The sequence below is a fragment of the Trichomycterus rosablanca genome, chromosome 2, assembly GCF_030014385.1.
Source record: "Trichomycterus rosablanca isolate fTriRos1 chromosome 2, fTriRos1.hap1, whole genome shotgun sequence".
NCBI classification, from domain to species: domain Eukaryota; kingdom Metazoa; phylum Chordata; class Actinopteri; order Siluriformes; family Trichomycteridae; genus Trichomycterus; species Trichomycterus rosablanca.
In genome coordinates, this window is record NC_085989.1 from 41,209,435 (window position 1) to 41,281,523 (window position 72,089).

Below are 72,089 nucleotides of genomic sequence, written 5' to 3' on the forward strand. Positions count from 1 at the left end.
GAGGTTTTCTAGTAAGTGTGTTTGTATGAATTTGTGTCCATTACAGTTGCTCTTTCAATTCATCCCAAAGATGTTCAAAGAGGTTGAGTTCAAAGCTCCATAGAAATTTGATTACTATGTACTGTTCACGTTTTGTAAATTTTGCTTTAAAGGTGTTTAGATGTAACAGTTTCTTTTTTTGTCATGTGATTTATTTAGTTTAAAGATAAACATTAATACATGTTGTCTGTATTGTCCCTTATTTTACCGACATTTTAGCTATTGTCATCAATGTAAAATATATAACATGATTAAAAAATTGTGTTTGTGCTGAAAAGGAAAATATGAAAGTGTTTCATAATAATGGAATAACATGTCTGTGCTTCAGAGTTTGGATATCAGATCTGTTTGGACATGACTGAGACTGATGTTAGGTACTTCTCAGTGGTTGAGGTAGACAAGGAAACGTTGTCCCCGCTTTACCACAAACTGGGACACATGCGGACTCAAAACCAGAGAAACCGGCTGATCCAGAACACACTCTTCCTACTTGTGTGTATAACTCTGTGTGGTTTAGCAGTGGAAGGTTACTTTATCTACAACCTGTACAGGAAAAACCCTGAGTCTGTAAGTCCCACAGCTTCTGCAATTCTTCATGTAGCTTTTGTGAAACACTTTGCAAAGAACATATCAAACTAAAGCATGTGACCTTCTTTTTCAGCATTCTGATCTACCACTGAATGAACCACAACAAGGTAGTAAATACACCAGGCACCCATCAGTTCTTTATCCAGTGTCCCAATTTTATAGACACAAATATGCACAAACTTAAACAACAGGTCCAACAAACTCACAGTAAGGTGACCATAAACACTACATAGCCAAAAGTACGTGGACACCTAATCATAAGCTTGGTGAATATCCCATTTCAAAATCATGGCTATTAATATACTGTAGAGTTGCCATCTCCTTTGGGGTTATAACAGCCTCAACTCTTCTAAGAAGCCGTTTTACAAGATTTTGTAAAGTTAGGCATTGATGTTGGATAGGTCTGGCTCACAGGTCTGGCTTAAATTGAGGTCAGGCCCCTGAAGTTCATCCACACTAAAGTTCTTGCAATATAACATAATATACTGTATATATAGACTACTAATTTTGTTAGTGTCATATTTGGTAAATTGGTATTTAATATTTATTAAAAATAATCACATTAAAACAGCTTATTTGTTATTTTTAGCATGAGCTATTTTTAGACAATAATGACTGTGTCACTAAAGTAACAGTATTTAACAGTATTATTTTACATAAGCCTAAAATATATGCAGTTCCACGAGACCATGGAACACATTAACAGGTTTCCCATATATGCTTATGAAAAAATACCTTGACACTCAACGGCACTTTCAGAACCAATAGACATCAAGTTTCAAGGTACCACTGTATCCTGTTTTGGTGAAAATAGCTGCTGTCTGTGGTGCTACAGGGTCTTTATAGAGCATTTTAAAAGGAAGTATCTACAGTGAGGAGAATTAAGTATTGAGAAGCAAGTGGACAGTGGTAGCCTAGTGGGTAGAGCTTTGGACTTTTAACTGGAAGTTTAAATCCATGCTCTGCTACATAAAGAACACCGTTGGGTTCTTGAGCAAGGCAAACCCTGTCTGCACCAGGGGCGCTGTATAATGGCTGACCCTGCGCTCTGAACCCGTCTTTCAAACAAGCTGGAATATAAGGAAATCATTTTTGTACTGGACATGCTACAGACTACCACTGTCCACTTGTTTCTCAATACTTGTTCCTCCTCACTATAGATATTTCCCTCTAAAATGCTGTACAGAGACCCTGTAGCACCACCGACAGCAGCTATTTTCATTAAAATATGACACCACTATCAAAACTGCTACAGTCTAAATTGCCAAAAAGACACACTTCAATACATTTAAACATACAGAGTGACTGGATCATCAATGAAACAAAACATAAACATGAATGCTGGATGGTAAAAATTTCATTGGGTGATGTTGCAGATGCACCAGGTGAGAAGAAAACAGTCCCTCTGATAAACCCCTCAAGACCTCTTGCACATCTGACAGGTGAGAAGAAAGTTCACATGGTAAATGATTAAAATAATAGTTCAGTAGTTTTTCTTACTTTGACTTTCATTTCATTGCAGACAAACCCACAATAGTTCATGTTTTGTCTGGTCAAATTCATTTTTTAATATACCTCAATTTCTACATTTTAGACCTGCAACACATTCCAAAAAGTGTTGGGACAGGCGCAATTTAGGGCTATTAATGAGGTAAAAAAAACTAAATAACGATGCGATTCCAAACAGATGATGTCAACATGTGATGTTTCTGAAAAAAGATTGGAAGAGATTTGCATAGTTTTTCCTCTACAGTGCATAATATCGATAAATGATGAAAAAAAATCTGGGGGTATTTCAGTGTGTAAAGGGATGCAAGCCTAAGCTAAACACCCGTGATCACTCAGGTGGCACTGCATCAAGAAACAGCTGATATAACCACATAAGCAAGGGATTACTTTGCTAATCTCTGTCAGAGACTATAATACAAAGTTACATTAACAATTTCCACATAAAACTTTACTGTGTACTTATGTTAACCATGTCTGGAAACAGTATCCAGGTCTCTGGGCTTGAAGGCATCTGGGATGGACCATTACACAGTGGAAATATGGATTGTGGTTGAACAAATAAGTATTCCAAATCTTATGGTCAGTGTGTTCTAGACCAAAGAAGAAAAGTACCATCCAGACTATCCAACTGAAGTCCAAAAGCTAGGGTCTGTCATGGTATGGGATTGTGTCAGTGCCCTTGGCAAAGCTAACTTACACATCTGTGCGGCTGATCATTTAATCTATTTCATAATTTTTTCTCATTTATATAAGACTTCCTTAACTCCTAAAATTAAAGTAAAAAAAGTAACATTTTAATATTTACATTTTGTTGCATTTTCCTCCCAATTTAGTCATATCCAATTAACCGATTGCATTTCGCTTGCTCTCTACTGATGCTGATTTCCACTCCTGACTGAGGAGAGCATGACTAACACATGCCCCCTCCGACACGTGTGCAGTAGCCAACTGCATCTTTTCACCTGCACGAGGCGACTTCATATGGGGCTCAGTCTCGCACACACGCACTGATCTCTATTATCCCTTGTCTCTGATGCAGGCGCCATACAGAGGTCATAGCTGCATCAGTTACGAGGAATCCCCTCCGGCATCCAACCCAATGGATGAGCTAATCTTTGTTCATGTACAGTAGGTGCCCAGCCTGCTGGTAGCAAAGCTGGGACTCGAACTCACGAGTTCAAGAAGTCAGCTTTGGTCTGCTAGCTGCACCTCCTGAGCGTCCTATAAATATTATTATACTAGTGCAATAAATGTGACACATGGTTTTCTTTTATTTAGCTAATCTCAACCCATGAAATAACATTAGCCTTACAGTGCAAAGCCTAAGAGGCAAAGTGAAGTTTTAGATTACCAGCTTGCCTGAGGTACACAGAAAATTGTGTAAATGAAATATTTTACTGAACTATTACTTTAACAGAGAGGACTGCCGACTTAAATATCATGTGTCCTTTTTACTGCTTATAAGTAAATTAAAAATATTTTTCTCTTTTTGTAAAGCTTTAATTAAATGGCCTGACAAGAATGGATTGATGCAGTGGGACAACACAACAGATGTCATACATCAGCTAAAGTACGAAAAAGGAAAGCTGCTTGTTGAAAAGGAGGGATACTACTATGTGTACTCAAAGATCTGGTTTAAATCAGATGGCAATTTTATCCACTCAGTGCAAAAAGAAACCCCACGCTATCGAAACAAGCCCATTGACCTCCTGACTGACCACAGATACCAACTGAAGCCAGCCATAAAAGGCTCTTTGAGGAGCAGCTATCTGGGTGGGGTATTTAATCTGTTCAAAAATGATCAAGTTTTTGTTCAGGTGAGGAATGTCTCTTTGGTTTGTCTGCAAACTCCAGCTGATAACTTTTTTGGCATGTTTATGTTGTAGACAGAAGTAATCTCTGCACTTATCAAGTCACTGATGGTTTGTGGAAATGCACTAAAGCAGTAGTTTTCAACCTGCCAAATACTAACAAATACTAAAGACTTAATAATATACATCACTAACTAATGAATGCATGTATGTGGCCCCTGGGGCAGCCATACAGATGTACATTTACTGTAAATATAGTCGATTATCGACTACAGCTACTTAAGTAAGCTAAGTAATACAAGTCTATATCAACTGCAAGTTTACCTAAAAATACAGGCCTGAATTTTTATAAATTTACCTTAACGTTATTGCAACAGGACACCTAAGTGGCACAGCAGTAAATTACACCAGTCCGCTACTGTTGGGATCCAGGGTTAGAATCGCAATCAGTGCTATCAATTGGTAGGAAATCTACATACAGACATGCATAATTGTGTTTTGAAAGAGAGGAGTTGTTGAGGCCCTGTTATGAATTGGGCCCTGTCTAAGGTTTGTAACTGCATTGCACCAGGTGGTTCCATGAGCCCTGAGCAGGATAAAGTGGTAGAAAAACATAAAAATGCAATGAAATTATTACAACCTTAACACTCTATGTTATCGCATACATACAGTGGGGGAAATAAGTATTTGATCCCATGCTGATTTTGTAAGTTTACCCCCTTACAAAGACTTGAACAGTCTATAATTTTTATGGAAGGTTTATTTTAACAGAGAGAGACAGAATATCAACAAAAAATCTAGAAAAAAAACATTAAATAAAAGTTATAAATTAATTTGTATTTAATTAAGGGAAATAAGTATTTGATCCCCTATCAACCAGCAAGAATTCTGACCCCCACAGACCGGTTATGTGCCCATGAGGCACACAAATTAGTCCTGTCCCTGTATAAAAGACTCCTGTCACAGAATCAGTTTCTTCCGTTCAAATCTCTCGACCACCATGGGCAAGACCAAAGAGCTATTAAAGGACGTCAGGGACAAGATTGTAGACCTGCACAAGGCTGGAATGATCTACAAGACCATCAGCAAGAAGCTTGGTGAGAAAGAGACCACTGTTGGTGCGATAATTCGAAAATGGAAGAAATACAAGATCACAGTCAATCACCCTCACTCTGGAGCTCCATGCAAGATCTCACCTGGTGGGGTAAGAATGATTCTGAGAAAGGTGAGGTCAGTCCAGAATTACATGGGAGGAGCTTGTCAATGATCTCAAGGGAGCTGGGAGCACAGTCACCAAGAAAACCATTAGTAACACACTTCGCCGAAATGGATTGAGATCCTGCAGTGCCCGCAAAGTCCCTCTGCTCAAGAAGGCTCATGTACAGGCCCGTCTGAAGTTTGCCAATGAACACCTGAATGATTCAGAGAAAGCTTGGGAGAATGTGATATGGTCAGATGAGACCAAAATTGAGCTCTTTGGCATCAACTCCACTCGCCGTGTTTGGAGGCAAAGAAATGCCCGGTGGGGATGGTGTTCTTGGGGTCATATCCAGCATTTCTCTGCTCCCGGCTCCCTTGAGATCATTGACAAGCTCCTCCCGTGTAATTCTGGACTGACCTCACCTTTTTCAGAATCATTCTTACCCCACCAGTTGAGATCTTGCATGGAGCTCCAGAGTGAGGGTGATTGACTGTGATCTTGTATTTCTTCCATTTTCGAATTATCGTGCCAACAGTGGTCTCTTTCTCACCAAGCTTCTTGCTGATGGTCTTGTAGCCCATTCCAGCCTTGTGCAGGTCTACAATCTTGTCCCTGACGTCCTTTGATAGCTCTTTGGTCTTGCCCATGGTGGTCGAGAGATTTGAATGGAAGAAACTGATTCTGTGACAGGAGTCTTTTATACAGGGACAGGACTAATTTGTGTGCCTCATGGGCACATAACCGGTCTGTGGGGGTCAGAATTCTTGCTGGTTGGTAGGGGATCAAATACTTATTTCCCTTAATTAAATACAAATTAATTTATAACTTTTATTTAATGTTTTTTTTCTAGATTTTTTCTTGATATTCTGTCTCTCTCTGTTAAAATAAACCTTCCATAAAAATTATAGACTGTTCAAGTCTTTGTAAGGGGGTAAACTTACAAAATCAGCATGGGATCAAATACTTATTTCCCCCACTGTAAGTAAATTAAAGTTGCTTAGTCAAAATGCCTTTCCCAGATAGATTTAATTAAAAAGTAAATGGTAAGGTTTCAACAAGTATTCACACTAATTCAATCAAACAAATTCAAGAAAAGGAAAGTTATTGAAAAATATATTTCTGAGAAGAGTTTTAAAGCCATTTCTAAGGCTCTGGGACTCCAGTGAAGCACAGCAGTAGCCAAAACAATAAATTGGTGGTAGTGTAATGGTTTGGGGATGCTATGCTGCGTTAGGGTAATGAATTTTGCTCTCAAAAAGCCCTAACCCTAACCCTAAAATCCCAACCATAAAAGGCTCTTTGAGGAGCAGCTATTTGGGTGGGGTATTTAATCTGTTCAAAAATGATCAAGTTTTTGTTCAGGTGAGGAATGTCTCTTTGGTTTGTCTGCAAACTTCAGCTGATAACTTTTTTGGCATGTTTATGCTGTAGACAGAAGTAATCTCTGTCACTGATGGTTTGTGGAAAAGCACTAAAGGTTTCAACAAGTATTCACACTAATTCAATCAAACAAATTCAAGAAAAGGGAAGTTATTGAAAAATATATTTCTGAGAAGAGTTTCAAAGCCATTTCTAAGGCTCTTGGACTCCAGTGAAGCACAGCAGTAGCCAAAACAATAAAATGGTGGTAGTGTAATAGTTTGGGGATGCTTTGCTGCTTCAGGGAAATGAATTTTGCTCTCAAAAAGCCCTAACCCTAACCCCAACCCTATGCAATAATGTCTAGTTCTTAGTTTTTGTTTCATCACTTAAGCTCCAGTTGTGCTTAAGTAGAGTTAGAGCAAGTGAATGACTCCAAAGTTGAAGTTTTGGAGTAGCCTAGTCAAAGTCTTGTCTTGAACCCCTATTAAGTTTCTGTGGTTGGACTTTTTAAAAGCCGTTGATTGTGGCTTAATTAAATCTAGGCTGATCTTCAGGTATATTAATTGATTATAGTTGTTGCAGCTACAAGGGTAGTTTATTTTTTCACCTGGGTGATATTGGTGTTGCATAACCTTATTTCCTAAATAAATGCAACAATCCATTAAAGCTGTGTTTTGTGTTTCCTCATGTTGTACTTTTTAATGTAGCATTTTATATACACAGTCATCGCCAAAAATATTGACACCCCTTCACTTCTTTTCAAAAATGCACCACATTCAGAAAATTGTTGCAATTAGAAAATAATTTGGAAATTCACAAGTTTAATTTTTTCTTTAATGTCAAAACAACACAAAAATGAAGAAAAAAGTTACATCTGATATAATTCTACATAGAACTCCAGGAAGGGACTGGACAAGATTATCGGTAGACTATTATTTGATAGCAAATCCTTTGGAAATTGAATTCTGTCTCATCCTATATCATATCATAAATAAGTTCCTTACACAATTATATATTCAGGAATTTTGGACCAATTGCCAATTGCTCAAATTTCTTTTACCAAATTTCATAAAATTAAATGGTGCTTTTCCAACTGCTGTTTCTTCATATGTGTTTAATGGAATTTCGATCTTAGAATTAAATTTAAAATTTACACCCAACCTAAACCCTGACCATAGACTCGCAGCTGCTCAATTCAGAACTCTCCAGCATGTAGTCTTAAAACATTTGTGTGTGTGCTTTTTAGAAAATGCTTAGGAGAGATTGATGTTCTTTATTGACCATTTGCATAATCATTTGGTGCCATCCATCATTAATTTTTCTCTTCTGTCCACATCCAGTAAGGTCAGCCACAATGCAATGAGCTGTAAATATTTTAATAATGTCAATCACAGTGGACACAAGAAAATTATGTTCTTTGGAGATGGACTTCTAGTCTTGAGATTTTGCACAATTTTGGTTCTTACACACTTCTTTCTTTCACAATTCTTTGCTCTTCTTTCTTTTCTCCATGCTCAGTGTGGTACATACAGACCAAGGCTATAATTACAATAGATATGCTGTCCCCAATACAGTGATGTAAAAGCAACAGTGTTAACATTAACATTATTTGGTTACCTAAGGTTGTGGAAGCACAACACCCAGCATTTTAAGACCAAAAAGATTTACATTTACAGCATTTAGCAGATGCCTTTATCTGAAGTGACTTTCAGTGAAGTGACTATCATTGAATACAATTTGAGCAATTGAAGGTTAAGAGCCTTGCACATGGGCCCAACAGTGGTAACTTGGCAGTGGTGTGACTTAAACCAGCAACCTTCTGACTGCTAGTCAGGTACCTTAACCGCTGAGCTACCACTGCGGTTGCCCTGTACCGCTCCGGTTGCCCTGTACCACTGCGGTATTTATATAGGCTGGAACACGTATGCATTCAATAAAGCACTTATGATAGATAGGACCTTGCTTACACCCTGTAAACATGTATTAAGTAAACTACTTCTTATTAATTTCCTGTCCAAGATGTGTTTCTGTAATAATAAGTGAGTAAATGTATTAGTTTTACAATAGAGTCTAAGGGACTAAACCTTTTTGATTATTGTGTTCCGGCATAAGTGTCTGCTCACCCACGCTGTCTCGAGTCATGCTGACTCTGCTTAAACTGAAAGTCAGCCTGGGTGCTGAGTACACTGGTGCAAAGGTCAAATGCCACTGATTTTGTTCTCCAGCAGGTGGAGATCTTGAGCCTCTTAAGCACACCCACACAGTATGTTTTCTGTACTATTAACCCTCTCATGCCTGAGTGGAACGTTCCATTTTCAGACACTATGCAACATAGTCATAGAAAAAACCTTATAGTGTAAATACAGTACATAGCATAGACTATATATACACACCATTATAACCAGAAAAATCAGTTCTTTAAAAGATATAAAACTCAGTATGGTTATTTAAGTGTAATATAACCAAATCTATACAAAAATCCTCCAAAATCAACCTAAAAAACCTCTCAATTTTTATTTAATTCATAAATACTTACATTTTTAACACGTTTCTGTGCAATATAGAGAAACATAAAGTATATAAAATGTTTGCAATTTTGTGAGCCATTTGTCAAGAAAATAATTTTGAATCTATCATCTTTTATTCAAAAGTTATAATCAATTTAGCAGAAGGTGTCATTTAGCAATTTAGAATGTTCGTGTAGCTCCTTTTTTACTTCACTTTTTACCAGTGTCAGCATACACTATAAACCAATGAAAGTGTACTTTTATGGAAAAAAAAACCTACATATACACACACCATTATAACCAGGAGAATCAATTCTTTAAAGTTATATGAAACTCAATGTTTTTCAAGTGTAATTAATATAAACCACTATAAACCAATGAAAGTGTATTTTTTTCTTAATTATTACTAAATTGTCAACATCCATATTTTTGAAATAAGACAGCAGATAAAATGTATTTGACAAAATAAGCACTCTAACAACAGTGTATAGTTCAAAAACATTAAAGATTTTCATTAGAATTATATACACTTCTCATTCTATAAATAATTTCAAAACAACAATACAATATAGTTCAGCACTATTGAAGAACAATGAACAATGCATCACTCCATAAAACAAACTCTCAAATAATCCAGTTCAACAATACAAGAAAAAGCAATTATTTGTTCAGGATAATCATTGAACAATTCAGTAAACAGTTTTGAGGCAACAGGATATCAAATCTCATCTAAGCCATTTTGACGAAAATTCACTACAAAATATTTAACAGACAATGCACAATGGATAATTACCTCAAATTACCTCCTTCCAATGAACAATGCACACTGAACTTTGACCTGTGAAGAGCAAGAGAAACAAAGAACATATACACAAACACAGGGGTTGAGGAAGGATGAGAGGGGCTGACAGTAGAAGACAGTAGCCCTGTGTAGGTCTAACTGCGAAACTCATCTCCTTCTCTAGAATGCCAAGACTGAAAACACTTTCGATTGCCAAATAAACAAAATCTTCTACATTGGCACTCATGAGCCATGCATGCAATCTTTGTTTTATTTTCTTTTTTGAATTTTTTGTAGCAAAGCCAGCAATTTCTTGATACTTGCTCCATCTGGGGAATGTGGGTGACGTAAAACGATGAGGAAGTGGTTGGAGCTACTGAAGGCTGAGATGGCAAAATTGAATCGACGGCAATGTCTGCAAGCTGGCGCGACGGATTTTCCCTAAAGTTTATCTGGCTGTAGCCTGCTAAACTAAACCCATAACGTGATGCTGGATTGGAATGATGCCAGTCCTGAAACAAAATGAAACTATTAATGATGGCTATGTCCACAAAATGGAAGAAAAGTGTTTTCCACCACTTTTGAGTTTTCTGAAGCAGACTGTATGTGTTTAACATTTGATCAGATCTGTCAACACCTCCCATGTGTTTATTGTAGTCCTTTACTACAGCTGGTTGACAGAGGCATGTAACTGCTTGCGTGTCCTTCCACTGAACAACTAAGACATTTCCATCAATTCTACACCACCTCATATCACCACGGTTAGCTTGCCGCTCCCATTTTTTGACATCTTTGAAATCCACTGGGAATTTCTTACGATTAATCCTACATGTCCCACATGCATTGATTCCCCACTCCTTAACAGTTGGTGATGTATAGAAGTTGTCAAACCAAACTGTGTGACCTTGATTTTTAAATGGCTGCACAAGGTCTTCGATCACTTTTATAGCCAAATCAGTTATGCGCCCATCAAGACTGCCTGTGTATACATCAAAGTCTAAGGTATATCCCGAATCTGAAGTTGCAATGACCCACAATTTGAAACCCCAGCGAGTAGGTTTGCCCTTATATATACTGCTTGAATCCTGATCGACCTTTTGATTTTACCATTCTCTCGTCTATGCTCAGATTTTCATCAGCCTGGAAAAACTGCTGAGACTTGGTTTTGAGGTGGTCCATCAGGTAACGCAACTTCCTAAGACGATCAAGATTATTTTCTGTGGCAGGATCTACAACATGGAGGGCTGCCATCAATTCCTTGAAATGGTCACGGGACATGAATAACTTGGTCCATGAACCCTGAAGAGATCTGGTTCCCCAATATCTGTGAATGCTGTGGAGGGACATGAAACCCATGTAAATGAGAAGCCCAAGAAACCGGTAGAATTCATCCGGGGTCACTTCTTCCCATGCCCCATGATGGTTCGCATAAGACGGCCTATTCAGTACAAGCTCCCACCCCTTAGAGTTTGTAAACTGGAAAATCTCAGCAACAATGGTGTACGTGAAAAACAACTTGAAGAAGTCTATTTCACGCAAGGCACTTGTGGCTGACCATACAGCCCTATGCACACTTCCCAGATCTATGCCTACTGGACGAGAGGGATTAAATGGTATGGGCTCTGGTGCTTCTGTGTCTACATCAGCATAGGAAGGAAAGGATACAGAGTCAGGGAAGCGTTTCCGCTTCCTACCTGACATGGGACAAGAAAGACTAACCAAACTCATAAAAGAAAACAAACATTAGTAAAAATCATAATCTGAGTTTGTACTCTTTTGTTGATTTTAACTTTTGTTGGCAGCCCTGATTGTGTGTGTGGGTGCAAATGCTGACATTTATTGTCAGCATATATGTACACACACACATTTACAAATACACACACTTGGAATACATGTATTTACCAATAGGAGGTTGTTGATTGATCCCTCTGCTCATCTTGCTTTTCTTCATCCTCTTCATCCAGGAGCTCCATGTCCATGAAGTCCTCTTCTTCAATGGTCATGCCTTCATGATCTTCATCGCTGTCATGTTCAGCAATAAGCCTAAGCTCGTCAGGGCCTAGCCGTCGTCTCCTCTTCAGAGACTCCAGAAGGCGTGCATATTGAGCCTTGTCTCCATCCATCTCAGAATAATAAAAAAAAGAGATTACAATGAATAAAGGTGGTGACAGTGATGTTATTTTAAAAATAATTACATATATGTAGAATTCAATCACAAATACTCTATATGTTTTTGTCAGAGAAGCTAATGTCCACAGGCTCATGTTTTGAAGTAAACTCAAGTACACTGAACCAATACATATGACAAAAGTTTCTCAAATCTGGCACATGGTTTACACATAAAACAATAATTATCTAAGAGGAGCAATAATTGCAAGACAAAACTTGATGCCATGGTTATATTTAAAAATGTTGTAAATAGTCACAGACTGAAATGTTATGCACCTGTATGCTTTCTGACAAAGTTTGATACCATATTTTAGTCCCTTTCAAATATCTCTTGCAATACATTAGAAAATTATGCAAATCTGACAGAAATATTTTATAGATAAAACTATATTTCACTGATACAAGTAAGAATTATACAGAAAAAAATATATTATGGTAAAAAAAGACTGACATGTTGTCTACCTATATGGTAGCATAGCATACTTTAGTCTCTTTCAAATAAATGCAGCAATTTTTTAGAAAATGATGCAAATTTGACAAATATTTTATAGATAAAATAATATTTCTCCGTTATAAGTACAAATTACCACAGATAAAATATACCATGGAAATAAAAGTTATCATTTGCCCAGACTGACATCTGGTTATCCACCTTTATGCTTTCTGCCTCAGCTAACTTACTTTAGCCAGTCATGCTAAATGCATGTAATGCAAAATGTAATGCTATTATGAGCAAAGCTAAGGTGATTTCTAAGCAGACTTTAGACAGTATTGAAGTAAAACAAGTAAGCTATAACTGATTTCAAGATTACATACATATAATCTTACTTTGGAGTCTGTTGAGCAGCTCGTTCCAACCACAGTGCTGCAGAGTGCAACAAACAGCTCCGGTAGCTTAGCTTGGTTCACTACTATTTTGTGTAAAACTGCTGCATACTTTACAAACTACTAAACAAATGAGACTAAAAAAGTATCTGATAAACTCTCCACACGTATTTATTTCCATCTAGATGGACATAAAAAACATTACAATCACCATCAACCAGCCAGCAGAGGTAGTAATTGCATCAGTTATAAGGTCCCTCTCCGGCTTCCCGCCCTGTATGAACAACAAGCTAACCGTTGTTCATGTAGACACCCAGCCCAGCTGGATGGCAGAGCTGAATTTTTTAACCAACCAGTTCGAAATGTCAGCTCTGGTGTGCTAGCGTGTTTTACTGCTGCGCCACCTGCCTCTTCTGCGCTCCCCAACATTTTAGGGCAGTGATAGCTCAGCGGTTAAGGTACTGGACTAGTAATCAAAAGGTTGCCGGTTCAATCCCCACCACTGCCAAGTTGCCACTGTTGGGCCCCTGAGCAAGGCCCTTACCCCTCAATTGCTCAAAATTGTGTTCAGTCATAACTGTAAGTCTCTTTGGATAAAGGCATATGCTAAAAATGTAAATTTTGTCTTTGAGAATTGACTTACTGATTGACCTTTTTAAATCGAATACAAGTCAATTACAGGCTATTTCTTTTCATTTTTACCTGCTATCTCAATTTATTTGGTATTGGGTTTGTAAATGAGTACACCACACTTCATAAGCGGTGTATCTGATAAGGGGTGTTCACATTGTTAGATTTACCCGACACTGTAAAACTCACTTTTCATATTGTGACTTTTTGATACAAAAGGGATTTAAATTGCAGGCCTGCAATGCATCCAATTCTATTTTTATTGATACTGGATTTAGTATTGTGATTATTTTTCTGACTAAACTTATGGATATTTAGTTAGTATCTGTATGAAGTGCTTTGCTGATGCTGACTGAAATCAAACAGAAACATACACTTTATGTATGTTTCAACATACAACTGCTACAAGGGAATTTGTAGCCTAGCAGTAAAGGTGCTTGACTAGTAATCCAATGGTTGCTGGTTCAAGCCCCACCACTGCCAGGTTGCCACTGTTGGGCCCCGAAACAAGGCCCTTAACCCTCAATTGCTTAGACGATTTACTATCACAGTACTGTAAGTCGCTTTGGATGAAAGCGTCTGCTAAATGCCCAGAATGTAAATGTAAACAGAGCATTTGTATGTGCTCAGCCACTGAGATTGGAATGATAAAGCTTGACAATCAATGCTCCAATTGTTTTTAAAAGTGTCGTGGGGTTAAAGTTAAGGATCTGTGCAGGTCTCTGGATACCTAATAATTGGGAGGGATGTCCACATACAGTACATTTGTTTGTCCCTTGAGCAAAAATACTTGTTTGTTTACATAATTGTATGGTTAGTAATGTAGATTAGTAATCTGGTGGTGTAGAAACTTATGTACTCATATTTCATTTTGTGTCATGACCTCCTAACTCCTTGTCCAGCTTATGCCTATATAAAAAGGCCAGTTTGACTGCACAGAGTACATGGAACAGTGGTCTTGTGTCAAGTTCAGAATGAAAACCCGAACTACGAGAGGAAATGTGTCTGGATGTTAGTATATATATAATAGTTCTGCTACCAATTTGAAGCTGTTTATTGGACACATTGTCCACACCTGTTTTTGGATTACATATGACCACCCTGACAAATTTCCTATCAGCATGTTTGGGTGACAGTTTGGGCATTATTTCTGACCTTGGCAGCAGACCACTGTCCCATGTACATTGTTATCTCCATCAATAAATAAATCATTTAAGTTCAATAAACATAATGTATGTGTCCCAATCATTTAGTCTCTGAGAAAGCTAAGAAATTACATTACATAACAATTCAAAATAATTCATAAAAATTTATAATAAACACCTACATTTTGTATGCAATGCATGCACCATAAGACCAATGTTTACATACCTAATACCTAATATATATACCTACATTTTGTATGCTGTGCATGCACCATAAGACCAATGTTTACATACCTAATACCTAATATATACCTACATTTTGTATGCAATGCATGCACCATAAGACCAATGTTTACATACCTAATACCTAATATATACCTACATTTTGTATGCAATGCATGCACCATAAGACCAATGTTTACATACCTAATACCTAATATATACCTACATTTTGTATGCTATGCATGCACCATAAGACCAATGTTTACATACCTAATACCTAATATATATACCTACATTTTGTATGCTATGCATGCACCATAAGACCAATGTTTACATACCTAATACCTAATATATATACCTACATTTTGTATGCTATGCATGCACCATAAGACCAATGTTTACATACCTAATATATACCTACATTTTGTATGCTATGCATGCACCATAAAAATAGTGTTTACATGTATATAGAATCTTAGTGTGAATTTTTATTGCTTGTTTTATAGTGAATGTTGTATGTATGCAAGAAGTTGTTTGTTGTCTGATGTGAGCTGCTGTAACAAAGAAATTTCCTGCAAAGGATCAATAAAGTATCTATCTATCTATCTATCTATCTATCTATCTATCTATCTATCTATCTATCTATCTATCTATCTATCTATCTATCTATCTATCTATCTATCTATCTATCTATCTATCTATTAATTACAACATTCACATGACATGCATATCCTGTGTACAACTGTATGTGAACTTTTTAACATTGACTTATTGCTACTTATAGCACAGCTTCGCAAAAAACCCCACTGTAATACAAAAACTGTCTGTTCACGCTTGCACTTGTATTTCCTTTCTCACACTGACATGATTTCACTTCTTATGCAAATCACAAAACTTTCAGATCTGAATGAGAATGACACATGGTTTTTTTTGGGTGAAAAGGTGGTTTATGAAAAATGAAAATACTATTTTACACTGTTTAAGACTTTCATGATGCTCACCCACTTAGATGTCTTGCAATGATAAAGCGTACACACTGTAAGTATGTGTGTGTGTGTGTGTGTGTGTGTGTGTGTGTGTGTGTGTGTGTGTGTGTGTGTGTGCAGTGTGTGTGCTGTGTAGGAGTTTCTCTGCAGCACTTTATCTCAGCCATTGCTCAGCATCTTCTCTTTTCAGAACGGATCTGCTGTCACCTGTGCTTCAGAATTTGGACATCAGGACCTTGTGGACATGGCCGGGGCTGGTGTTAGATACCCCTCAGTGTTTGTGGTGGACAAGGAGACATTACCACCGTTGCCTCCCAAACCGGGACATATGCGAGGCCAGGCCCGAAGGAACCGGCTGATCCAGAACACACTCTTCCTGATAGTGTGTATAATTCTGTTTGGTTTAGCAGTGGAAGGTTACTTCATCTACAACCTGTACAGGAAAAACCCTGAGCCTGTAAGTAAAACATCAGTCTAAACGTCTTTCTTTCTGTCTGAAGTTCTCGTTTCTTTTAAATGTGGATTTTATCACACCTCTGATAGCATCTAATCATCCTTCTTCTGGGCAACAGTTTTCGTTTTCTTTTAATTGAACCTTTTCCCTTATTTAAACCTGTGTTGTGGTTTTGAACTAAAGCACTTACTTTATTACACATGGTCACAAAAGGCCAAGTGGGAGGAAAACAGTATTTCTTTTTAATTTAATATACTTCCAGTGCATATATCCACTTCATAACGTGCATAATGTTTTTCACTTTTGACATTTATAAACAAAATATATTAGAAAAAGTAGAAGATGAAGATATACTTTATTTGTCATATATACATATATGACATTGTCAGTACAGTACAATGAAATTCTTTCTTTACATATCCCAGCTCATTTGGAAGCTGGGGTCAGAGCGCAGGGTCAGCCATCATACGGCGCCCCTGGAGCAGACAGGGTTAAGGGCCTTGCTCAAGGACCCAACAGTGGCTGCATAGCAGAGCCTGGATTTGTACTGCCATTCTTACGGTTAATAGCCCAAAGCTCTACCCACTAGGCTACCACTGTTCCAATATTAATTGTATTAATTAGCATGAAAACATGTCTAAAAATCAAAGTATTTACTTAGTAAGTAGAATACAAACCAAAATACCAGACAGTTGCCATAAAACTTAAAGTTCTAATTTTAATTTTATTAATGTTCCCAAAATAATTTGATATAAATTGAACCTGGTTTATTATAAGCTTAATACCATTGGATGGATAGTTTTTTTTGAGCAAGCATTAATCACTTTTAAGGTGAAGAAATTTCCAGGGACACAATAATTAAACAGCATTTAAATATACAGTATATGAGGGTGGATCACACATATCCAAAAAATATTTTAGATGCACTGGGAAATATTAGAGAAGAGCTTCATTTCATCTGGATGTTTCAACAAAGCCGCAACTCCAAACGTAAAGCTAAAGTAACTTAAGTGCTTAAATGATCAAGCAATTCTTCCCTGATTTGAATTCAACAGATTATGTATGAAATGTTTTACAGAAATAAATATATTTACGTTTGCAGCATTTAACAGACGCTTTTATCTAAAGCGACTTACACATCACCAAATACAGCTCAAGCAATTGAGGATTAGGGGCCTTGCTCAGGGGCCCAACAGTGGCGACTTGGCGATGGTGGGGCTTGAACCGGCAACCTCATGATTATTAGTTCAGCAACCTTAACTGCTGAGCTACCACTGCCAAATACTTCGTCACAGCACTGTAACTATAGATGTTGTATCAGGACCGTAGACGTGCAGTTCATGCTCAAAAACTGTCCAATGTGGCAATTTTAAGAAAATAAGAGGGCCAAATATGTTCCAAAAAGATGAGACTGATCTTCAGTTATCAAAAATATTTCGTCACAGTAGTTGCTATTAGATACTTTTTAATATTTTATTAATGTTATTTTATTAAGTGTTAATTTATTTTAGTTTTTAAGAACTTATTTGTTCTGTTAAAATATTGCCCTTTATCTAAATTCTTTTGTTTGTTGCATATTTGTCACACTTTACTTTTTTTAAACCAGACTAAGGCTAAAATGAGCTAGGTGAAAACTAAATACAGTTTTAAATGGCCATTTTATTCATTGAAAAATAAAAAGTATACATTAATATACACCAACCAGGCATAACATTATGTATGACAGGTGAAGTGAATAACAGTGATTATCACTTCATCAGGGCACCTGTTATCCTCAAAGTTGATGTGTTAGAAGCAGGAAAAATGAGCAAGCGTAAGGATTTGAGCGGGTTTGACAAGGGCCAAATTGTGAAATGCTAGATGACTGGAAAAACTGGAGCTCTTGTGGGGTGTTCCTGGTCTGCAGTGGTCAGTATCTATCAAAAGTGGTCCAAGGAAGTCGCTGGGATTTAATTGCTTTGGTCAATGTTCTGCTGGGAACCCTTGGGTCCTGCCATCTATGTGCATGTTACTTTGACACGTACCACCCACCTAAGCATTTTTGCAGACCCTATAGTATTCCCTAATTACTGTGGCCTCTTTCAGCAGGATAATGCGACCTGCCACAAAGCAAAAATGCTTCAGGAATGGTTTGAGGAGCACAACAATGAGTTTGAGGTGTCGACTTGGCCTCCAAATTCCCCAGATCTCAATCCAATCGAGCATCTGTGGGATGTGCTGGACAAACAAGTCTGATCCATGGAGGCCCCACCTCACAACTTACAGGAGTTAAAGGATCTGCTGCTAACATCTTGGTGCTTAATACCACAGCACACCTTCAGGGATCTAGTGGAGTCCATGCCTCGGCTGGTCAGGGCAGTTTTGGCAGCAAAAAGGGGTCCAACACAATATTAGGGTGGTCATAATGTTATGCCTGATCAGTTTATTGTCCATATCTACAAGTATTTGACTGCTAAACAATTCCAACCAAATGCTTTTGATAATTAAAGATCATCCTCTTACATCCTTATACATCACTGTGGTGGGTTTCTGCCTTAATCTTTTTTGCAAACTTATCCTACATTTTTAAAACTACTTGTTCAATATCCTGCCAAAGCATCCTTCAAGAGAGGGCTTTCACAATGCCACTCCAAAAATGGAGCTATGAAATAACTATGCCTGGCACAAAGAGGAAGATGCCCTGAACTCCAGCCCAACATCCGCAGAGTTTCCCCCTGCTTCCCTTAATGTCTCATACTCACTCCTCATTCACTACAGTTGAAGGCGTGGCTTTTACTCGCAAAACTTAATTTCATTTCTTTTGAGGCATGGACCTGATATGTTAAGGAATGTGCATTTCACATTTTCCACTACAAACTACAAATATAGCAAGATATGTGGACTACAAAAAAAACAGGTCCAAGAATTGACTATTTACGACCACACAGGTGGCGCAGCGGTAAAACACACTAGCACACCAGAGCTGAGATTTCAAACTCATCGGTTCGAAACTCAGCTCTGCCATCCAGCTTCATGGACGATCGGCTTGTTGTTTATACAGGGTGGGAAAAGCTGGATAGGGACCTCATAACTGATTCAATTATGACCTCTGCTGGCTGGTTGATGGCATCTGCACAGAGACGGTAGAGAAGGTATAGCGCGATCAGGGTGTGGATCTCTGTACACAAAGCTGATCCGCATATGAACTCACCTAGGGCAGGTGAAAAGATGCAGTCGGCTACTGCACACGTTTCAGAGGGGGCACTTGCTCTCCTCAATTGGGATGAGGGTCAGCACCAGTGGATAGGAAGCATAACGCAATTGGGTAAAAATTGGACGTGCTAAAAATTGGGAGAAACGGGAAAAAAAAGAAACTATGAAATTCTCCCTAAATATACCTGTATTCAGTAGTACACTAAAAATCGTTATACAACTTTTGGGTAAGCCTTTAAACTGGGGTCTGAGATGATGTAGAGGAGCTAGCAGAGACCTGGAAATGCTTAAAAATATGCAAAACAATATATAAGATATAGTAACAGGCACGGCTTACAGAGATTAGTTGTAAGTAGCGCTGTGTGACATGTAGCTGTGAGTTTGACAGTTCGAGAAGCTGTTTAAATTAAGGCCAGAACCTGGCAAACTGCATATTGCGCTCTGCCAGTTTTATATGACTCACAGAGCCAATCACAAATAGGTAAAGAAAAAGGCGTTTATGTAGTCGGTTCAGAGAGACTGGCACAGGTTAAAAAATAGCACGAACTTGCTCCAGGCTTGGGGTTGGGTGGTAAAAAGGGAGAAAATCTGGGGGGCATTTTTGTCGTTCCATGATGAATGATGGCTCTTATATCTGATTGCAAGCTTTTTCATTCAGGCTCCTCCTCTTCCCTGAAGCCCACCGGTAAAATGAAGCTTCTTGTAAAAGCAGAGCAGAATTGACCTGCAGAACCTGAAACTCATGTGTGCCGGGGCTTTTTCTCTGTTTGGTTTTATAACCTGTTTAGCAGACATTTGTATATGTGACCACATTCAGCAAGCACAGTCGGAGATTTGGTGATAACCTTTATTGCATGTATATATAACCTCAACCACGCACCTACTCCACTATAATGCAACTAAACTAAACAGATTATGCAGTTTTTAAATAATCATAAATGAAAGGAAGAAAGTTGTACAACACCTTTATTATCCCTCTGAAAACATCCCCTAAACATGTTAGCTGGTTGTGCCACTGTAACCAAACACTAACAGTAACTAGAGATCAGTTACCACTGTAACTACCAAGATTGCTTTCAATTAGCCACAAGGTGGTTTAAGGTATTTGAAAATAATGGCACTAATTGTGGTTTGCCATAGTCCAAGTGACTTTGTACATACACTGATCAGCCATAACATTAAACCACCTCCTTGTTTCTACACTCACTGTCCATTTTATCAGCTCCACCTACCATTTGAAAGCAATTTGTAGTTCTACAATTACTGACTGTAGTCCATCTGTTTCTCTGCATGCTTTGTTAGCCCCCTTTCATGCTGTTCTTTAATGGTCAGGACCACTACAGAGCAGGTGCTATTTGGGTGTTGGATCATTCTCAGCACTGCAGTGACACTGACATGGTGGTGGTGTGTTAGTGTTTGTTGTGCTGGTATGAGTGGATCAGACACAGCAATACTGATAAAGTTTTTAAACACTTTCTTGTCACTGCTGGACTGAGAATAGTCCACCAATCAAATATATCCAGCCAACAGCGCCCTGTAGGCAGTGTCCTGTGACCACTGACGAAGGTCTAGAAGATGACCAACTCAAACAGCAGCAACAGATGAGTGACCAACTCTGACTTTACGTCTACAAGGTGGACCAACTAGGTGGACAGTGAGTAAACATGGTATTTAAAAGCTCCAGCAGCACAACACACACTAACACACCACCACCATGTCAGTGTCACTGCAGTGCTGAGAATAATCCAACACCTAAATAAGACCTGCTCTGTGGTGGTCCTGTGGGGGTCCTGACCATTGAAGAACAGGGTGAAAGCAGGTTAAAAAGATATGTAGAGAAACAGATGGACTACAGTCAGTAATGGTGGAACTACAGAGTGCTTCTATATGGTAAGTGGAGCTGATAAAATGGACAGTGAGTGTAGAAACAAGGAGGTGGTTTTAATGTTATGGCTGATCAGTGTATATATAGTACATATACACATAATTATAACTGTGTTTCTTATTTTTTGAGTATTCACCAAAAAATCTATTTCAAGTTCACCACAGAAAGCAAAATATTCCTCCTTAAAATGTTTTGGAATTTTGTGAATCCCCGATGCCAGTCACACGAAGATTTCCAGTTCCTGCCCAGGTGGCACAGCAGGATATTCTGCTAGCACACCAGCGCCAAGATTCTTAACTCCTCGGTTCGAAACTAAGTTGGCTGGGCATAATTGGCAGTGCCTGCAGGGAGGGATGAACGAACTATGTGGGAGGGGTCTTCAAACGCTGTGTAAGGACCGTGATTGTCAGATAGAGAGGCACCTGTGCAGAATGCATGAGTGAAAAAGGGTTTCGCTAAGGGCTGCGTGAGCAGCAATACACCCACCACGGCTGCAATCAGGGGATAAATTGACTACGCTAAATTGAGAGAAAATGCATAAATAAAATAGACAAAAACAATCCTGCAGCAAAAAAAGCATCCACACATAATCACTAAGCCACACCTATGACCATGGGGAGAGTATTCTTCTGGTCATAAGTTTTGCCTTTCCTGCACCAAACAAACTGCTGATCCACATGGCCTGTACAAATGGCCTGGTGTTCTGTACAAATTATGTTGCAATTAAAAAAATAATGTTCAAAGATGTATAACAGGTTGCCACTGGTTGGAAAGATATTACAAAAGATATTATAAAATAGCAACTGTAGTGATGGTGATGGTGATGGCCTTAGTTTTCACTTAAATGGAAAATGGTGCCAGAGCACTAAACGTCTTTCTTAAAACAACTGATTCATTAATTCTCAATCAAAAGTCCATAAAACCACAAATTACTCCTGGACAGTTGCATTGCCATATTTTACAGCATGCTCTTAGATTAATAATAAGGAAAGTAAGAGAAGCCAGAAGTAACTGATTACAGGTACATTCAACTCACAATGAAGTATGGAGGCGGTAGCTTTACGATGTGTCTGTTTAGTCTATAGAAGCCCTCGTAGGAAATTACAGGAATGGGCAGTGCTGCGAAAAGCTAATTATTTCTAACTGTAGATTCTTAAAGCTGTAATTACCAGATTTTATCACATTTTTTACCCTTGTTTATCAAGGGTGACAATACTGAAGCTGACTGTTCCTAAGAATTGGTTTATCATAGATTATCATAGATCATAGATTTGCATTGGTGAAAGTGTGAGTAGTGCTAATTATACACGGCCTTAACATTCCACAGTTAGTTTATGCATAACACTGTTTTTTTTTGTTTGTGTCAAGTTTACACACGTATTTACAACTCTTCTTACATACAGTATGAACTAAAGACTATATTTTCTTTTTCAGCGTTCTGATACGCCAACTATGGACAAACTAAAAGGTAGTAAAAGCTTTTTTTATTTCTTTACATTTAAAAATAAGTTTCTGAAAGACATGGGGCTCCAAAGCTGAGAGATACCTAGGTCCCAAAAGCTCAAACACAATCTAGCACAATAGACCTGCATTATATGTATATGGCCAAAAGTATGTGGTCACCTTACCATGAGCTTTTTGGGGCTTTATGTAAGATTCTGTACTGTTTTAGGAATTCAGTCAAAATGACATTTGTAAAATTAGGCAACATCTCATTTAATCTAAAAGCTGTTTATTATTACTATTACTTTTACTATTACACCAAACTCATCCACCATGTCTTTCTGGAGCTAACATTGTGTCATGCTGGGACAGGAAATGGTCTAACTCAAATGTTTTCCACTGAGTTAAATCATATCATTTAATGTGTGTAATTGGTTTTATCCATCTGTTAGCAATTAGTTTGGCTAAAATACTAATAAGGAGCAACACAATAACTACAAAACAATTTCAATTCTAAAAATGTCAGTTTTTTTGTTTTGTAAATAAATACTTATTTTATTATTGTATTTTTGTTGGGACAGGACACAGAATGTTTAGCACTATTTTACATCACTGTTTCCCTTAACAAACCCTTTATAACAATGTGGGGCTTCATTTAACTGCGTTTAAAGTGTTGAAACATTTTGAGCTTCAGAATGTGCCACACATTTTTACTGTAGGACCGGTTTGGGTCCCAGACAAGCAAGTCAAGCACCCACACTCTCTGACTATGCAGCCATGCTGTTATGTTAAATTGAGAAAAGGTGTTGTCTAGAATGTGGCATATGTTGCTTAGAAATGTGTGGATATCTTGCAGCGTTAATGGTGCCCTCACATATTTGCATGTAACTCATGTTATGGGCACTAACACACCCCCATACCACCCATTCAGTCCATACCATAAAAGAACCTTGTTTTTAAACTTCTAAATGATTGTTTTCCTTTTGGCCTAACAATTTCTATAACAATCTCATAGGTTTTATTTAAATATAGGTTTAAATTAATTCAAAATTAATCACTTTTCTATAATTAAGGTTTGTACCAAAAACATTAATGGTAAGAACATTTAAATAAAACATGCAAACCTAGGTGAGTACTATTGTAAAAAAACATATTACATACAAGTATTAGATACACAAGAACTAGAAATTACAGTTAGCACCCAGATAGCAGTCTGTGCTGGAAGACCAGAAGTACACCAATCAGACATTTGACAATTCATGAAAAAAAAAATGAGACAGGCCAACTTTAGACAATTTAGACAAAATAAGATATTAATAGTTGAAGTGATCATGCTTGGTTATAATAGGCATTAAAACAAGCAAATGCAAGGATTTCAGGTATTTCACTCTCTACAGGACATAATATCATCAAAAGATTCAGAAAGTCTTAAGCTGTGCCTGTGTATAAAGAGCAAGGCCAAAATCCCTGATGAATGGCTGTTACTGCAGTAACAACTGGCATCTTCTGTGATTAATATCACCACATGTAACACCACTTAAAATCCTACCACAACTTTTGTTAATAAAGCTACATGCCATCCAAATTATTACAAGCTGAAAACCAAGGTATTGGGGTGCTGATGGCTTAGAGAAGTTGTAGTGGCACCATTAATACTGAAAGATGTATAAAAAATGGCAAAACATTACACTTATTAACACTAATTGGGCTTGTGATTTTAATTCCAAAATTAAATCCAAATTGAGAATTGAGAAAATTGAAGTAAATTAGTTGTTAACATAATCGTGTTCATACTTTTTGGAAATGCTTTGCCGAATGGTACTGTTTTTAATTTGATACAGAATAAAGATAAATATGTACGTATTTATTTTACACATTATCCCAACTTTTCTGAAATGTAGGTTTTTAATTTAAAGGTTTAGAAACCATCTTCCTTACTGGATCAACCCTTTAGTTATAATTAAAACTGCTTAAAAATGACTGATTAATGACACTGTCCTCCTGCTGCTCAGCCCCAGTGCTATTGCACCACCTCCCCTGCCACTCCATGGTATAGCCAGTAGTTCCACAAGACAATTTAAAATAACAATACAGCATTCATGGTAAAGAAGAATCAGGTGCTTACAGTGATCAGGGTTGTGATCTGTAAAAATAGCAACAGATTGTATTCAGTAATGTATGACTAAATAATAACGCTGTGTGTGATGCTTCCAGGTAACAAGACAACCAACAAAAAGTCAATGCCTATAGTTCTGCCTTCAAAGCCTACTGCACATCTGACAGGTAAAATATGATTCATAAATTCATAAATTCTACTCAACTTACAAAAGCCCACTTTCAGAAAAGTTGGGACATTTTGTTAAATGAGATAAAAATAAATTAGATTTGTGATTTGTTAATTCTCTCAAATCTTTATTTAGCTAATAAAGTAACACACTCCAAAAAAAGCTGGGACGGAGGCACGTTTAGCACCGTGTTCCATCGGCTTTCATTTATTACCAATAGTTCTGCAAAAATGTTATATTAAACTATATATACACTGATCAGCCATAACATTAAAACCACCCCCTTGTTTCTACACTCACTGTCCTTATATCAGCTCCACTTACCATATATGAGCACTTTGTAGTTCTACAATTGCTGAGTGTAGTCCATCTATTTCTCTACATACTTTTTTAGCCTGCTTTCACCCTGTTCTTCAATGGTCAGGACCCCCACAGGACCACCACAGAGCAGGTATTATTTAGGTGGTGGATCATTCTCAGCACTGCAGTGACACTGACATGGTGGTGGTGTGTTAGTGTGTGTTGTGCTGGTATGAGTGGATCAGACACAGCAGCACTGCTAAAGTTTTTAAATACCGTGTCCACTCACTGTCCACTCTATCCTAGTTGGTCCACCTTGTAGATGTAAAGTCAGAGCTGATCGCTCATCTATTGCTGCTGTTTGAGTTGGTAATCTTCTAGACCTTCATCAGTGGTCACAGGATGCTGGATATTTTTGGTTGGTGGACTATTCTCAGTCCAGCAGTGACAATGAAAAAACACCATCAGGGCTGCTGTGACACTCACACTCACTCTCTCTCACTCTCTCACACTCTCTCACACTCTCTCACACTCTCTCACACTCTCTCACACTCCCTCACACTCCCTCACACTCTCTCACACTCACAATGTCATTGTCACTGCAGTGCTGAGAATGACCCACCACCCAAATAATACCTACTCTGTGGTGGTCCTGTGGGGGTCCTGACCATTGAAGAACAGCATGAAAGGGGGTTAACAAATCATGCAGAGAAACAGATGAACTACAGTCAGTAATTGTAGAACTACAAAGTGCTTCTATATGGTAAGTGGAGCTGATAACATGGACAGTGAGTGTAGAAACAAGGAGGTGGTTTTAATGTTATGGCTGCCAGACGTCAAACAGTGTGGCTGATTTACTAGGTGTAAGAGTGTGTAAAAGTGTTATTGCCATTTTTACACTTTAAAACATTTTAACATTTTTCTTTCTTAATTGTTGCACAGCTGGCAAGGAAAAGGCTAACACAGATGGAGTAATGCTGTGGAATCTGGACCCAGAACCCATCCTTTATGAGCTAAAGTATGAAAAAGGAAAGCTGCTTGTTGAAAAGGAGGGATACTACTATGTGTACTCAAAGATCTGGTTTAAATCAGATGGCATTTTCATCCATATGGTACAGAAAGAAACCCCACGCTACCGAAACAAGCCACTTGACCTCTTGAGTGACCGCAGATACCAACTGAAGCCAGCCATAAAAGGCTCCACGAGGAGCAGCTATCTGGGTGGGGTCTTCTATTTTTATATGAAGGACGCTGTTTTTGTTCACGTAAACAACAGCAGTTTGGTTTGTCTGCACACCCCAGCTGATAACTTTTTTGGCATGTTTATGCTGTAGACAGAGGTTAGCTGTGTACTTATTAAGTTATTTTTATACAACCTTAGTACTGAATAGAACTGTCAAACCACAGATATGGTGAACGTATAGGTGGTAGCTAAAAGTATCTCAACATATTAAAGGTGCAATAAGTAACATTTCTATACTTGAGATTTTTTAAATTATTGGTTTGCCACACACTAGCACCAAATTTGCAAAAAGACTGGGCAAAATATTGGAAACTTATAACCCATCGTGCAAGTCCCGAATCCAAGGAATATAGCCTGGTGGACATCAAACCACTCTTGAATAATTTCTGCAGTACATATGGAGGCATTTCCACCTAATGGAAACAACATCTGAAAAGTGTTTTCTATTGTCTCTTCTGTTGACTCTTGTTGTCAGTGAATCCTGTCCAGATCCCCCAATATACATTACTCTGGGCAGCAGACAGCAGGCATCCTTGGCTCCAAACATAAACCATTCCTAACTGGGATGTACATTCAATTTTAAATGGTCCAGGTTCTCTGTTCCTCATACTAAGTAATGCATTCTCACTTACTGGCCTTCATTATAAACTGTTGAGACTTTTTTGTTTTTGTTAAGACTGGACTATAGAGGTGTATATTTCATTCTGTCTCTGTACTCTGCTACTCTGTAAAGTCAATAAATGATTTGTGAGTTACCCACCCACCAGCAATCTGTGCCAAAATCTACAGAATTATTGGACTTATTGTTAGAACTCAACATCGCAGCTGGAAACACTGGGAACATTTATTTATTTATTAGGATTTTAACATCATGTTTTAAACTTTGGTTACATTCATGACAGAAACTGTACTTACTCATTACACAAGATTCATCAGTTCACAGTCTTGGACAATTTAGTGTCTCCAATTCACCTCACTTGCACGTCTTTGGACTGTGGTTGGAAACCGGAGCTCCCGGAGGAAACCCATGCAGACATGGGGAGAACATGCAAACTCCACACAGATAGGACCCTGACCGCCATACCTATGGATTAAACCCAGGATTTCCTTGCTGTGAGGTGACAGTGCTGCCCACCACACTGGGAACAAGGCAGGAATACCCTGGACAGGATATATCACAGGGCTTCGGCCATTCAAGACTTGGATGTCATATCTGTGCAGACTCCTAGCTGGCTGTCAACACAGCTAAGATTTGAACCAATCTAAGCGTTGGTGGGATTGCATAATACATTGCTGTGGCACATGAGCGTAATGTGATTTACGCATTTTGTTTGTGATGTTTCTGTTACTTAGTCCATGACCTGTAAATTTATACAATAAATATGCAAATATTCAAATATGCTCAATCAGAATGGATTATAAAGGGTTACCAGTATTTATTACATGACTTTATACATGTTTGGTTGTTTACATTCATGACAGGCACGGTAATTACTGGTTACACAAGGTTAATCAGTTCACAAGTTTAATATCAAACACAGTCATGGACAATTTTGTATCTCCAATTCACCTCACTTGCATGTCTTTGGACTGTGGGAGGAAACCGGAGCACCCGGAGTAAACCCACGTAGATGCGGGGAGAACATGCAAACTCCACACAGAAAGGACCAGGACCTCCCCACCTGGGGATCAAACCCAGGACCTTCTTGCTGTAAGGTGACAGTGCTACCCACTTAGCCACCGTGCCGCCCGATTTTAAACATAAAAAATATATATATAATTTTTTTTTTACATATTTTTACATATTTTTTACATATTTTATATATTATTTTCTTTTTTTAAACATAATTAAACATGTCAGTACGTCAGTATTTTGCACACTTTTGAGTACTTATTTATCTTAGTTATTGTGTTGAGTATTGTACATGCTTTATTAAAATGCCTTGAAGTTGAATGTATGTATTTTTACAAATTTTATAAAGGAGAATGTGGGGTTTGAATATATTTTGCATAATTTTCAATGTTTTGATCATTAACAGACTATAAACATCTCTGCTATGCAGACTGACTAAAATGGTAATATTTTGATGTAAAATGTAATATTATTAACTTTTTTTTTTTGCCAAAAATAAACATTTTAACAGTTCACCTGTCTTTAGTGGTGTGTATTGGTTTCATGGATGAAATACATTCAGCATGAAACACTTGTAAATTTGCAAGCTTTGTATTTGCACAGATGCTGCAAGTCTGTGGTTGGTCTTTTGCTGTTGGCCCACAGACAGGCGACAGCAACTCACTCTTTCTCTGACACTCCGGATGTGCATTTATAACTTTTTTTTTCCTTCCTTTAAATCTATATGTGTGTGTGCGTGTGTCTGAGTGTGTGTGTGTGTGTGTGTATGGGGGGTGAGGTGCAGTTTGTGTTTGTGTATGTGCTATTTCTTTTACCCTCAGTTACCTGCTGCTTGTTTCGATACCATGATGATAATGACGAAGACACAGACATGACAGTCCCTGATATGAAGTCCTAGATACACAGTTGTTCTAAACTCACGCACACACACACACACACACACACACACACACACACACACACACACACACACGGCAGTAAACATTGCAACCTTTTATCTCAGGGTTACACAGAAAACATTTTGCTTGTTCTGGGTTTCCTTTCATCTGCATATTTTTAAGAAGTGGCTTTGAGCTCACCCACGCTGCAGGCCCAATCTGAGCTGACTCCCTGGGCTTGTGGGTAACGTCGAAAGGAAATGGGGGGTGGGGGCTGCAACAGGTACCTGAGATCTCTTGCTGACTCAGATGTCTCAGGAAAACCTCTCACAAATGCCCCTATGGAACGTTCCAGCCTATACGCTGTACCACTTTTAACCAGTTTAGTGCTTTAGGTTGGGGAATGGGATACCACACACCAGAATGTATCCACTGATAATGTCAAAAAGAAGAATAAAAAAAAGCTTTTTATGATTACCTAAATGGAAAGATGATAAGATCATACATGTCCAAATATATGTACAGTTGCACAGTTTTGGCTTTGAAATCAATAGAGTATAATGAATAGAATTTCTCTATTGATCATATTCTCCATTTTAAATCAACATACATTATAACATTTTCTTTTAATATGTCACAGATTTAACATATAGTTACAACTACAACCCCAAATCAGAAAAAGTTGTGACAGTATGGAAAATGCAAATAAAATAAAAATGCAGTGTTCTTTACATTTACTTTGACTTTTATTTGATTGCATGACAGTTTGAACCCGAGATATTTCATGTTTTTTTCTGCTCAACTTAATTTAATTTGTTAATATACTTCTATTCTTGCTTTTCAGGCCTGCAACACATTTCAAAAAAAGTTGGGACAGGGACAATTTAGGGCTAGTAAAAACAAAATAATGATGTGATTCCAAACAGGTGATGTCAACAGGTGATTGTAATCGTGGTTTGGTACAAAAGCAGCATCCAGGAAAGGCTGAGTCTTTGATGAGCAAAGATGATCAGAAGATCTCCAGTCAACAAATGCATGAGAAAATTATTAAAATGTTTAAAAACAATGTACCTCAAAGAAAGATTGGAAGGGATTTCCATATTTCTTCCTCTACAGTGCATAATGTCATTTAACGATTCAATGAATTTCAGTGCATAAAGCCCAGGGGCGCAAGCTTAAGCTGAACGCCTGTGATCTTTGATCCCTCAGACAGCACTGCATCAAGAACCGCCACTCAACAATAGCTGATATAACCACATGGGTGAGGGATTACTTTGGCAAACCTTTATCAAGCACTACAATACAGAGTTACATGCACAAATGCCACTTAAAACTTTACTGTTAAAAAAAGAAGCCTTATGTTAACCATGTCCAGAAGCGGCTGAGGCATCTAGGATGGACCATCACACAGTGGAAACGTCTATTGTGGTCAGATGAATCTTCCAGGTCTTTTTTGGAAGTCCAAAAGCCAGGGTCTGTCATGGTATGGAGCTGTGTCAGTACCCTTGGAAAAGGTCATTTACACTTCCCTAATTGCAACATTAATGCAGAAAAGTACATTGAGATCTTAGAGCAACATATGCTGCCTTCAAGACGTCATCTTTTTCAGGGACGTCCAGCATTTTTCAACAAGACAATGCAAAACCACATGCTGCACACATTACAAAGGCATGGCTGTGGAAAAAGAGGGTACGGGTACTGGACTGGCCTGCCTGCATTCCTGACCTGTCCCCAATAGAGAATGTGTGGAGAATTTTGAAAGAAAAAATGTGACAACGACGACCCCGTACTGTTGCACATCCTAAAATGTGTTTGCAGGAAGAATGGAACAAAATAAAAGCTGAAATACTAAATCACTTGGTCTCCTCGGTGCCAAAACGTCTTATAAATGTGGTGAAAAGGAATGGCATCATTATAAGTGGTAAATGCTTTACTGTCCCAACTTTTTTTGGAATGTGTTGCAGACCTGAAATACAGGAATGGATGTTAATTAATAAATGAATTTGAGCAGATAAAACATGAAATGTCTGCAATCAAATAAAAGTCAAAGTAAATGTAAGAAACTGTTTTTTTTTTTATTATTTGCTTTTTCCATGCTGTCTCAACTTTTTCTGTTTTGGGGTTGTAGTTACAAATTGGCTTTTGATTGCTATGTATATGATTTTTTAAATTATATGTTTGCAACTCTACAAAGCAGAAGCAAATATATTGTTAACATTTAGGCTAGTAGACGTATGGTTTACATCACATGTACATCTAATCAGTGTCAAAGACTATTTCATTCATTTCATTGTTTGCATTGTGTCTTTGTGTCAGTCTTGGTACTGAAATTCAGGTGATGTCTAATGTATTTTAGAAATCTGTACATTTATAAATCAACGTTCATGCATGTATTGTGTTTATCAATAGCTGTCACCGGTTATTAGTTAACATAACAACATACAGTACATGTAGGTTAAATTCAAGTATTTAATTGTAAGCCCTCGGCAAGCCCATTGATTTATTTATTTGCCTGGTGGACTAGCTTTAAATCCCAGAGGTATGCAAACTTTGTCGATAGTCTTTTCTTTATTTCTTAACCACAAGAAACCTTTGCAATGACCCAGCATCCACGCAGCAAATAGTTGAGACAGATTGACCTTTACTTGAAGCAGATTATGAAAAGTGAAAACCTAAGTTAAGAAATGTAACCACATGATTAAGCAGTACACTCACAGTGTTGCTTATCCACAGAGCAGGTAAATGAGTCAGCCTTCAGCTCATATTCAGTACATATGCATTCTGTTCTCTCTTTCATAACCCCACCGTGGCGTGAAACAGACTGAAACTGAGAGCAGTGACAATTTTCCAGTGTTTGGTCAATGAATTGGATTTTTATACACACAGCAACTAAGATTGTCATGCAAGAAATAAGACCTTTAACGTCTGTCTATTAATGTTTGATTAAAGTTTGTTGCTGACTACACAAATAAAGAGTGAGTGCAGAGGCTTATTTTGGCAATTTAAAGCTTGTTTTACTGTGAACAGTGTCACCTGTGCTCCATCACAATTTAGCCAAATTTCATGTCAAACAGTCTTTGTTTATGCATTTTCTCCCCCTTTTCACCCGACTTTTACCAATTGCATTATGCTTCCTCTCTACTGATGCTGATCCCTGCCCTGATTGAGGAGAGTGAGACTGGCACACGCCCCCTCCGACACTTGTGCAGTAGCCGACATAGCATCTTTTTACCTGTATAAGACGAGTTCATGTGTGGATCAGCTTTGTGTACGGAGAGCCACACCCTGATCAACACATTATCTCTTGACTGTGCAGCCACCATCAATCAGCCAGCAGAGGTCGTAATTGCCTCATTTATAAGGTTCCTGTCCGGCTCCCATCCTGTATGAACAACAGCCAATCGTTGTTTATGTAGGTGCCCAGCCGGATGGCAGAGCTTTGAACTGACAAGTTTGAAATGTCAGCTCTGGTGTGCTAGCGTGTTGTACAGCTGCGCCACCTGAGCACCGACAGTCTTTGTTTGCGTAAAAATTAATTTTAATCTTTACATGTTACAGCGCCACCTAGCATTGCACTTACACCAGTTACACCATATTTTTGAAATAGTCACAAGTTAAATGGTACTATATAACTTTTTTCACCACCAAATTATTAATCTTGATCTTCCCACTTGATTTATTTTATTTTTGCTAGTTTGTCATATGTAAATGTTTCAGGTCTGCCGCTCAGGTGGCGCAGCGGTAAAAACACACGCTGGAACCAGAGCTGGGATCTCGAGTACATTGTATCGAATCTTAGCTTCGTTCTCCTCAATCAGAGCAGGGATCGGCATTGGTGGAGAGGAAGCATGACGCAATCAGGCAATTGGACACGCTAAAAGGGAGAAAATGCATAAAGAAAATTAAACAAAAAAAAGTTTCAGGTCTTCCAACAATTTTTAATTACTCTAGTAAGTGCTTCTCCCAAGATACATTGGTAGCCTTGTTCTACCAGTTTAACAGGCCTTCCTAAATGATGTTTTGCAAATCTATCAAAAAGGGCAACACCTTGGATATGGTTGATCCAAGTCTTTTACATTAAGTCATAGCCACTGCCTTCTGCAAATTAGTCAGCACGACTGCAGCTATTCTATCCAATGTGTCTTATTTTTTTGTATTTGTATTTTTGTATTTTATTTTTTTTCTTTTATAGATGCTCCCGTATTTTAGGGGGGCATCACAGTGAATCATTCTAGTCCGCATACCCAGTTCGGCACTGTTTTTTCCAGCCAAATATGCCTTGTTAGGCTTTTAGGCCACCACTTTCCTCAGACATAGCCAATCATGTCTGTGTAGATGTCAACTGGCTTATATTGTATTATTATATTTTTATATTATTATATTTTACCACTGTTACACATGAGCTCATCAGGGCAGTTGTAGCCTAGTGGTTAAGGTACTGGACTAGTAATCGAAAGGTTACGGGTTCAAGCCCCACCACTGCCAAGTTGCCACTGTTGGGCCCTCGAGCAAGGCCTTTAACCCTCAACTGCTCAGACTGTATACTGTAAGTCGCTTTGGATAAAAGCGTCTGCTAAATGCCGAAAAAGTAAATGTACATGTAAATGACCTCCCATTTCTGTACTTGTTTATGATCGCCTGAACTAAGCTTTAAGGCATTATGATAGATGTTCAACATTTTTGAAATGGTTCTAGTTATACATCAAAAGAGTTTGAATTAATTGGAAATAAAAGATTAAAGATTAAAGTTTAGGATTGAATAGTGATTTTTTTAGTAGTATGGTAGCTAAATTGTCATTTAGAATCAACTAAAATGTGTGTACCATGAATAAGAAGCTGCCACTTTCATATTAATGTCCATGATTTTAGAAAATATCTTCCAACATCATATTATTGTTTTATTATTTTTGTAAACTAAACGAGATTTAAATGTTTTAATTTTTAAATATTTAAAAAATATATATGTTTTCACTTCACCATTTTTAAAGATGTGTAGATTATTAGTTAAAAATGGCAATTTTATCTATTAACACAATGAAGTGTCTGGGGTCTGAATACTTATGCTGACAGACATTTGCTGGCACTTTATCAGCCTGCAAATTTAAATTCTGATATTTATTTCTGTAAATTAGTGACAGTGCTAGTTCCAACCACATGAACTGGGGGTACACAAAACAAAACAATAAACCCCAACGCCCTCTAGTGCTTAGATCTGGAAACGCCAACTACAATGTCCACAGCTAAATCAAAGACACACCATTTAATTAATATATTTCATAGTTTAACATAAATTATAAATTCACCAGGGCAACTGATGAAATTTCTAATTGTTAAAGTTGTGTGTATATTTTAATTGTGTCCACATCCAAAAGCTTTTAAATTACTTTAGACCTCTATAGTACAGTATATCAAACATGTGTATTTAGACATAATCATATAGCCATACAAGTCATAACATGGCTTCATAAGTGGTTCATAACTTCATAACTTCATCTGTAAGGCCTGTTTTGTTACCATCACATAAATAGATTTTAAAACATTTGCTATGTATGTATGAAATATATTATGCAAGTGATTCTCAATCAGTTGTGCTTGTTTTTTGATGCATTAGCTGGTGGTTTGTACTAGGTAACAGTGTTAATGTGTATATTTGTAACACAGTTAACTAACACCGTAACAAACAGGCTAGAGAGGTCAGTTGAGTACATACATGAAACAGTTCCACTTTGAGTTGAAAACCAGGCTGTAAAAAAACCCTCACCCTATGCTTGTTCCTGTTTGTTACTGCAAGCAGAGTTTCTCTCACTTACTGTACTGACAGTGACCAAACTAGTTCACAGCGTAAACCAGTGTTATCTGACAGTATAACCAAACAACAAAATGAGTCAGAAACCAATTTAGAACAGCAACCTGCTAATGCTATGTGTTGTTTTGGCATTAAAGTTGTGATATCTGATATCCACAGTTGTAGGTAAACATCAGTTTGGGTTAAAAGATTACATAAGTAAGCGATTTTTTTACTTGCAAAGTAAGAATTACATTGATGTAATTCTAAACTAAGCTTACATTGATGTAAAGCTAACTTGACTGTACACCGATCAGCCATAACATTAAAACCACCTCCTTGTTTCTACACTCACTGTCCATTTTTTCATTTCATTTCATTTCATTATCAGCTCTACTTATACATATAGAAGCACTTTGTAGTTCTACAATTACTGACTGTAGTCCATCTGTTTGTCTGCATGCTTTGTTATCCCCTTTTCATGCTGTTCTTCAGTGGTCAGGACTTTCCCAGGACCACTACAGAGTAGAGATTATTTGGGTGGTGGGTCATTCTTAGCACTGCAGCGACACTGACATGGTGGTGGTGTGCTGGTATGAGTGGATAAGACACAGCAGCGCTGCTGAAGTTTTTAAACACTTCACTGTCACTGCTGGACTGAGAATAGTCCACCAACCAAAAATATCCAGCCAACAGTGTCTCGTGGGCAGCGTCCTGTGACCACTGATAAAGGTCTAGAAAATGACTCAAACAGCAGCAACAGATGAGCGATCGTCTCTGACTTTACATCTACAAGGTGGACCAACTAGGTAGGAGTGTCTAATAGAGTGGACAGTGAGTGGACACAGTATTTAAAAACTCCAGCAGCGCTGATGTGTCTGATCCACTCACACCAGCACAACACACACTAACACACCACCACCATATCAGTGTCACTGCAGTGCTGAGAATGATCCAACACCTAAATAATACCTGCTCTGTGGTGGTCCTGTGGGGGTCCTGACCATTGAAGAACAGGGTGAAAGCAGATTAAAATATATGTAGAGAAATAGATTAACTACAGTCAGTAATTGTAGAACTACAAAGTGCTTCTATATGGTAAGTGGAGCTGATCAAATTAACAGTGAGTGTAGAAACAAGGAGGTGATTTTGATGTTATGGCTGATCAGTGTATAGTCACATAATGAGTAACAAGAAACTACAAGGTCATGATACATAGTTAAATGATATGATTAAACTTTCTACACCACTGAATTATTACTCATTTTTTGGCATTTTATCAAAAAACCCACCATGAACTCATGAAATAACTCAAATTTGTAAATTGTGTTCCAACCATTTAGTTCAAACAGTTTCAGCAATCCCTGAAAATGCAGGAGTGCTATAAAATACACTATATTGGCAAAGGTATGTGGACACCCATAGTAACTTCATTTACTGCCCATGGTTTTGGAACGGAATGTCCAACAAGCCAATGATTACATGGTCAGGTATACACCAATCAGGCATAACATTATGACCACCTTCCTAAACTGTGACGCGCTGTGTATCCTGACACCTTTCTATCAGAACCAGCATCAACATCTTCAGCAATTTGAGCTACAGTGAATCGTCTGTTGGATCGGACCACACGGGCCAGCCTTCACTCCCCACATGCATCAATGAGCCATGACCCTGTCGCCGGTTTACCACTGTTTCTTTCTAGGACCACTTATCCCTAGGTGGGGCAGTCCGAGTTGCTCTGTGTGGAGTTTGCATGTTCTCGCCATGTCCGTGTGGGTTTCCTCCGGGTGCTCAGGTTTCCTCCCACAGTCCAAAGACATGCAAGTGAGGTGGATTGGAGATACAAAATTGTCCATGACTGTGTTCGATATAACCTTGTGTAATGAGTAACTACTGTTCCTGTCATGAATGTAACCAAATGTGTAAACATGACGTTAAAATCTTAATAAACAAAATAAACAAATCTTGGACCACTTTTGATAGATACTGACCACTGCAGACTGGGAACACCCCACAAGAGCTGCTGTTTTGGAGATGCTCTGACCCAGTCGTCTAGCCATCCCAATCTGGCCCTTGTCAAACTCGCTCAAATCCTTACGCTTGTCCATTTTTCCTGCTTCTAACACATCAACTTTGAGGATAAAATGTTCACTTGCTGCCTAATATATCCCACCTACTAACAGGTGTCGTCATGAAGAGATAATCAGTGTTATTCACTTCACCGGTCAGTGGTCATAATGTTATGCCTAGTCTGTGTATAGTGTATGTCTAATGAATATAAACATTTGACTTCAGCTATTAATAAAATATTCTTAATAAATTACTTCAAAAGTATCTAATAATTACACACACATACACCTGAAGTTGTTGAAGTGGGGCTTGATTTTAAAGTGTGTGGTTTTTGGTTGATGGGATCAGTTTTTATTTGATCTTGAGTTAAATTTAGTGAAAACCGGTTGCCATATGTTTGGCATCCCATGATTTTTGGGATAGTTTTTAAATTCAGTTCAACTGGTTTTCTATTTTTAACATGATGTTAAATTAAGCATGGTGTTTTCAGCCATGTGTATTTTGTTTTGTTTCCACCCGTTGTCTGTTCTCTCTGATTACAGTCATCCATTGCACCTGTGCCTTGTTTCACCTGCCTTGTTTTGTCAGGTATTTAAACCCCGTTCTCTTTACAGACCAGAAGGTTTCAACATTTTTTAAAAGCTGTATCAAACGAGCATGGGATTCTTTAAGAATTTAGTTTCTGTACATTGATAATGAGTTTTGCCTTATCTCTGTCTGAGCTGTTTGCTGATTAAACAACCTGAATTCCTGTAGGTTTATAACAGTTTTAAAATGTACCTGTCAGGACCTTTGCCTGATTGTAAATAAAATCTGTTGGCACTTGCTTCCAGCATCTTTTGAGTGTCGTAACAATATGGAATATGTGGTTTGCTAACAGACCCAAAATTGCTTCTCAATATATTGAGCCAATAAAGGGATTAAAATACACAAACTCATAAAAGAGAAGAAAAAAGCAGACTCCAACAGTAGTCAAAATGTAATATTATAACATTATATTACTATTATTTTACACTATATATGAGACTGTGTTTTATTATATGAACATCACACAGGTGCTATAAAGTTTCATTAAGTTAAGCTATAAATTCAATAAAAATATACACTGAACATCCTAATATGCCCAGTGACCTATTCGAAAATGCTGGCTGTGTTGATCTTGACCAAGAAAACATCTAAGTGACATTAGAGGACACATTTTAGGACACAGATTGCAGGAACTTGCAGGATACAAAGTCTGTTTAACTGACTTGTGTTTAATGGAATGTGAGGCATGTACCAAGAGAATACTACAGGTTACATGCTAGACCCCTACAGTAAGGTGGTCCTGTAATTTTGTTAAGCTGTGTGAGCAGATTTTGCCTGCTTTATTCTTCTAAATAAAAATAGTAATACAATTTATTATGAGTGATCTGCTGATCATTATGCTGTAATAGTTCTATTCTGATGAGGATGGTCTTCTCTGTGATGACAATGCCCCCATCTTCAGGACACTGGAAGAATAGTTTGATAAAATATTTTGTTATATCATTATCTGTCAGATTCAATAAAGTAAAATCTTAAAAAATGAAAATGCACTTAACAACACTGCGGTGTTCAGACACAAATGTATTCAGACACAAATCCAGTCCAACTCAAATTATTCTTTCTTATATTACCTGTTATTATTTGTTTTCTGATGTTTTAAAATACTAAACATTAGTTTAATATCTGTAGTAGTAGAAGTAGTATAAAAGTTGTAGACTATAGCAATGTACTGTACTTCAGTTAACATTATAAAATGCTGCTCATGCTGTTTTAACATCAGTGCAAGTCATAAAAGTTATAAAAAGCTGTGAATTATGCACAGAACTAAGCAATGTAAGGATTATGAGTTGAAAAAAATTATCTTTATTTAATACACTTCCTTCAAACATAGTTATTTATTAGTATTATAACTATGCACACCATGACCCTGACCAGGATAAAGTGAAAATTATAATATGTTATATTATGAGACTCTGGACAGCACAGTGGCGCACAATAAGTGCAACAAAGCACCAGGGTCCTGGGGAAATGGATTTAAACCTTGACTCCAGTCATGGTATACTTAAAATTGCTGCCTGTTATTTATTAATGCTGCCGTACTATTATTTATTCTTTAAAACCTACAATATTCAGCTACATAATGGCATAATATAAAATAAAGTAGATCATACTGTATCCTAAGTGGCACTTCTGTGTGAAATTTGCATGTTTTGCCTGTGTTTAAGTGGGTTTCCTACATGTTCTCTACATGTTTCTTTGCACAGTGTGTTTGTCCTGTGATGGACTGGTGACCTGTCCAGGTGAATTGGACCCACAACGACCCTGAATACAATGAAGCAGTGGTAAAACAGGCAATAATTTAATGAATAAATACGGTGTTCTAGCTCAGTTGTTAAGGTACTGGAATTGTAATCAGGTCCCTGGTCAAAGCCCCACCACAGCCAAGTTGCCATCATTGGACCCTTGAGCAAGACCCTTAACCCTTTATTGCTTACAATTGTAAGTTGTTTTGGATAAAAGCGTCTGCTGTAAATAGTATTTGGAGGTACATAATGTCTCTGAAATTAATGAAGATCTAGATTCAGTTTGAGGAAACTGGTGTGGGCTTGTATTTAAAAAAAAAAGACTGTAAAATAGGGGAAAGGTGCATCAGATAATCAACACATTAACACAGTATTTACATTCATGGTAAGGCTACACTGCTTGTCTAGACTTTTGGGTTAAACTGACTAGAATAATGTAGAAGAGGAAACGAGAAGGAAAGTCTCATTAATCATCCGCACATGTCCTTGTTCATGTTTTTTCCACTCCGAATCTGACCGTAAAGAGGCTGCATCAGTTGCAATTCCCATTTACTTACTCACACCGTCTGGAAACCAAAGTACCCAGAAAATACCTATGCAGGACAAACATGCCATACTACTCACAGGTATAAACGTACATATAAACATTATAACATACAGTATATAGCCAAGTATTTAGACAAGACACTGAAATATGTCTGTAGGAATTTGTGCCCATTCAGTCAAAAGACCATTTGTATGGCTGGGGACTGATGTTGGTCACGAAAGCCTTAACTGGTGTTCCTGTTCATTCTAAAGCTATTGTGTAGGGCTGAAGTCAGGGCTCTGTGCAGGTTACTGGTGTTTCTTTAAACCAAGGGGTCATGCATGTCGTTATAGAGCTTTAGAACTGTTGCCGCAAACTTGGAAGCATATATTTACCCTTATGTCATTGATTATGTACACCTGTTAGCAATTGTTGTGGCTGAAATACATGAATTCAATAATTATAAGATAGGTTAAGATAATCCTTTATTAGTCCCACAGTGGGGAAATTCACAGTGTTACAGCAGCGAAGGGATAGCAGGGCACTCAGTACAAAAAACAGACAAATGAACAGTGCAGTATAACAAGTATAACAATATAGACAAAAACTCAGAAAAATATTATTTACAAATGATTGCACACAAACTCTTAAATTGCACATGGGAAAGTGAAAAAATGTTGCAAATTGTTATGCTCCATTGAAAAACTATTACTTCCTGTAAGTGTGTATAGTTTCAGTGTGTGTGTACGTGATCTGCCGGGAGCAGTGCTAACAGCAGCAGGAAGGAAGGACCTGCGATACTGCTCCTTCACACATTTCGGGTGAAGCAGCTTGTCGCTAAAGGAGCTGCCCAGAGCTGCCAGAGTCTCATGCATGGGTTGGGAGTCATTCTGCCAGCTTGGCTAACATCCTCCTGTCTCCCACCACCTGCACTGGATCTAAGGGGCTTCCCAGGACAGACCTGGCCCTCTTAATGAGTTTCTTGATGAGTCTCTTCTTGTTTGTCGTAGAGATGCTGCTGCCCCAGCATACCACTCCATAAACGATGGCCGATGCCACCACTGTATCAAAGAAAGTCCTCAGTAAAGAAAGTGCCCCCACACTCCAAATGACCTGTCTCCTAAGTAGGTAGAGTCTGCTCTGAGCTTTTTTGTAAAGTAAGAGGGGTCCCAATACTTTGTCCATTTAGTATACAAGTGTCTGTGAAACTGTGTGCCCACACAGTCAAAATAACATTTGTAAGGTCAAGGCACTGATGTTGTGTGAGAAGACATGGTTTGCAATTAACATCCTAATTAATCTCAAAGGTGTTCAATGGGATTAAGGTTAAGCACTTTAAAAACCCAACCATAGTTTTACGGCTCTCACTTTGTGCACAGGGTCACAGTTTTGCTGGAACAGAAATGGGGCTTTTCCAAACTGTTAATAGTAAGGAGAGCTGTCCACATTTTGGGCAAATATTGTATTATGCTACATGTCTATAAGATAATCCTTTATTAGTCCCACAGTGGGGAAATTCACATTCACACTATGTAGTTAATATATCAGACAGTGAAGGTGCTTGGGTTTATTACTCTAGCCCACCACTGCTGAGATACAGGTACGTATCTCAGCTGTGCTATCAGCTGGCCGGGTGTCTACACAGATGTCTGGGAGGATGGCTAAAGCTTGTGATGGGTTGATGCCCTGTCCAGGGGTTTCCAACCTTATGCCCAATGTTTCTCAGTGGCCTGCTGTTTCCCTTACTGGGATAAAGTGGTTGATGAAAAGTGTCTGCATTGGGTTAAAGAAAATAATAATAATATCAATGCCTTTAAATAATCAAATACAATTAAAAAGGGGAAGCAGTGGGTAGCACTGTCGCCTCACAGCAAGAAGGTCCTGGGTTCGATCCCCAGGCGGAGTGGTCCGTGTCCTTTCTGTGTGGAGTTTGCATGTTCTCCCCATGTCTGCATGGGTTTCCTCCAGGAGTTCTGGTTTCCTTCCACAGTCCAAAGACTTGCAAGTGAGGTGAATTGGAGATACAAAATTGTCCATGACTGTGTTTGATATTAAAATTGTGAACTGATGAATCTTGTGTAATGAGTAACTACCGTTTCTGTCATGAATGTAACCAAAGTGTGTAAAACATGACATTAAAATCCTAATAAATAAATAATAAACAACTAACTAAGTTTGTTGACAGTCAACACCTGTGTAGTAAATTTGTGAATTATATTTATAATCAGAATAAAAAGTATACTTTATGAGATATATTAGTATGATGGAAAACAATGGAAAAATAATTCAAAGGAGCATAGAAAACAAGTTAAGGATTTGATCATACGGAAGCATAGATCTGAAGAATGATACAAGACCATATCAGTTATGTGAAACATCAAGCCACTTTTGATGTTTTGTTTCTCACTTCTTGTTTCTCACTTCTTACTTGTTTGCTCTTCTGTTTCTGTGAGATTGTAGATCTGTGAGATTTGTCTCTAATGATACTAGGAAATCCCTTCTTTTGTCTTTTTCCCTCCACTCATTCTTCTCTGCTATCGTCCTCATCTGGTGTGGAAAGCAGCTGAGTCTAGGCTTTAGCGCACACGTTCGAGTGGGTAGACGTGACGTGTGTTCAGTACTTTGACGCTTCGTCTGCCACGGCTGAGTGATTCGATTACTTTAATGTTCTCTACACCCACTTAGGTGGAACACAACTAATACCAATCTAAAGTAATTTATCTTTTTAAACTAATTTCTGCTTGTAAACACTTCTGATTAACCAACCCCGATTCTTCACAATCTGAACCTTTGTCTTAACCTGCTGAAATTGCAGTATTTCCTATGTATCATGTAAACCAAAATTCAGAGTTAGCAAGTGTTGAGTACAGTGGTACCTTGAAACTTAACGTCAGTTGGTTCTGGGAGTGGTGTTGAGTTTAAAAGGCATTGAGTTTCATGTATTTTTCCCTAATGTAAAATATGGGGTTGTTTTTGACACTTTTACACTTTACATAGTATAAAAACACTGAAATACAACTAAACACAGTTAAATACAATAATACCTGCTCTTTACCTTTACTTCTTTACTTCTTTATTGTTTCATTATGCTTCTTTATCGTGGAGATGCTTGATCTTGGAATACCATATTCTATTCGGTAAAGGTGCATTCACATGAGAAGTGACGATTGCTTTTGCGCTGGCTGTGTTGTTATTTTCTATGGAATGTGGTGGTGAACAAAACGTGACTCAGTAGGTAGAGTCTGCTCTGACCTTTTTTTATATCTGACCTTTTATGGTTTGAATGGATCAGAGTTTTTAAACACCTCACTGTCACTACTTGACTGAGAATAGTCCACCAACCAAAAATATCCAGCCAGCAGCGACCACTGATGAAGGTCTAGAAGATGACCAACTCAAACAGCAGCAATAGATAATGGATCGTCTCTGACTTTACATCTACAAGGTGGACCAACTAGGTAGGAGTGTCACAGTGAGTGGACACGGTATTTAAAAACTCCAGCAGCGCTGCTGTGTCTGATCCACTTATACCAGCACAACACACACTAACACACCACCACCATGTCAGTGTCACTGCAGTGCTGAAAATGATTCACCACCTAAATAATACCAACTCTCTGGTGGTCCTGTGGGGGTCCTGACCATTGTAGTTCTACAATTACTGACTGTAGTCCATCTGTTTCTCTACATACTTTTTTAGCCTGCTTTCACCCTGTTCTTTAAAGTGCTTCTATATGGTAAGTGAAGCTGATAAAATGGACAGTGTTTAGACAACAGGAGGTGGTTTTAATGTTATGGCGGATCGGTGTATATTGCAGTGATCAGAAGCTAATAAGATAATAGACTATGTACAGAAACAACCTGGTTACACTGGCACATGGTGGGATGAAGTCATAGTTATTTGGTGAGGTTGTTTCGAATGATATTATCATTGCTTACACTACTTTGCTTGCTGGTTAATAAAATATACGAATCTTAACCTTGAGTCTCATTATTGACTCCCTGAAAGCTTCTATCTTTCCTGTTAATTTAAATTACTCATATCTGAACAAGCACAACAGCAAGATATACAGTATCAACATTTCTACCTAAAGAAATATTAATTTCATAATAAATATTAATATCACTATATAACACCATTTAACCCAAAAGAAGACTGTTTGACTAAAGTGGTGTGTTATAGAATGGGTTGACCTTTATAACGTTCGGAAATGCTCAAGACTCAGTGGAGTAAGTATTAGCTGGTTTTTTTTTAATGCGTAGGGGAATTTTTCCCCTTTATAACACACCAGAAAATTCCTCATTTACATCTATTAGCTTTTTTAACTCTCCATTCTTTTTTCTACTCTCGATTTAAATATAGCAGTTTTACAAAAGCCTATTTGAATGGAGTTTATAAGGTATTTTTATTTATATCTAGAAGTAGTATTATATATTTGGAAATAGCAACAAAACAGATTTAGAAAGATCCTGTGTTGTAAGACCCAAAAGAAACATACCAAAGATAAATTGACAGAGAAAAATCAGTGTTTGATAAAAAAAAAGTGTACAGAGAATAAAGTAACGGACAACAATAGATATATTTTATAATTCTAAAAATGCCAGCATGCTATTTAAAGTGAGTACAAACCCAGTATCTCCCTAAACCATTCATGGGTGTAGTGGAGGGTCCCTGTAGCGCTTAATTCTGATCGTTCCTCGAGAGTGGCTGCTCAGCTGAGAAACGATGTGATGTGGCAAATCTCAGTCTCCAACAGTGTTTCACTTTTGGTTTGTAGCAGGGGTCTCAAACTTAAGTCATCACAGAGAAACAGAGTACATTACTGCAGTCTTAAACAGAAGTGTAAGACAGCAATGACGGATATTGTAATAAATTAACTATATAAAAGAGATGCTGGGGCCAAAATCAGTAAACACAGTATTAATATGTACAAACAATAAGCATTTATTTACTTATAAATGACTTTAATGATAGCAAACAAAAGTGCTTTTTTTCCTGTGGGTGCCCACACTTGACTCAAACTTTCTGCTGGGGGTTTGTGGTAATTACTCATAGCTGAAAACAATTCTGTGAATTCTGTGATCTCACACCCACCTACATCAACAATAAATGTGTTCATTGCTGTTATCAGAGGGTTTTATTCAACTTTACATGTATTAAACTTCTATTCTCATATGATAGATAGATAGATAGATAGATAGATAGGTAGATAGGTAGATAGATAGATAGGTACAGTGTATCACAAAAGTGAGTACACCCCTCACATTTCTGCAGATATTTAAGTATATCTTTTCATGGGACAACACTGACAAAATGACACTTTGACACAATGAAAAGTAGTCTGTGTGCAGCTTATATAACAGTGTAAATTTATTCTTCCCTCAAAATAACTCAATATACAGCCATTAATGTCTAAACCACCAGCAACAAAAGTGAGTACACCCCTTAGTGAAAGTTCCTGAAGTGTCAATATTTTGTGTGGCCACCATTATTTCCCAGAACTGCCTTAACTTTCCTGGGCATGGAGTTTACCAGAGCTTCACAGGTTGCCACTGGAATGCTTTTCCACTCCTCCATGACGACATCACGGAGCTGGCGGATATTCGAGACTTTGCGCTCCTCCACCTTCCGCTTGAGGATGCCCCAAAGATGTTCTATTGGGTTTAGGTCTGGAGACATGCTTGGCCAGTCCATCACCTTTACCCTCAGCCTCTTCAATAAAGCAGTGGTCGTCTTAGAGGTGTGTTTGGGGTCATTATCATGCTGGAACACTGCCCTGCGACCCAGTTTCCGGAGGGAGGGGATCATGCTCTGCTCAGTATTTCACAGTACATATTGGAGTTCATGTGTCCCTCAATGAAATGTAACTCCCCAACACCTGCTGCACTCATGCAGCCCCAGACCATGGCATTCCCACCACCATGCTTGACTGTAGGCATGACACACTTATCTTTGTACTCCTCACCTGATTGCCGCCACACATGCTTGAGACCATCTGAACCAAACAAATTAATCTTGGTCTCATCAGACCATAGGACATGGTTCCAGTAACCCATGTCCTTTGTTGACATGTCTTCAGCAAACTGTTTGCGGGCTTTCTTGTGTAGAGACTTCAGAAGAGGCTTCCTTCTGGGGTGACAGCCATGCAGACCAATTTGATGTAGTGTGCGGCGTATGGTCTGAGCACTGACAGGCTGACCCCCCACCTTTTCAATATCTGCAGCAATGCTGACAGCACTCCTGCGCCTATCTTTCAAAGACAGCAGTTGGATGTGACGCTGAGCACGTGCACTCAGCTTCTTTGGACGACCAACGCGAGGTCTGTTCTGAGTGGACCCTGCTCTTTTAAAACGCTGGATGATCTTGGCCACTGTGCTGCAGCTCAGTTTCAGGATGTTGGCAATCTTCTTGTAGCCTTGGCCATCTTCATGTAGCGCAACAATTCGTCTTTTAAGATCCTCAGGGAGTTCTTTGCCATGAGGTGCCATGTTGGAACTTTCAGTGACCAGTATGAGAGAGTGTGAGAGCTGTACTACTAAATTGAACACACCTGCTCCCTATGCACACCTGAGACCTAGTAACACTAACAAATCACATGACATTTTGGAGGGAAAATGACAAGCAGTGCTCAATTTGGACATTTAGGGGTGTAGTCTCTTAGGGGTGTACTCACTTTTGTTGCCGGTGGTTTAGACATTAATGGCTGTATATTGAGTTATTTTGAGGGAAGAATAAATTTACACTGTTATATAAGCTGCACACAGACTACTTTTCATTGTGTCAAAGTGTCATTTTGTCAGTGTTGTCCCATGAAAAGATATACTTAAATATCTGCAGAAATGTGAGGGGTGTACTCACTTTTGTGATACACTGTAGATAGATAGATAGATAGATAGATAGATAGATAGATAGATAGATAGATAGATAGATAGATAGATAGATAGATAGATAGATAGATAGATAGATAGATGAAAGGATTAAAATAAGCTATATTGCTTTAGGACATAAGTATCATAAGCAGGAGATAAACCAGTTAGGCCTTCAGAGGTAGCTTTGTTCCCACAGTTACCGGCTTTGCAGATGAAATACAAATAATAACATCTATTATAGATACAGTTTTAAAAATTCAATTACAATAACATTAGGTCTGGGATAACTGTAAGACATTTAATTTTCTTCCAATTTTCCTTAAAATGTAGTCATATCCAATTACCCAAATGCATTTCATTATGTCTACTGCTGCTGCCTTCCACTCCTGACTGAGGAGGACCCCTCCAACACACAGTTTCATATAGAGGTCTGTATCCTGCATGGAGAGTATCACACTGATCTCCATTATCCCCCGTCTCTGTGCAGGCTACATTGATCAGTCAGAAGAGGTTGTAATCTCCTCTGGCACTACCATTCTTGGATAAGCCATTTATTGTTTATATAGGCGCTAGTTATCAGCTGTCTAAAAAATTTAACCTGATGGTAGCATAGCAATGATTCATACTCAAGAGATCAAGATATCAGCTCCAGTGGGCTAGTGTGTTTCACTACTGCAGCACCTGAGCATCCATAAGTAAAATTAAAGTAAAACTCAGTAAAATAATACAGTCTGTGAGACTAGTAATTCATGTTTTTAATTTATTACTTTTTATATATGAAGTATTTTGGTACATTCAGAATGTGCAAAAACATGAGTGAATTTAAAATATTTATGGTAATACATTCATTTCAAAACATGAAAAAGTTGAAAAAGAGTCTGTTACATAAGCTTAAATAAAATGTAAAAATAATAAATAAAACAAAACAGTAACAATATAACACACACATCAAAAATCAAACGTAATATTTCCACACATGAGCATTTACTCAATATAACCGACAAATGCACATGGTACTGTTTTATTTGCACAGCTTAAATTGCACACAATGTCTATAACTGCACCTTTTAGTTTTTGTTCTGTGTTAGATGTGTTATATTCCATTCTTATTTTTTATATATATTTTTTAGATCTTCATATCTTATTTTTTGCATTTCATCACTTTTATTTTTTTATTCTTTCTTGTACTACATTGTCATGTTGTTGTGTGATGTTTGTAAATTGCTGCTGTAACACTGCAATTTCCCTTCAGGGATCAATAAAGTAATCAATCAATCAATCAATCAAATAAACAGTAAAAACAGAGTGTATACAAGTCCTCACAAGCTGATAACTCAGCAACACTTTAGTATTTCATTTGTTAATTTTTGAACTGAACAAAAGTCATTGAGATGGTTTGTGTAAAACTAAATATAACAAACATAAAATAATGTATGAAAAGAAGCCAGCTAATTAAAAAAGCACTATTCTTATTATTAACTTGTTGACACATATAATGTTAAATTCTGTGTAACTCAAAGTTTTTTTTTTTTTTTTTTTGTCTTTGGTTACATCCACGACAGAAACGGTAGTTACTCGTCACACGGTCCATCAGTTCACAAGTTTAATGTCAAACACAGACAATTTTGTTTCTCCAATTCACCTCACTTGCATGTCTTTGCCTTGGGGAGGAAACCGGAGCACCTGGAGTAAACCCTCACAGACACGGGGAGAACATGCAAACTCCACACAGGAAGGACCCGGACGTTCCCACCTGGGGATCGAACCCAGGAATTTCTTGCTGTGAGGCGACAGTGCTAAACCATGTTAAAGTAGAGCCCTTATAATGAGCATTACTTGGCAACATACTTCTACAGTACATCACCAAATCTCATGTCTTTTTATATTTTTTACCTTGTAGACTTATGTTAATAAGTTTAATTTTAATTACTAAGACAGTATTTCATTTAGGTGTGAAAATCAAATGCAATCTAAATTCATTACTATTCAGCTCTTAATATGACACCTTAGCAATCACTGTGTAAAAGCTGGTGATGAGGGACTATAAAGTATTTAAATTTTCAGCATTTAGCAGGTTTAGCAGTCGTTCTGATCCAGAGCTTCCACAGTAAACTCTAGTTTAAGTAGACAACAGTTCAAGAATACAAATTTACTCAAACCTTGCAAGAACAAATAGTTTCCTACATAAAACTACATTTACTGTTTCTTTACATTATATGTCCAAAAGTATATGGACACCTTGCTATAAGCTTGTTGGACATTACATTACAAAATCAAGTTTATTATTATGGAATTTATTTTCCTGTGAGCCTAGATTTTTGCATCACCAAAGTGACACAGTACTGTGGCAATATATTTTCACAGCAATTGAGGGTTTAGGGCCTTGCTCAGGGGCCCAACAGTGACAGCCTGATAGTGGTGGAACCAGTGAGCTTTTGATTACTAGTCCAGTACTTTACCCGCTAGGCTACGACTGCCATATATTCATAGAAAGAAAACTATGATCAGGATATAGTGACATGTGTTTAACCAGATAAGACTAAAATGACTGAACATTCCTTTAAAAATAGTAGACAGTTCACAAAGGTAAAAGGATGAAAACAGATACATTTTATAAAGCCATCAGCCAATGAGAAAAGATACAACTTGTACTAACTGAAATGCTCCAGTTAATTTAGTGGACACAGATTACAAAAGAGCCATAATCAGTACTTCATGTTCTAGATGCCAGCAGTAGACAACATACATTTGATTTTTTTTTTTTTTAAAGTGGACAGCTTAGAAAAACACATTTACCACAAATTACAATCTTACACAGTGCAAAAAATACCTAGAAACTGGACCTACGAAATACAAGCCCTGGACATGGTACCAGCCCATTGCAGTACACCAAATGCTTACATGTTCAATTACATTAGAATTTAGAGCAGCTTATGCATATTTTGGGAGGTGGGAGGATATTCACCCAGAAATAACCCAAACACTGGTGATAAATGTCTGATTTCTGACAGACACTGACTGGAGGTAGGGTTTAAACCCATGTCTCAGGTCACTGGAGCTGTGCAGCATCATTTACATTTTTGGCATTTAGCAGACGCCTTTATCCAAAGTGACTTACATTACAGATACAGTCTGAGCAATTAAGTGTTAAAGGTCTTGCTCAAAAGCCCAACAGCAGCAACCTGGCAGTGGTGGGGCTTGAATTAGCTACCTTCTGATTACTAGTCCAGTACCTTAACCACTAGGCTACGGCTTGCCCACAGGCATCACAGGAAGTGAGACCAAAGTTATTGTCATGGGTACTGAGTCACCAACTATAGATGATCATAAATACTAATAAGGTATAGCAGGCCATGACAATTTTGTTGAACTTTCACCTCCACCAAATTAGTCATGTAAGTTGATGTACAGTCATGTGAAAAAGTTAGGACACCCCATGAAACCCTTGGTCTTTTTGAACATATTTAATATGGACTTATATCATTAAACAAATAAAACTGAAAAATGTTCTTTTAAACACAAGTTGTAAAATGTAATGAACAAAAATGGAAATTGATTGTGAGGAAAAAGTTAGGACACCCTAACTATTATTAGCACATGTCCTAATAGCTGGTATTTCCCCCTTTGGCTAAAATAACCCCCTTTGGTTAAAATAACCTCAATTAGACATTTCCTATAACCATCTACCAGTCTCTGACATCGACTGGGAGAAAGTTTTTTTCCACTCCTTCATGCTGAATTTCTTCAGCTGTGTGAGGTTAAAAGGGTTTTTTGCATGCACAGCACGTGGGGTGTCCTAACTTTTTCACATGACTGTATGTGTGTTATTTTGACTCAGTGAAACCACGACAGTCTATAACACTTAGCAGATCATCTGAATTAATAAAGTGCCATCTTCACATTAGGAAGTAAGCAGCTTTTGTACTTTTTTGTAAAAGCCATGCTGAAAAATCCCCAGGATTAATCTAGGCCATGAAGTGGATATTTATGGCAAGGTTTTATTTATTAATCATCATCAGGTAACTTGATTTTTGCCAACATTTTTCTCCTGGAAATTTCTCCTTTTGTGGAGTTCAAGCAATGTTGACTCAAGTCTATGGGTGGTAACAGAATGTGTTTTAGAAATCATGACAAATCTTAACTCTATTAGTAACAAAATAGCTAATGAAGTGAAATAATATCAAATGAATAAATAATTTCCTGCACACACAGTCTTTAAAAGTGCAAACGATGAAGGAGGACAAACAAAAAGTAATTATATTGTTCCTGCTGTTGTTGCTCATAATCCTCAATGACATTACCATTGGGAACTCTGCTCACACAGAAGACATGGTCAGAGTTTAATAATGCCCAGGTATGTGTGATCTGGATCAATCCTGGCCCATGGTTTGCAGATGACAATGATCTCTGTTTTTCCTGATAGTCTAAATCCTTTACCCATGAATCCAGTTGACCTCTCTGATCCATGAATGTCTCCCTCAAAAAGGCTTTTAGTACTGTTCACCAGCTTCACTGAGACAGTGTAGTTATTGCCTGGATTCTTGGGCAGGGTCACTTGGAGGTAGATAAAGTATCCGCCATCCTGGTCTACTTTCACCTTAATGGCACTACCAGAATTATTTTCCCACTGCAGCTCCAATGTATCTTCTTTTGTCTTGGTATTGTCTGCTGTAATTAAAAGAAGGAAAAGAAACAAGCATTGTAATTACATGACCTTACATGTTAGTTCTGGAAAGGTTAAATTATTAAGTAAAAATATTGCAACTGGTAAATAACTGTTAAAAAAATGCTAATCAATCAAGTTCAGTCTTACCATAGTAATCATATGTGGTCAGATTATAGCCTGCGCCAGCTGGGCTACTTGACTTGTTAGAAGCCTGTGGGAAAAAATAAATAAAAAATTTTGACCAACCCCTTGAAACACAGTACCTTAAAGTATTTAGTCCATAATCTTGGTAACCTTTGTCTGTACAATTATTAATCCATAAATACATTAATAATACATTCATACATACATTTAATAACCTCCATAAATTTAGATGTTTTCAAAACTCATCTAGTGTAACCCCAAAACATAGGACATTATAAATAAGAGGTCAACTGCTCTTTGACGAATACAAAAATAATTGTCATTATTTATGTATTTATTTATTTATTTATTTATTTATATTTGTGGATATAGTTGCACCTCCTGATATTTTCTGGGTAGTGAATAGATTATTACAGATCCAAATAATATTTAAACTTTCCTTTTAAAAAAAAACTAACATTTTAAAGCTATCCACTGAAACATATTTAACACAGAACTTTGCATACACTTGTATGGAACATTAATTTCATGGCAGCCTAGAGTTATTTTTCTGTGACTAAATAATTTGAACACATTTACTTGTTTAAATAACTTTACAGTGACCAGGTGGCGCTGCGGGACATTCCGCTAGCCTCGGTTTAAAACTCTGTGTTGCCACCGGTCGGCTGGGCGCCATCTGGCGGGTATAATTGGCAATGCCTGCAGCAGATACTAATTGGCCACCATATCTGCAGGGTGGGGGCCGGACTATGTGTGGGTGGGTGGGTGTTCATATGCTGTGTAAGGACCCTGATTGGCGGAAGAGACGCCTGTGCAGAATGCAGGGGCGAGAAGAGGATGTGCTCTCCTTGGATGCAATCTGGTATCTCTTAGCAGCGGAAGACACATATGGGTGTGCTAAATCAGGAGGAAAATGAGGGGGAAATGCATTTTTAAAAAATATCATCATATATTTATAAAAATATGCATGCAGTAATGTTAATTATTTGGTGGTGTAGACACAGCCCCAGAAAAAGAACAGTCGCAAAAATCGTTCCCAAGAAAATGCGTACATGTGAACATAAACTTTTGACTTATCTTGTAGGTAGGAGTGGGTCAGGTGCAGTAATGTTGCAGAAGTTTTTAAACATCACTTGCTGTAGCTATGGCTGGGTATTTTTGTTAAAAATCATAGTCATGCTTTTGCACCTGATGTACTAATACAATTACACGTTCTATCATGTAATCAGAATAGACTGCTATATGGTAGATCACCTTAGCAGTGGTGTCCAAACTTTTTTCTAGGAGGGCCAAATTTGATAATGTCAAAGTTCCCGAGGGCCAACAGTCCCTGATGACATTATTTTAAACAATAAAATATAAATGCATATAAATACGCTGTTATTCTGTAATCATTTTATTTTCACATAGCAAACAACAACCAAATGTAAGCATTCAGATGAACAAATCAGAATATACAGAACAAGCTATCTGAATTTTTAACAGTAATTTAACTTTCGGAACTGGATATGGATTTTAGTATGCAAGGCAGGTTTGGTTCAAGAGCAGTGGTTGACATGCATAAAATGTCACGTAGATGCCGGACTTTGGAAATGCCTGACCGATGTGGACACCTGACCATGAACTTGTTCCATTCCAAAAACCATTTGTATTAATGTGTAGCTGACAATGCATTTACAGCTACACTCCTTTATTTGTGTACTAGCATCTAAGGCTTCTGTCTGGGAAAGTTTCATGACTCTGGACATAGCAAGAACATGGGTTAAAAAATTCTCACAAACTGTCTCATTAACAGGAAAGGTGATGGACGGGGTAAATACTGGGGTAAATACGCCTCTGTCCCATCTTTTTTGAAGTGCATTATAGGCATCAAATTCTAAATGTGTTTAATACAACATACAATTAAGTTGAACAGTAAAACATTGGAAATCTTTTCTTTCTATTTTTTAAGTTAAAAATTCAACAGAATGAACAAATTACAGATTCTTCTTGTTATCAACGTCCCAAAATAGATCATGTGACTAGCAAACAAGCATTAGAATCTAACTGCAGAAATATGTTGCGTGCTGCATGCCATCATAAACAACATTTTACCAGGAATCTGTGATTCATAGTAGAATATCTTGCCTTGTCTTATCTTTAGTTCCTTCCTGAAAGTCACTTATTAACAAGTGTAACACATTCTTGATTTTCCTATTACATGATGCACAATTGTACTGTGCCAATCCTGTCTTTGCAGGCTGTACTCGTACCTTTCACAGGCCTCTGGGTATATAGTTGTTTGTTCATGGAACTGAGACTGCTGCTGAGTCAAATAAAACATGCTAATGTGGTAAAAGCCATAACGCAGCAACTTACTGGAGATGGGCTTTTGGATCATAATCATACATCGTATCATAAGCTTTTGCTGTTACAGAACAACATGTACTGGTAGGAAGAATTACCCAGGTGATGTCATTTTCACAAGGGTGGAAAAAAGAATCAAGTTTCATTTCTTTACTTTCTTTTTCAAGTACCAGGAATAGGCATAAATATTACCTACAGTGTTACTACTGACTGACTGGAGAAGCTTTAACCTTTTACAACTTTTCCTAAGGCATAATGGAGATACAATCATACAATGAAACATGCATTATGTTATATATACTGTAGATACTACACTCACTGTCAATTTTATCAGCTCCACTTACCATATAGAAGCACTTTGTAGTTTTACAATTACTGACTGTAGTCTTTCTATTTCTATACATACATTTTTAATCTGCTTTAACCCTGTTCTTCAATGGCCAGGACCCCCACAGGACCACCACAGAGTAGGTATTATTTAGGTGGCGGATCATTCTCAGCACTGCAGTTACAATGACATGGTGGTGGTGTGTTAGTGTGTGTTGTGCTGGTATGAGTGGATCAGACACAGCAGCGCTGCTGGAGTTTTTTTAAATACCGTGTCCACTCACTGTCCACTCTATTAGACACTCCTACCTAGTTGGTCCACCTTGTAGATGTGAAGTCAGAGACGATTGCTCATCTATTGCTGCTGTTTGAGTTGGTCATCTTCTAGACCTTCATCAGTGGTCACAGGATGCTGCCCATGGGGCACTATTGGCTGGATATATTTTTGGTTGCTGGACTATTCTCAGTCTAGAAGTGACAGTGAGGTGTTTAAAAACTCCAGCAGCGCTGCTGTGTCTGATCCACTCATACCAGCACAACACACACTAACACACCACCACCATGTCAGTGTCACTGCAGTGCTAAGAATGATCCACCACCTAAATAATACCTGCTCTGTGGTGGTCCTGTGGGGGCCCTGACCATTGAAGAACAGCATGAAAGGGGGCTAACAAAGCATGCAGATGGGCTACAGTAAGTAATTGTAGAACTACAAAGTGCTTCTATGATAAGTGGATCTGATAAAATGGACAGTGAGTGTAGAAAGTAGGAGGTGGTTTTAATGTTATGGCTGATATTTGCTATATGAATGCATTGTATACTTTAGACCTGAGACCTGAGTCTTAAATGTCTTGCTAAGTGGCTAAATCATGCCCACCACACTGATTGGCTACTGGCTAACAGTCATACTAAGAATGTAGTGCTGTTTAGAAAGGTAGTCACAAAAGTCAGAAACGGGGTGACCACGGGTACACAGCAGCCAAATACTACCAGCTGTCCCAAACATGCTGAGACATGCCCTAAAAAAGAGCAAACAGCCTTAAGGGGGAAATCCTGTTGTGTTTTGCTTCCCTGTAACAACATAGATATCTGGGGTTGTTGTGATTGTTTTTTCCATGGAAGTGTTTAATATTTTCTTCCCAATAAGAACTTTTAGAAAACTTGTTTAATTTTATGTGACAACTTGTTGCATGAGATCTTTCCAAACCATGTTGACATATTTAAGATAGATAAATAGATAGATAGATAGATAGATAGATAGATAGATAGATAGATAGATAGATAGATAGATAGATAGATAGATAGATAGATAGATAGATAGATAGATAGGCAGGCGGACAGATAGATAGATAGATACCTTATTTATCCAGTAGGAAAGATAGATATTTATCTATTTATCTATCTATTTATCCAGATAGATAGATACCTTATTTATCCAGAAAAAAATTACTAATATATTTTTAAATAAATAAAGATACAATTTGCAAAATAATGTTGTTTTGTTTTCATTTACATTTTATATTATTAACACTTTAAAAAACATTTTTATTAAACCTTTACATATATATTAAAGACTTTTATGCTTTCTTGTTTTTAATGTATTTTTTTATCTATGCTTATAAATACATACTTTTCAATTTCCATATTTAAAAGTTAATATTCTAAAGACATTATGTGCATATACACCGATCAGCCATAACATTTAAACCACCTTGTTTCTACACTCACTGTTCATTTTATCAGCTCCACTTACCATATAGTAGCACTTTATAGGTTTACAACTACTGACTGTAGTCTATCTGTTTCTCTGCATGGTTTGTAAGCCCTCTTTCATGCAGTTCTTCAATGGTCAGGACCACTACTGAGTAGGTATTATTTGGGTGGTGTATCATTCTCAGCACTGCAGTGACACTGACATGGTGGTGGTGTGTTAGTGTGTGTTGTGCTGGTATGAGTGGATAAGACACTGCAGTGCTGCTGGAGTTTTTATACACCTCACTGTCACTGCTGGACTGAGAATAGTCCACCAACCAAAAACCTATCCAGCCCCATAGACAGCATCCTGTGACCATGAAGGTCTAGAAGATGACCAACTTAAACAGCAGCAATAGATGAGTGATCGTCTCTGACTTTACATCTACAAGGTGGACCAACTAGGTAGAAGCATCTATTAGGGTGGACAGTTAGTGGACATGGTATTTAGAAACTCCAGCAGCATTGCTGTGTCTGATCCACTCATACCAGCACAACACACACTAACACACCACCACCATGTCAGTGTCACTGCAGTGCTGAGAATGATCCACCACCTAAATAATACTTGCTCTGTAGTGGTCCTGTGGGGGTCCTGACCATTGAAGAACAGGGTGAAAGCAGGTTAATAAGGTATGTAGAGAAACAGATGGACTACAGTCAGTAATTATAGAACTACAAAGTGCTTCTATATGGTAAGTGGAGCTGATAAAATAAATAGTGTAGAAACAAGGAGGTGGTTTTAATGTCATGGCTGATCAGTGTATATTAAGTCATTATATGCACACAAATAATGCACCTTCAAACAGATCCCACACTGCCATAATGTTGTAATGCATGCAGAATGAGGCCTGGTATTGTCTGAAACTTTCTGGAAAAAGATGCTGCCCTGATGTTGATGTCCTTAATTTGTACAGATTCCCTAAATCTGCTCACAATATTATGTACAGCAGATGGTGAAAAACCTACTTTTTGGATAGCATGTTTTTGTGTAGTTTAGTAATATGTAGAATTCTGCAGTATTTGTAAATTAAAATGTGTTTAGTTTGTCCCCTTTAGAAGAGGTGCTAGTCTAGTTTAATTTAGAAAGATTAACAATTTTTGCATAAGGATGTTTTTTCTAAAGCAAACCAACATGATTATCTACAACGAGGGTTATATAACTTAACCAAGACGAACCTAATAACACATTTTCTAATGACAAATATAATTAAATTTGGTTAAATTGTAATTAGTCTTTCATAAAAATTACATTTCACACCATTTTGGGTTAAATCTAGAGACTGCAGTGCATACAATCTTAGATAATCTAAAGTTTCTGATAAACTTAAACCCCCCCTTCTGTCATCAGCTACTGTGCCTTGATTAGAATCACTAAGATTATCTTTTTGCTTCATTTTGATGTTTGCCGTCAACAAAAAAATAAAGCTCTTGTGTCTGAATAATTCTGTCATGTGTCTATATAATTTTATGTACTGTCAAATGACTTACTGAGTAGCTGACTGACCGGGTGGCTGATTGAAAGGTCTACAGGTGGTCCCATTGGCCAGTAAGTATAAATAAGTAAGTATATTGCCAAATGTATGTGTATTGAGTTTCAATGGTCTGCAGAGAGCCCTGACTTTAACAAAACTAAACACCACTGGTACAAACTGGAAAATAAATAAACCTAATATGTATCTTGAGAGTTTTTTTCAACTTCTGGGTCAGTTGACAGTATACAGTGAAAAATCTGTAGTTTTGCCCCCACCCCCTTACCCCAAAAAACAAATAAAATAAAAAATTAAAGATGCAATTGAACAAAACTAAGACGACACTGCTCACATCCATGTCTCTAGTCACAGCAGTGTAACACCTACTACACTAGATAGATAGATAGATAGATAGATAGATAGATAGATAGATAGATAGATAGATAGATAGATAGATAGATACATAAGGGGATAAAGTAAAATCATACCACTTTATTTGAGAAGAGAGGCTTGACGAAGTGAAGAGTGATGACAGCGCTCAGACCCAAAGTGAGAAGAGACACCCAGACCATCAGCATCCAGACAAGTCTCCTGAGCTGATCTACGCGTACCCTGCTGCTTTCCCCTTCAGGACACGGCTGTTCGAATTCGCACATAGCACAGCTAGCAAGAAGCCAACGAGAAGCAGACTACGGGTAAGCGAGGCCAGAAATAAACTGAGCGAGCGGAAGAGAGGGAGTCTGCCTTTGCCTTTGCCGAGAAACACCAGGTTGAGTTTGAGTTTTGTTTCCTGTACAGCTGAGTTTTGTGTTAGTATGTAAGCACTGCTGGTTCCTGGGTAGGTGTCCAGTAGGAGACACATATGGTGCTTTCCCTTCTGTACAGAAGTTATAAAAGTGAAGGACAACAGACAGAGAGAGAGACAGACAGAGAGAGAGAGAGCAAGAGAAAGAGAAAATATCTTCCCACAGTGGAAGGGACAGGCCCTCTTAGCAATATCAGAAATACCATAAAGGAAAAGTGATGCAGGTAAACAGGTGCAAAAACACACCGGAAACTGCTGCATCAGAGTAAAAGACATTGTGAAAAGGGTGAGAGTTGGCACAATTTGTTTAATATTAGGCCACTGGTGCCTGTTTTCTTCAAATCTAGTACGTCATGGTCATCCAGAACTTCCTATTTTCTGTCACACTTCTGTTTCTGTTTTCTGTTCTTTTGGAACAAGCTCTACAGAGAAGATTCCCCTTCTCTGATCTGGACAAAAAACAACCTTTACATTTAACCTTTTGACTAGTAATGACTCATATTAACATGCTATGAGTAATGAAATGTACACTTGACCAACACCAACACACCTCTGTTTTTTTATTTTATATATATATATTTTTTATTTTATATGTACAGTGGGGTCAAAAAGTATTTAGTCAGCCACTGATTGTGCAAGTTCTCCTACTTAGAAAGATGAGAGAGGTCTGTAATTTTCATCATAGGTACACTTCAACTATGAGAGACAAAATGAGAAAAAAAAATCCAGGAAATCACATTGTACGATTTTTAAAGAATTTATTTGTAAATTATGGTGGAAAACAAGTATTTGGTCACCCACAAACAAGCAAGATTTCTGGCTCTTACAGACCTGTAACTTCTTCTTTAAGAAGCTTCTGTCCTCCACTCGTTACCTGTATTAATGGCACCTGTTTGACCTCGTTATCTGTATAACAGACACCTGTCCACAGCCTCAAACAGTCAGACTCCAAACTCAACCATGGCCAAGACCAAAGAGCTGTCAAAGGACACCAGGAAGAAAATTGTAGACCTGCAGGCTTGGAAGAGTGAATCTACAATAGGCAAGCAGGTTGGTGTGAATAAATCAAATGTGGGAGCAATTGTAAGAAAATGGAAGACATACAAGACCATTGATAATCTCCCTCAATCTGGGGCACCACGCAAGATCTCATCCCGTGGGGTCAAAATGATCATGAGAACGGTGAGCAAAAATCCCAGAACTACATGGAGGGACCTGATGAATGACCTGCAGAGAGCTGGGACCAAAGTAACAAAGGCTACCATCAGTAACACACTGTGCCGAGAGGGACTCAAATCCTGCAGTGCCAGGCGTGTCCCCCTGCTTAAGCCAGTACATGTCCAGGCCCGTCTGAAGTTTGCCAGAGAGCATATGGATGATCCAGAAGAGGATTGGGAGAATATCATGTGGTCAGATGAAACCAAAATGGAACTTTTTGGTAAAAACTCAACTCGTCGTGTTTGGAGGAAGAAGAATGCTGAGTTGCATCTCAAGAACACCATACCTACTGTGAAGCATGGGGGTGGAAACATCATGCTTTGGGGCTGTTTTTCTGCAAAGGGGACAGGACGACTGATTCGTGTTAAGGGAAGAATGAACGGGGCCATGTATCGTGAGATTTTAAGCCAAAACCTCCTTCCATCAGTGAGAGCATTGAAGATGGAACGTGGCTGGGTCTTCCAGCATGACAATGATCCCAAACACACCGCTCGGGCAACGAAGGAGTGGCTCCGTAAAAAGCATTTCAAGGTCCTGGAGTGGCCTAGCCAGTCAACCCCGTAGAAAATTTGTGGAGGGAGTTGAAAGTCCGTGTTGCCCAGCGACAGCCCCAAAACATCACTGCTCTAGAGGAGATCTGCATGGAGGAATGGGCCAAAATACCAGCTACAGTGTGTGCAAACCTGGTGAAGACTTACAGGAAACGTTTGACCTCTGTCATTGCCAACAAAGGTTATGTTACAAAATATTGAGTTGAACTTTTGTTATTGACCAAATACTTATTTTCCACCATAATTTACAAATAAATTCTTTAAAAATCCTTCAATGTGATTTTTTTTTCTCATTTTGTCTCTCATAGTTGAAGTGTACCTATGATGAAAATTACAGACCTCTCTCATCTTTCTAAGTAGGAGAACTTGCCAAATCAGTGGCTGACTAAATACTTTTTGGCCCCACTGTAGATACTGACCACTGCAAACCAGGAACACCCCACAAGAGCTGCAGTTTTGGAGATGCTCTGACCCAGTTGTCTAGCCATCACAATTTGGCCCTTCTCAAGCTTACTTAAATCCTTACACTTGCCCATTTTTCCTGCTTCTAACACATCAACTTTGAGGATAAAATGTTCACTTGCTGCCTAATATATCCCACCCACTAACAGGTGCCGTAATGAAGAGATAATCAGTGTTATTCACTTCACCTGTCAGTGGTCATAATGTTATGCCTAGTCGGTGTATATGCTTCTATCTTTGCAGCAACAGTTAAGGGAAGGCCATTTCTTGTTCCAGCACTCCAGTGGCTTGACCAACATCAGTAACCAGCCATACAAATGCTCTTATGACTGAATGGGCACAAAATCCAACAGACATGATATACATGAAGATATACATGATATACATTAAACATCTTACACATTTCCTCTTGTTTTTTTATTAGTTCTGTATATTTAGATTAATATATTCATATTAGCAAACTGGTTAGATATTCTCTATTCTATGACAATTATTTTGTATATTGCATAATCTTTTCACACCAAATGTTTTAATTAGGATAAAATTAGTTATCCTGCATCTCTATCAGCCATATCAATGCCCTAGACATTGTTTACTTGTTCTGACACCAGTATCTCCAGTATCTTCCTATTTTACAGCTTTTTTTCAATTCTGTATTTCAATCAGTGCAGTTTGCTTAATCAGCAGGTGCAGGTGGTCCTAATAAAATAACCAGTATATGTATATGATTTTGGCACAAACTGGACCATCGACTGCCCAAAGACATAATTTGTCTGTGAGCTTAAGGTAAAAAATTTTTTTTCTTGTTTTAGTATAAGACAATGTTTTGAAATTACAAAACATATTTGGTATATAAAGATAACATTAATGACATTGTGGTATATTTAGCTACATAAGTAGAAGTGGACAGTGGTAGCCTAGTGGGTAGCACTTTTGGGCTGTCAGTTTGAATCCAGACTCTGCTATGAAAGTCACTGCCTGCTATGAACGGCAGCCCTTTATGCCAGACAATGGCTGATTCTGCACTCTGACCACAGCTTCCAAACAAGCTGGGATTTAAGAAAAAATTATTTTGTTGTACTGTACTTATGTATATGTATATATGACAAATAAAGGTGCTCTCCTTCTAAAAAAAAAAAAAAAAAAAAGGTTGCTGGTTCAAGTTCTACTAATGCCAGGTTGCCACTGTAAGATTCTTAAGCAAGGCCATTAACTTTCAATTCATTGCATTGTAATTAGTCTCAATTTGTAAGTCCATTTGGACAGAATCGTCTGCTGTACAACATAAATAAAATTGTAGATATTAAATTCGCCATTAAACTAAGCTATTACTCATAAGGGCATTTTTCTATTTAGTCAGATGCTGCTGGTTATATTATACTCACAACTCAAGTCATGAAATAAACTTATCGCAATAATATTTTATATTTATAATGAAGTTCAGTCAAACCTCGGTTTTCGTAAGATAAGATAAGATAAGATAGCCTTTTATTATCCCACGGGGAAATTTGTAGTGTTACAGCAGCTTTCAAGAATACAAAAAATAGAAAATTACAAAATGTTTACATGTATGTACACATATACTAAATAGTAAGAATATGTAAAAATTACAAAAATATAAACAGTATTTATAGAGGAAGTTAAACTAAATATTGCAGTTATTAGAAATATTGCACAAAGTACAGCAGTATGCCCCTATTTTCATATGATTCGGTTTTCGTCGACTTTTGTCGTTTTCTTCTACCTCGAGTTTCGAACGCTGACCCAGTTTTTGTTGAACTGTACCGATCGCATTCGGCCATTTCACATGTGACTCGGTACGGGCCAACACGAACAAAGACTCGTGCGGCCATATCGGGGTATCCCTCTGCCTTCCTTGCCACCTTCCAAACACCAACAGGACTCTTCAATAAAGGTAAATGTGATGTTAAATGTTCATTTATCCATTTTATTAATTATTTATAATCATTTCTCATTGTTTTCTGTATTTAAAACTACATTTATTCTCTATAAAATGTATTATGTAAAATGTAGGGCTGTCAAACGATTAAATTTTTTAATCGCGATTAATCTCAGAATTTTACATAGTTAATCGCGATTAATCGCATAAAAAAAAAATCTGTAAATGTTATAGAAAACAAGGATTTTAAGTGAAATGTTACAATTAAAATGGTGAACATGTTTTATGCTAAATGTACTGATGTTAAAAACTGCTGGGACAAGAGAAAACTGTAAGGGAGTTTTATTCACTCACATACTAGGCAGTAATACTATCCAGCAGAGACCCTTGACTTCGTATATATGTCAGATGCGTAGTTATTGTAACAGATTTTTCTGTGGTTGTATCGTGACGATGGTTTGATGGACGTTTCTACACGAAGTGAGTGTGTTTTCACTAGGGATGCATCGATACCATTTTTTCCCAACCGAGTACAAGTACATGTATTTTTGTACTCGCCGATACCTATTTAGAATGATGCAATCTGGAGCATTATGGAATAGTTTAGTTTTTAGTGTAAAATAGTGCAGTGGAACAGTTGCTTGCCATCACTAATTGTAAAAAAAATAAACACCGCACAGACATTATTGAGAAAGCTTCTGACAAGCTAACGTAAACGTTCATTAATAAACGCACGTAATTAACGTTGTGCACATCATACATGCGATGCGATTCTGCTTATTGAAATATTTACTTTAAAAAGATAATACAGTCCGATCCCATCTGAGCCGATTCTATCAGCACGTTCGTGGTTCACCTCGGTAAATCGTAAACGACTCTGAGTCGACTCCCGCTCTGTGGTAATAACCAGTATAATTAAGCCTGAGCTTTATAAGGTAAGCGAGTCACACAAAATGTTCTGTAGTATTTGGTGTTTATTTACAACCGCATCATTCATCATAACAGTAAACACGGAGAGATGACTGAGAAAAGAAATTTACGCTGCGCTTACAATGAATCGATTCCTGAATCACTTGTATCGACACTGTGAACAGAGAATTGAACACAAACAGCGGTCGCTGCTTTTGTAACCGGTTTATCTTCACTGTTAGCTCTATTTTTAAGGGTTTTTTTTGTCAAACGGAACTAAATAACATTAAACGTGCGTGTGAGCGTGGTCAGTGAGAATAATTCAATCTGTCTCCCGTGGGTGAAAAATGAATTGCTTTAGTTTTAGAAGTGAAAAAATCTCGTAATGTAATTAGTGCGTTAACGACACTATTTTTTTTAATCTCGTTAAATTGAGATTGCGTTAATGCGTTATTATCGCGTTAACTTCGACAGCCCTAGTAAAATGTTAATATTTTTGCCTTTTAGGAATGCATTAATTGTATTTACTTTATTCCTAATGGGAATTATTGTTTCGGTTTTCGTATGTTTCGACTTTCGAAGCTTTCGAGCCTTCTCGAATGGATTATCGACAAAAACCGAGGTACCACTGTATTTAATCTAATTCACATATATTGCTTTTTTCTGTCTGTGTTTTAATGCAACAGCTACAGGTTGCAACATGCCAGGCTCTTGTTGACTTGTGGCTCAGGCCTGTGGTCTGCCTGGGAAAGTTTTGCTGCAACAAAATAACATCATGTACTTTGCAGCTGCCTTTTAAATCACTTGGAAACTTCTTTTTAAAAAAGATAATCATTTTTATTGACAGTTTAATTTAATGTGTCTTTTGAAAGGCAGAATCATGTCAGAATGAGTCAGTCCCGGGGTTTAAACTGGCCCAGAAGCCAATCATATAAGCAGTGACATAAGCTATACAACAGTACACATTTTAAAATTAAACTAAAACACAGTACCATGTGGGTGAAGTGAGAAAAATAAATAAAGTACTGGTTTCATTGGTGTAGGAGACTTACATATTCAATACAAATACAAAGCTCAGTGTCAGGGGCTAAACTGTAAAACCACAAGCCTCAGAAAATAGGAACTTGTGTTGCAAGGGGTAGGAGTAAACAAGTTAAAAACTAATCTCTGTAGGCTGGAACGGGCAGTGGCAAGTATTTCTGCACTGCCCTTTTTCCACTTAATACTTTGCACTGTATTTAAATTGAATACCTACCTTTATCGGTCAGTTATGTTTACAGAATTCTTTCATTTACTCAGTCAGTTATTTTTTGTAACCCATTAGAAATAACAGGACCCAGTAAAAACTGTTTATAATATTTAAGATAATGTAAAAGCCAGGATGGGACTGAGAATATACAGGTATGCAATATACAACCACAGCGGGCTCTGTATACACCCTGGAAAAAAAGTTTTTTGTTATTTAAAATACTTTGTGACTTAATACACTTTTAATTTACATACTGGTGTCATTTACCCTAGTGTTCATCTGCACATATGTATAAACACACTGCGATGGATCGGCACCCTGTCCAGGGTATTCCTGCCTTACACTGAAACATCAAAAACACCTAAATAACCCCGTGAAGTTTTGGAAGACTATTAAGTTAATAAATGGAGATATAAGTCATTCAGAGCTTCCAACTTGTATAATGAAGGACTCTCACGTTATCTCTGGTAGATCTGAGATGCATGATTGCTTTAACAGACATTGAGATTCAAAAATGGAACTTGAAGCATACAGAGTTCCACAGAATAAACTCTCTTCTGTTTGTCCTGACAGTCAGTTATCAGTGGCACAACCTTTTTATTTGAACCCTTTAACAGTTTCGGAGGTATATATATATATTTTTTTTTTAATTTTCTTTTATGCATTTTCTCCCCTTTTTCTCCCTGTTAGCGTGTCCAATTGCCCTATTACATCATGCTTCTTCTCCACCAATGCTGATCCATGCTCTGATTGAGGAGAACGAAGCTAACCCACGCCCCCTCCGACACGTGGGCAGCAGCCGTATGCATCTTATCACTATACACTTTGACGAGTGCAGTGCAGCTTATCTGTGTGTACAGAGGGACACACCCTAAGAGCACTCTTTTCTCATCTCTGCGCAGGCGCCATCAGAGGTCAGCAGAGGTCGTAATTGCACCAGTCATGAGAGAGAGACCACATCCGGCTTAGTCCCGCCCATAAGAACAACAAGCCAATCGTTGTTCATGTGGCTGCTCATCCTAAGCCGGCAAGGCAGAGCTGAGATTCGATACGATGTATTTTACCGCTGTGCCACCTGAGCGGCGTTTCGGAGGTATTTAACACTATCAAAGATTTAGACTTCAGAAAATCTGCAGGTCCTGATCAATTGGAGGCTTTTTTTCTTAAAATTAGCTGTTGAATTAAATTTTATTACACATCCTTTAACGTATATTTTTAATCTTTCCTTGGGCTCTGGTCGAATTCCTTTGATATGAAAATCTAGAAAATGCCTTGTTGCTGCTACATTCTTGTCCATTCTAGATTTTGGTGATGTAATTTATATGCATTCATCTTCCCATCTTCTGTCTATCATGGGGCCTTACATTTTATTACTAATCTTGGAGCTCTTACCCACCATTGTGTTCTGTATGCCTGTGTTGGATGGACTGCCTTATCCTCCCTCAGACTTTGCCACTTTTATAATCTTGTGTATAAGGCACTTTTGGGTTTGCTTCCCTCTTATCTCCTGTCCTATATTGTTAAGAAATCCACAGGGGGTTATTTGGACCTTTATGGCCCTTGCTTTTGTGCACTGGTGCGCAGTCATGTTGGAACAGGAAGGGGCCATCCCCAAACTGTTCCCACAAAGTTGGGAGCATGAAATTGTCCAAAATCTCTTGGTATGCTGAAGCATTAAGAGTTCCTCTCACTGGAACTAAGGGGCCGAGCCCAACTCCTGAAAAACAACCCCACACCATAATCCCCCCTCCACCAAGCTTTACACCTGGCACAATGCAGTCAGACGAGTACCGTTCTCCTGGCAACCTCCAAACCCAGACTCGTCCATCAGATTGGCAGACGGAGAAGCGTGAGTCGTCATTCCAGAGAACCCGTCTCCACTGCTCTAGAGTCCAGTGCCGGCGTGCAAGGCTTGGATGCAGCTGCTCGGCCATGGAAACCCATTCCATGAAGCTCTCTACGCTCTGTTCGTAAGCTAATCTGAAGGCCACATGAAGTTTGGAGGTCTGTAGTAATCGACTCTGCAGAAACTTGGCGACCTCTGCTCACTATGTGCCTCAGCATCCGCTGACCCCGCTCTGTCATTTTACATGGCCTACCACTTGGTGGCTGAGTTGCTGTCGTTCCCAATCAAATTTCATGGCTGGACTTGTTGCACAGGTGGCATCCTATCACGGTACCATGCTGGAATTCACTGAGCTCCTGAGAGCGACCCATTCTTTCACTAATGTTTGTAGAAGCAGTCTGCATGCTTAGGTGCTTGGTTTTATACACCTGTGGCCATGGAAGTGATTGAAACACCTGAATTCAATTATATGGATGGGTGAGTGAATACTTTTGGCAATATAGTGTATGTACCAGAGGCATCTTGTTGTAAATGTTTTAATTCGTATGATTCTTCTTAGCTGTTTAGGGTGTTTTCTTTCTCTCTCTCTTTCTCTCTCTCTTCTTTATTTTTTTAGTCTTATTGTCTCTATGTATTATTGTTTCTATTTATTATGGTTTTAATTATCTGTGCTGTAAAAAAATGTTATGTTTGTCTTGAAACTTGTGTGCTGCTGCCATTCTTGGCCAGGACTCTCTTGAAAAAGAGATTCCTAATCTCAATGAGATCTTCCTGGTTAATAAATAAATAAAACACCCAGTGTTTCTCGGTGGAACTGAACCTGCTGCGACCCTGACCAAAAAAATGTTGTTGTAACATGAAAGGATGGTCGAAAGAAGAAGAGAAACAAGAGATGAAAATGCAAAAGGTAACTTTCAATTCTGTAAAGCTGAGAGGGGTTAATGACAGTTTAAACCAGTTACCATTCACATTACTGACCTGATAGCATAAGTCACTACTGTACAAAAACTGCACACTGAGCTACAACTTCAGCACAGTACACAGTTCATAAGAAGCTGTTACACGGTTGATGAAAGTAAACTGAACTGAAATTAATAAACACATATAAATAAAAGCTAAATTATTTAAATACCACACATTATTAAGTGTTAACAATTGTTGCAAAGTTGTGCACAGTTACAGCTTCAGGACATCTGAGTCCCTCAGTTCAACAACCATACTGTATATATTAAATGTGAGTCAGAAGATTGACTAAGCCGTGCAAGCACAGATTAAAACTAAACTAAAACAGTACTCAGGATTGCTCTAATAGTTATTTAATATGAGTTAATATGATTGTATTGATTAAAAATAAAACAAATTCATTAATCTAATCTGTAGTGTCATTTGCCTCCATCCATTTTTTTTCTATTTTTGCTAATTTGTCACAGTTAAATGTTTCAGATTCTCCAACTAATACATCAAATTAATATTAAAATTAAGGACAAGACAAGAGGGCGGACACACACGCAGAGACGTTTTAACTAATTTTTAATAATAACCAAAATACACAAGACAAGTATAAACAAGGCAAGACAAACAAACACAGAACCTATGTTAAATGCTAAGCTAAATGCTAATTGCTAAGCTAAACAGACATTAACTAAGCTAAATGCTAAATCTAAACTAAACACACATGAAACTGGACTAAACTATACCAGATCCTAAACTAAGCTAACACACATGAACAAAGCTAAATATGAACTAAACTCGGACAAGACATGAACTTAACAAGACTTAAATAAGAAACATGGACTATCAAGAAACATGGACTAACAAGAAACATGGACTAACAAAAGACAAACCTGACAAACAAGAACAAACAGGGGAAAATAGAAGCAAACAGACACAACCAGGAGTAACCAGGTGTAAACAGGCATAAACAGGCATAAACAGGAGTAAACAGGTGCAAACAGGAGTAAACAGGCACAACAGGAGTAAACAGGCACAAACGGGAGTAAACAGGCACAACAGGAGTAAACAGGCACAAACAGGAACAAACAGGAGTAAACATAGATAAACAGGCATTAACAGGAGTAAACAAAGTAAACAGGTGTAAACAGGCGTAAACAGGCACAAACGGGAGTAAACAGGCGTAAACAGGAGTAAACTGGCACAAACAGGAGTAAACAGGTGTAAACAAGAGTAAACGGGCACAAACAGGAATAAACAGGAGTAAACAGGCACAAACAGAGGTAAACAGGCATAAACAGGTGTAAACAGGCATAAACAGGTGTAAACAGGAGTAAACAGGCACAAACAGGAGTAAACAGGGACAAACGGGAGTAAACAGGCACAACAGGAGTAAACAGGCACAACAGGAGTAAACAAGAACAAACAGGAGTAAACAAGGATGAACAGGCATTAACAGGAGTAAACAAAGTGAACAGGTGTAAACAGGCGTAAACAGGCACAAACGGGAGTAAACAGGCGTAAACAGAGGTAAACAGGCATAAACAGGTGTAAACAGGCATAAACAGGTGTAAACAGGAGTAAACAGGCACAAACAGGAGTAAACAGGGACAAACGGGAGTAAACAGGCACAACAGGAGTAAACAGGCACAACAGGAGTAAACAAGAACAAACAGGGATGAACAGGCACAAACAGGAGTAAACGGGTGTAAACAAGAGTAAACAGGCACAAACAGGTGTAAAGAGGAGTAAAAAGGCACAAACAGGAGTAAACAGGCGTAAACAGGCACAAACAAGAGTAAACGGGTGTAAGCAAGAGTAAACAGGCACAAACAGGAGTAAACAGGCACAAACAGGAGTAAACAGGGATAAACAGGCATTAACAGGAGTAAACAGGCACAAACAGGAGTAAACAGGAGTAAACGGGTGTAAGCAAGAGTAAACTGGCACAAACAGGAGTAAACAGGCACAAACGGGAGTAAACAGGCGTAAACAGGAGTAAACGGGTGTAAGCAAGAGTAAACAGGCACAAACGGGTGTAAACAGGAGTAAACAGGCGTAAAGAGGCACAAACAGGAGTAAACAGGCGTAAACAGGAGTAAACTGGCACTAACAGGTGTAAACAGGCACAAATAGGAGTAAACGGGTTTAAACAAGAGTAAACAGGAGTAAACAGGTGTAAAAAGGAGTAAACAGGTGTAAAAAGGAGTAAACAGGCGTAAACAGGCACAAACAGGAGTAAACAGGGATAAACAGGCATTAACAGGAGTAAACAGGAACAAACAGGAGTAAACAGGAGTAAACGGGTGTAAGCAAGAGTAAACAGGCACAAACATGTGTAAACAGGAGTAAACAGGCGTAAACAGGCACAAACAGGAGTAAACAGGTCTAAACAGGAGTAAACAGGCATTAACAGGAGTAAACAGGCACAAACAGGAGAAAACAGGTGTAAGCAAGAGTAAACAGGCACAAACAGGAGTTAACAGGCACAAACGGGAGTAAACAGGCGTAAACAGGAGTAAACTGGCACAAACAGGAGTAAACAGGTGTAAACAAGAGTAAACAGGCACAAACAAGAATAAACAGGAGTAAACAGGCACAAACAGAGGTAAACAGGCATAAACAGGAGTAAACAGGCACAAACAGGAGTAAACAGGCAAAACAGGAGTAAACAGGCACAAACGGGAGTAAACAGGCACAACAGGAGTAAACAGGCACAAACAGGAACAAACAGGAGTAAACATAGATAAACAGGCGTTAACAGGAGTAAACAGGCGTAAACAGGCACAAACGGGAGTAAACAGGAGTAAACTGGCACAAACAGGAGTAAACCGGTGTAAACGGGCACAAACAGGTGTAAGGAGGAGTAAACAGGCACAAACAAGAGTAAACAGGAGTAAACAGGCACAAACGGGAGTAAACAGGAGTAAACTGGCACAAACAGGAGTAAACAGGTGTAAACAAAAGTAAACGGGCACAAACAGGAATAAACAAGAGTAAACAGGCACAAACAGGTGTAAGGAGGAGTAAACAGGCACAAACAAGAGTAAACAGGCGTAAACAGGCACAAACAAGAGTAAACGGGTGTAAGCAAGAGTAAACAGGCACAAACAGGTGTAAACAGGAGTAAACAGGCACAAACAGGAGTAAACAGGCATAAACAGGCACAAACAGGAGTAAACAGGGATGAACAGGCATTAACAGGAGTAAACAGGCACAAACAGGAGTAAACGGGTGTAAGCAAGAGTAAACTGGCACAAACAGGAGTAAACAGGCACAAACGGGAGTAAACAGGCGTAAACAGGAGTAAACAGGAGTAAACGGGTGTAAGCAAGAGTAAACAGGCACAAACAGGTGTAAACAGGAGTAAACAGGCGTAAAGAGGCACAAACAGGAGTAAACAGGTGTAAACAGGAGGAAACAGGCACAAACAGGAGTAAACGGTGTAAGCAAGAGTAAACAGGCACAAACAGGAGTAAACAGGAGTAAACAGGCACAAACAGGAGTAAACAGGGATAAACAAGAATTAACAGGAGTAAACAGGCACAAACAGGAGTAAACGGGTGTAAGCAAGAGTAAACTGGCACAAACAGGAGTAAACGGGCACAAACGGGAGTAAACAGGCGTAAACAGGAGTAAACGGTTGTAAGCAAGAGTAAACTGGCACAAACAGGAGTAAACGGGCACAAACGGGAGTAAACAGGAGTAAACAGGCGTAAACAGGCACAAACGGGAGTAAACAGGCGTAAACAGGAGTAAACACGCACAACAGGAGTAAACAGGCACAAACGGGAGTAAACAGGCACAACAGGAGTAAACAGGCACAAACAGGTACAAACAGGAGTAAACAGGGATAAACAGGCATTAACAGAAGTAAACAGGTGTAAACAGGCGTAAACAGGCACAAACGGGAGTAAACAGGCACAACAGGAGTAAACAGGCACAAACAGGTACAAACAGGAGTAAACAGGGATAAACAGGCATTAACAGGAGTAAACAAAGTAAACAGGTGTAAACAGGCACAAACAAGAGTAAACTGGTGTAAACAAGAGTAAACAGGCACAAACAGGTGTAAAAAGGAGTAAACAGGCACAAACAGGAGTAAACAGGCGTAAACAGGCACAAACAGGAGTAAACAGGGATAAACAGGCATAAACAGGAGTAAACAGGCACAAACAGGAGTAAACGGGTGTAAGCAAGAGTAAACAGGCACAAACAGGAGTAAACCTGCATAAACAGGCACAAACAGGAGTAAAAAGGAATAAACAGGAATTAACAGGAGTAAACAGGCACAACCGAGAGTAAACAGGTGTAAACAGGAGTAAACAGGCACAAACAGGAGTAAACAGGGACAAACGAGAGTAAACAGGCACAACAGGAGTAAACTGGCACAACAGGAGTTAACAGGAACAAACAGGAGTAAACAGGGATGAACAGGCATTAACAGGAGTAAACAAAGTAAACAGGTGTAAACAGGAGTAAACAGGCACAAACAGGAGTAAACGGGTGTAAACAAGAGTAAACAGGCACAAACAGGTGTAAAGAGGAGTAAACAGGCACAAACAGGAGTAAACAGGCGTAAACAGGCACAAACAAGAGTAAACGGGTGTAAGCAAGAGTAAACAGGCACAAACAGGTGTAAACAGGAGTAAACAGGCACAAACAGGAGTAAACAGGCATAACCAGGCACAAACAGGAGTAAACAGGGATAAACAGGCATTAACAGGAGTAAATAGGCACAATCAGAAGTAAACAGGAGTAAACGGGTGTAAGCAAGAGTAAACTGGCACAAACAGGAGTTAACAGGCACAAACGGGAG

At 38.2% G+C, this 72,089-nt stretch overlaps 2 protein-coding genes across 2 annotated transcripts; both read left to right on the plus strand.

Moving 5' to 3' along the window:
- The first annotated feature begins 393 nt into the window (after positions 1 to 393).
- LOC134301617 (tumor necrosis factor ligand superfamily member 14-like) lies at positions 394 to 11,082 on the plus strand. The gene is made up of 7 exons (XM_062986407.1): positions 394 to 606; positions 701 to 734; positions 2,004 to 2,069; positions 3,634 to 3,914; positions 4,023 to 4,081; positions 6,408 to 6,528; positions 10,927 to 11,082. Exons 1-7 carry the CDS (start codon positions 394 to 396, stop codon positions 11,080 to 11,082), a joined length of 930 nt encoding a protein of 309 aa, XP_062842477.1.
- Positions 11,083 to 16,019: 4,937 nt separating this feature from the next.
- On the plus strand, positions 16,020 to 26,668 carry LOC134301624 (tumor necrosis factor ligand superfamily member 14-like). Its single transcript, XM_062986421.1, has 3 exons — positions 16,020 to 16,236; positions 24,964 to 25,032; positions 26,277 to 26,668. The coding sequence occupies exons 1-3, from the start codon at positions 16,020 to 16,022 to the stop codon at positions 26,666 to 26,668; spliced, it is 678 nt and encodes a 225-aa protein (XP_062842491.1).
- Positions 26,669 to 72,089: the final 45,421 nt, after the last annotated feature.

Coding starts and splice junctions, on each gene's coding strand:
- LOC134301617 (XM_062986407.1), top strand. CDS start 394: ATGACTGAGACTGATGTTAGGTACTTCTCAGTGGTTGAGGTAGACAAG. Junction 3,915..4,022: donor GGAGCAGCTATCTGGGTGGG/GTATTTAATCTG, acceptor TTTATGTTGTAG/ACAGAAGTAATCTCTGCACT. Junction 6,529..10,926: donor AGGTGAGGAATGTCTCTTTG/GTTTGTCTGCAA, acceptor GTCTATGCTCAG/ATTTTCATCAGCCTGGAAAA.
- LOC134301624 (XM_062986421.1), top strand. CDS start 16,020: ATGGCCGGGGCTGGTGTTAGATACCCCTCAGTGTTTGTGGTGGACAAG. Junction 16,237..24,963: donor GAAAAACCCTGAGCCTGTAA/GTAAAACATCAG, acceptor TGATGCTTCCAG/GTAACAAGACAACCAACAAA. Junction 25,033..26,276: donor GCCTACTGCACATCTGACAG/GTAAAATATGAT, acceptor ATTGTTGCACAG/CTGGCAAGGAAAAGGCTAAC.